The 69,738-nt window shown below is 50.2% G+C and overlaps 3 protein-coding genes and 1 pseudogene across 5 annotated transcripts; 2 read left to right on the top strand and 2 right to left on the bottom strand.

Annotated features, from left to right (window-relative positions):
- The first annotated feature begins 23,645 nt into the window (after positions 1-23,645).
- LOC109568057 (cystatin-C) lies at positions 23,646-27,579 on the top strand. The gene is made up of 3 exons (XM_019973271.2): positions 23,646-23,977; positions 26,368-26,481; positions 27,274-27,579. The coding sequence occupies exons 1-3, from the start codon at positions 23,726-23,728 to the stop codon at positions 27,352-27,354; spliced, it is 447 nt and encodes a 148-aa protein (XP_019828830.2). The 5' UTR covers positions 23,646-23,725; the 3' UTR covers positions 27,355-27,579.
- Positions 27,580-46,256: 18,677 nt separating this feature from the next.
- Positions 46,257-48,975, bottom strand: LOC109567753 (cystatin-9). 2 transcript variants are annotated; one of them, XM_070800650.1, is made up of 4 exons: positions 48,626-48,975; positions 47,228-47,353; positions 46,959-47,013; positions 46,423-46,530 (listed from the first exon to the last, which is right to left on the bottom strand). In XM_070800650.1, exons 1-3 carry the CDS (start codon positions 48,869-48,871, stop codon positions 46,987-46,989), a joined length of 399 nt encoding a protein of 132 aa, XP_070656751.1. In that variant the 5' UTR covers positions 48,872-48,975; the 3' UTR covers positions 46,423-46,530; positions 46,959-46,986. The 2 variants fall into 2 exon arrangements, with proteins under 2 accessions (XP_019828335.1, XP_070656751.1); XM_019972776.2 differs by lacking the exon at positions 46,959-47,013 and having other exon boundaries at positions 46,257-46,530; positions 48,626-48,968.
- Positions 48,976-53,169: 4,194 nt separating this feature from the next.
- LOC109567841 (cystatin-9-like) lies at positions 53,170-55,908 on the top strand (annotated as a pseudogene).
- Positions 55,909-60,532: 4,624 nt separating this feature from the next.
- On the bottom strand, positions 60,533-69,426 carry LOC109567734 (cystatin-13-like). Of its 2 annotated transcripts, none has more exons than XM_070800648.1 (4): positions 69,225-69,426; positions 67,981-68,300; positions 62,617-62,730; positions 60,533-60,705 (listed from the first exon to the last, which is right to left on the bottom strand). In XM_070800648.1, the coding sequence occupies exons 2-4, from the start codon at positions 68,206-68,208 to the stop codon at positions 60,622-60,624; spliced, it is 426 nt and encodes a 141-aa protein (XP_070656749.1). In that variant the 5' UTR covers positions 68,209-68,300; positions 69,225-69,426; the 3' UTR covers positions 60,533-60,621. The 2 variants fall into 2 exon arrangements, with proteins under 2 accessions (XP_070656749.1, XP_070656750.1); XM_070800649.1 differs by having other exon boundaries at positions 67,981-68,297.
- Positions 69,427-69,738: the final 312 nt, after the last annotated feature.

Below are 69,738 nucleotides of genomic sequence, written 5' to 3'. Positions count from 1 at the left end.
CAGGGGGCTAGGTCTCAGGTCCCAGGTCCCAGGTCACAGGTCCCAGGTCACAGGCTTCACCTACACTCCTTCCTCTAGACCCCCTGTTGTCATGGTTTCTGGAGTGGTCCCCCTGTCAACAGCAGCTTGCTGGGATGAAGGAAGAGGCCGGTGGGCCAAGAGTCTGACTGCTGGGCTGACCTTCGCATGGGATCAATATCTGACACACTTCCATGTCTCAGCTAATCTGAAGGCCTGAGTTTTTTACTTTCTGTCTCTGCTTCTACTCCTGGAGCTGTTTTCCTTACTCACCTGAGTTAGGAGGGGCTGAGCCACCCCTGGGGTCCAACTAGGCAGCAGGAAGGGTCAAGTTCAAGGTTTGGGTTGGAAATTAGAGGCAGCCGGCTATAGCAAGTCCTGAAGTACAGACACTGTGTGAAATCCAGCTTTTGTCAGGGACAAATCTCAAGGCTTCTGTAATGTTTTTAAGCCTCTATCTTGTTGAGTTTCTGCTGGAGCTAACAGAAGGTGCCAGGATTGCCCAAGCCTCAAATTCACCATGTAGCCAGACGGGAAGTTGGCTACCAGATGGGAAGCCAAATGCCAGGGAAGTAAAGTGGACAGGCCACACGGAAAAGGCCATGTAAAGTGGCACACCTCCTGGATGGGGGCTCACCCTGTGCCGAGAAGTCCCAGCTTGCCATCTGTGTGTGTGTGTGTGTGTGTGTGTGTGTGTTCATGTAACTTTCACTTGGTGCCTAACTTGCATTTCCTTCAGTACCCTCATCCAGGAATGGAGGAATTCAGTGATGGATTCTGGCTTTCAACACGTTAGCCCCTTAATCTTTATTTTCACTCAAGTAAGTCCCATTAGTGGAGGTTAGCTATTCACCTTCCTGTTTGGAGGAATAATGTGTCATTTGTGATTCAACAGTTCCTATTCAAGGTGGTTTGTCTTGGATTCCATGCCTGAAAGCTCAAGAGAACAGGTGACGCTTCCCCTTGTCCTCGGAGGCACCAGAGAGAGCAAGGAGAAGGGGGGCCTTCCACCTGACCTTGGCGTTGCAGCCAGCTGCTTATGCTGTCACTTCCACCCCTGTACCAAGGTGAGTGGCTGGAAATAGAAGATATACGATGATTTCCCACACCCCCTTTCATTTGTTAGCGCTGATATCCCCGGACATTTTAATGGCAGTTCTCTGAGGATGTCATTGCTAATTAAGTTTCACTGGAGGGTGGCTGATCACACCTCAGGGAATATCATGGCAGTCCAAGGTCATGTGCTCACCACTGTTGACCGGTGGAATTCTGAACACCCAGTGGCTAGCCTGGGGAGCTTTATCTTCTCTTAGTCGGTGTTAGATAGCAGCCCAAAGAGGGAAAGGACACTGGGACCACACCTCAAGGATGCTGGTGCAGTCCCTCCATGTCACCGTCTTGGACTCAGTGCATCTGGATCTCAGCCAGACGGAGCAGTGGCCTGCCCATTGCACACCGCCAACGCTTCAACACTTGGTAGTTGGAGGAGATACTTAATTTTTAAAAGATTGTTTGTATGGGGGCTATTTATAAAGTCTTTATTGAATTTGTTACAAGCAAGTGTTAGTCTCTCAGTCGTGTCCGACTCTCTGCAACCCCATGGACTGTAGCCCGTCAGGCTCCTCCTCTGTCCATGGGATTCTCCAGGCAAGAATACTAGAGTGGGTTGCTATTTCTTTCTCCAAGGGATCTTCCTGACCCAGAAATTGAACCCAGATCTCCTGCCTTGTGGGCAGATTCTTTACCATCTGAGCCACCAGAGAAGCCCTGTATTGCTTTTGTTTTTACCTTTTTATTTGGCCTCGAGGCATGTGAGATCTTAGTTCCCCAACCAGGGATTGAACCCACACCTCCTACATTGGAAGATGAAGTCTTAACCACTGGACGTCCTGGGCAGTTCCAGAGAAGATACTTATTAAATTACTTAATACATGCTTACAAACCATGCTCCAGAAACCACAACCAATGACACATAGCTGTGTTCTAATTTAGCTTAACATGACTACACTGCCTTTTAACTGAAAAGTATGGGAAATCACAGAAGATCCAGAATCAGCAGCTAGTGGTGGAAAAAGTGAGGAAATAAGTGAGTCTTTTATATCAACACCGGGATTCTCTGAAGAAAAGGAGCACAGCGCAGTGCAAGGAACCGAAACCAAGTCTAATGACTTCAGAGAGAAAAGTCCATTTGCGAGGAAATGAGATGGTTCACAAAGGTGGGGGTAGGGGAGGTGGCTGGAGAGCCCGGCTCGGAAACCAGCCCAGACTGAGCGGTGTTGGGTGGCCTGGTCACTGTCATGGTCACACTGGTCACAGCTGCAGCTCCTGCCCTTGCTCAGCAATGGATGTGGCCTTGAGCATCGTGGCCTGAAGGGCAGTGTGCAGCCCACCAGCACTGCCACAGGGGACATGGACGCTTCCTCATCAAAGGTTCCTGTCTCTCTGTACGTGTGTGAGCTAAGTTGCTCAGTTGTGTCCCACTGTGTGACCCTATGGACTGTAGCCTGCCAGGCTCCTCTGTCCATGGGATTCTCTAGGTGAGAATATTGGAGTGAGTTGCCATTTCCTCCTCCAGTTTTCCCAACATAGGGATTGAACCTGTGTCTCCTGCACTGGATTCTTCACCACTGAGCCACCTGTCCCCATCCTCAAATTAAAATCCAGAATGGCAGCATCTGATGGGCACCATGTTCCCCGGTCCAGGGCGTGGGAGGAGGGTCATGTACTGAGGTTGGAACTCTGGCTTCCCCCAGGAGCCATAAAAGTGGGTGCCCCAGAGACAAAGCCAATTCAGACACTCAGCAGCACCCCCCAAAATAAAACATTAAAGCTGCAAGCGTCTAGCACAGAAACCTAAAATCTTAGATTTGACTAAGCAGCTAAATCATGACGGCTTCAGCAGCATCCGTCAGCCCGAGTTTCACAGGCTGCTCTGCAAAGGTTTTATCCTGAGAGCGCTTCTGAGAGAGAACCAGGGTCGCTGGAGTTAGAGTGACGGGAGCCTTCAGAGTCATAAGTAATTAAAGTCATGGCTTTTACCGTGTGATATGAAATGTATGTCCATGTGCTTCATGCTGGGCGACTGCTCATGAGGACACGGGCTCGATGCTGGACACGTGTGTTGACCCGCAGCCACGTGGTCCTGCTCACCTCTACCCCCAGCGGGAGGTTATCCAAACAAGCGAGCCAGCGAATCATGTGACAGGAAGCAAGGATGGAGGGCAAGAGCTGACCAGACACCCCCAGGATTGTGCTTGCAGCTCAGCCCCGGGTCTGCACCCCCTGCTCCAAGGTTCGCCGTGTCACCCAGGAGCCCAACAGAAATGCAGGGTCTCAGGTCCATCCCAGAACAGACGAGTCAGAACTGGCATTTCAGGTGCACGTTCAAGTCTGGGAAGCCCTGCTCTGAAGCCCCCAGACAGGGATGGTCTGCCTGGCCTCCACACCAGCTGTTCTGCCCAGCTTGTTTCCAGAATCGCTGTCCTGTTGTCGGCAGGTGGACCCAGTCCAGGAATGCCTTCCCACTGGTCTCCCCGTCTCAGACCCACGCCCTGCATGGCAGATAGCCTCTGACCTAGGTCGTCTATCACCTTGCGATATTCAAGCCCATGTCCACCTGGGATATGGTGAGTATTAGGGACTCACACCATCCCTCTTCTTCTGTCCCCAGAGGAGCAGGGGAAACAGCCATGAGGTCAGAGCAGTGCCAGCCCCACTTCTGGGCACCTTGTAGGAGGTCTTTCTGGTGAGTTGCAGGCCCCACGCAGCTGCCCACCCCCTCCACCCATCCACTTGGTAAACAACAATAGGAGGAGGGTAGGGGGGTGGGGCGGGGCCTCGGGTCAGTCCTTTGCAGGGAGCTCAGCTCATCGGGAAGTGAAAGGGGGATGGAGAAGGACGGAGTTCCTCCTGTGCTTAGGAGAGATTCCACTCTTTATTCCAGACCTTTGGGGAGGAAGTGAAAGAGGAAGTGGGAAGCAGGTCGCTGTGGCCCGAAGTGAGGGAGCTAAGGAAACTCCCTCGTGAGACGGAGCCCCTGCCTCACTCCTCTGGACCACGGGCAGAGAGAGGGCAGAGCCAGCAGGCAAACGAGTGCACTCTGTCAACTACAAATTGGCACTTGCCGTTGCCATCTACCTCTACAAGGATTAAATCATGTGTTGCTGTAGCTGCTGAATTTCAACAACAGCCTGAAAGGAGGTGGCACTAGTGGTAAATAATCTGCCAATTCAGAACACTTAAGAGACCTGGGTTCGATCTCTGGTTTGGGAAGATCCCCTGGAGAAGGGCATGGCAACCCACTCCAGTATTCTTGCCTGGAGAATCCCATGGACAGAGGAGCCTGACGGGCTACAGTCTGTGGGGTTGCAAAGAGTCAGACATGACTGAAGTGACTTAATACACATTCACTGCAAGGAAATCAGGGTGGAGAGCAGAAATGAGGCACTCTATGCTCTGGGGGGAAAAATGGCATAACAGGTCTCCAAATAGTTAGATATATTCAGGGGCTGATTTCATGAGCCCAATTCCTGTATCTCCTCATATCTAGAAAAGCATTAAAATCCTGCATGCTGATGACTGCTCCTCATGACTACAGAAACCTTTTGCAAAAAATATGTGCTTGATTGTAAGTTCTCCCCCTTCACCAAAATCACATATATACTGACCCCTGACTCTTCGGAGCAGTTTCTCGAAGCTGAGTTGCTGTCTCCTGGGCAATGTCTTCCTCATTTTGCCTCAAATAAAACCTGATTCCAACTCTCACATTGTGCATTTGTTAAAAGCTGACAACACAGGGAGTCCACTCAAAGCAGCAGAGACACAACGGCCCATGTCCTGACACAGCTGTGCCAAAGGCTGTGGGTTTAGCCAGGTCCCAGGCTCCCCAACACAGAAAGGCTCTTTCCCACGCTGTCCAGACGCTGCTCCCACCCCATCCAGGCGAGTCCAGCCAGCCTGAGATGGTGGCCTCTCAGTCTGAGTGCAGAGCATTGGCTGACAGTACAGTCCTTTATTCTATCCACTCTGTTCTCACCAGGGGAAATTCAAATTCCGGAAAGGACAAAGCTCGCATTTATCCAGACCAGCTAATGAAGGAATGCCGGACCAAATGCTGAGAATTCACACTGCTTAGGAAGTCAGACTTGAACCCAGAGGATCTACAATTGAGCCCGGAAAGAGCTTTTTTACCCTATCAATCACTTCTTGGTTTTTACAGACCCCTTCAGCTATGCATGCCCACCAGTGATTTTATCCTTAATAGACATATTCTTGGCACTCACTTCTCCCTTCTTAAACCATCACCACCGAGACCCCCTGCGTGTGGCTGGTCATGTATTTAGGTCTGCAGATCTTTGGGGCTTGGCTGAAATCTCACTAAAAAGCAAGAGTAAAAGCCTTGGTAACATAAGCACCAGGAGACCCTTTGGGTGCCAACCAATAACACAGCCCCATGATGTTCAGGGAATCTGCGCCCAGGTTGGCAGAGCAACCTGCCTGCCTCGCTCTCCCCAGGTCCAGCCCTGGGGCTATGCCCGTGGGCCGCCAGCCTCTCACTCCCTCTGGTCCCTGCTGGGCTGACCCATCCCTTTCCACACCCTGTCGTTGCACACTAGCCTGCTTCCACGTCCATGGGGAAGAAGCACACTTGGTTCCTGTCCCCTTTCTGACCGTGTGAGTGTGAGGACGTGCTAATCACCAATTCTTGGTGGATTTCAATATCGACAAAGCACGGGAAGGGCCTCTCGGACTGGCAGAAAGTGAGGAAGCACTTAGAAAAGGACCTGGTGGCACCTTCATTTTCCCGCCGCTTCCCCCTTCCCCTCGCTTGCCCCCTCCAGGTCGTCCCCATTTCCCATCACCATCCTCACAGCCTCAGGGAGAAAGGGAGTGACATTTCCTAAGCACTGTGGTGGGGATTTGAGGAAGAGACCCACACATGCACAGGATGGCCCTTTCTGCCACGGATCTTCAGCCTAGCATCACCATACACCACCTGGACCCCTACCCAGCCAAGGGGATTGGAGGCAGCATGCCCAAGTTCCAGAATGAGGACTCCAACTAGTAATATACCGAGTCCAGACTCTACTGCTTACCGAACAACAGGACGATCAATTGAGATCCGAGTGGTTGGGGACAGAATAGTGAATGGAAAGGAATAGGAAAGCCAGCAGACTGAGACGAGGGTGGATGAATGTTCCTAAGAACTACTTTGGGTCTGTATGCTGGTTTATTCTATAGAACAAAGAAAAGGGCAGGTGAGGAAGTAAATAAAAAAGACAGTGTGTGTGCACGCTCAGTTCCTGCGGACTGTAGCCTGCCAGGCTCCTCTGTCCATGGGAATCTCCAGGCAAGAACACTGGAGTGGGTTGCCATTTCCTCCTCCAGGGGAATCTTTCCCACCCAGGGATCAAATCTGCATCCCCTGCAGCTCCTGCGTTGTAGGCAGATTCTTTTACTGCTGAGTCATTGGGAAGCCCATAAAAAAGGCCATGTGTATTTGTTGCTCAGTCGTGTCCAACTCTTTGTGACCCCATGGACTGTAGTCTGCTAGGCTCCCCTGTCCATGGGATTTCTCAGGCAAGAATACTGGAGTGGGTTGCCATTTTCTTCTCCGAAAAAAGGCTATAAGTTGTTGCAAATGTTTCCTGGTCCAGTTGTCAGTCTGGTCAGGAGAGCTAAAAATAGTGGGTGTTTTAGCTTAATGTTCAGGCCAGTGATGCAGGGTTCCAGGAGATGGACTGTTGTGTATACTTTAACCTATAGGCAACCTCCCTTTAGTGATTAATTTGTAGTGACCTATATGGGAAAAGAATCTAAAAAAGAGTGGATATATGTATATGCATAACTGATTCACTTTGCTGAAAGTAACACAGCATTGTAAATCAACTATACTCCACTAAAAATTTTTTAAACTAATAATAATAATAGGCTTACAAAGAGCCATTACTCTTGCATTCTTAGGGGTCGGGTTTGCTGGAGTAGTACTTTCTGGATAAAGCATTGCAATTTTAAAATGATTTAGTAGTGACTATAAAATTAAATGTTTAAAAACGTTTCTTAGAAAATTTCAGAATTTTTTGAAATCAATTCAATTTTGGTCAGATCAGATCAGTCGCTCAGTCGTGTCCGACTCTTTGCGACCCCATGAATCACAGCACGCCAGGTCTCCCTGTCCATCACCAACTCCCGGAGTTCACTCAGACTCACGTCCATCGAGTCAATGATGCCATCCAGCCATCTCATCCTCTGTCGTGCCCTTCTCCTCCTGCCCCCAATCCCTCCCAGCATCAGAGTCTTTTCCAATGAGTCAACTCTTCACATGAGGTGGCCAAAGTATTGGAGTTTCAGCCTCAGCATCATTCCCTCCAAAGAAATCCCAGGGCTGATCTCCTTCAGAATGGACTGGTTGGATCTCCTTGCAGTCCAAGGGACCCTCAAGAGTCTTCTCCAACACCACAGTTCAAAAGCATCAATTCTTTGGTGCTCAACCTTCTTCACAGTCCAACTCTCACATCCATACATGACCACAGGAAAAACCATAACCTTGACTAGACGGACCTTGGTTGGCAAAGTAATGTCTCTGCTTGTGAATATGCTATCTAGGTTGGTCATAACTTTCCTTCCAAGGAGTAAGCGTCTTTTAATTTCATGGCTGCAGTCACCATCTGCAGTGATTTTGGAGCTCCCAAAAATAAAGTCTGACACTGTTTCCACTGTTTCCCCATCTATTTGCCATGAAGTGATGGGACCAGATGCCATAATCATAGTTTTCTGAATGTTGAGCTTTAAGACAACTTTTTCACTCTCCACTTTCACTTTCAGCAAGAGGCTTTTTAGTTCCTCTTCACTTTCTGCCATAAGGGTGGTGTCATCTGCATATCTGAGGTTATTGATATTTCTCCCGGCAATCTTGATTCTGGCTTGTGTTTCTTCCAGTCCAGCGTTTCTCATGATGTACTCTGCATATAATTAAATAAACAGGGTGACAATATACAGCCTTGACGTACTCCTTTTCCTATTTGGAACCAGTCTGTTGTTCCATGTCCAGTTCTAACTGTTGCTTCCTGACCTGCATACAAATTTCTCAAGAGGCAGGTCAGGTGGTCTGGTATTCCCATCTCTTTCAGATTTTTCCACAGTTGATTGTGATCCACACAGTCAAAGGCTTTGGCATAGTCAATAAAGCAGAAATAGATGTTTTTCTGGAACTCTCTTGCTTTTTCCATGATCCAGCAGATGTTGGCAATTTGATCTCTGGTTCCTCTGCCTTTTCTAAAACCAGCTTGAATGTCTGGAAGTTCACGGTTCACGTATTGCTGAAGCCTGGCTTGGAGAATTTTGAGCATTGCTTTACTAGCGTGTGAGATGAGTGCAGTTGTGCGGTAGTTTGAGCATTCTTTGGCGTTGACTTTCTGTGGGATCGGAATGAAAACTGACCTTTTCCAGTCCTGTGGCCACTGCTGAGTCTTCCAAATTTGCTGGCATATTGAGTGCAGCACTTTCGCAGCATCATCTTTCAGGATTTGGAATAGCTCAACTGGAATTCCATCACCTCCACTAGCTTTGTTCGTAGTGATGCTTTCTAAGGCCCACTTGACTTCACATTCCAGGATGTCTGGCTCTAGGTCAGTGACCACACCATCGTGATTATCTGGGTCGTGAAGATCTTTTTGTACAGTTCTTCTGTGTATTCTTGCCGTCTCTTCTTAATATCTTCTGCTTTTGTTAGGTCCATACCATTTCTGTCCTTTATCGAGCCCATCTTTGCATGAAATATTCCTTTGGTATCTCTGATTTTCTTGAAGAGATCTCTAGTCTTTCCCATTCTGTTGTTTTCCTCTATTTCTTTGTAGTTTTTTGCAATTCCATTTTTACAGTCTATTTGAAGGAAACTTGCAGTGATTCTTTGCCTAAAGAACAGAAGACTTGAAAACCTTACACCTGCTTTTCCACATGTTAACTTGCTTAGATAATCATGTTGGATTTTAGTTTCTAAGTGTGCAGTTCAGCCAAGTCTGGGAAGATCAGAGAAGGACTCCGTTTCCAGGAAGAAGGCAGGATGGGGGTGGGACCAACCTCCCACTAGAAATAACAAAAACTACTGACTCAAAATCTTAATTTCTTAAAGCATCAAAGATTTGGCAAGATAACAAGAAACAAAAGTCCAAAATCAAAGAGGAGATGAGATCTCTGAAAGTTAAGTGGTGCCCTTAGAGGTGTTTTGGGACTAAGAGCATTTGCCAACCTGGACAAACTTGAACTTTTAATTTTATAGGTGTGTGTTTATGTGTGGGTATGATCAGGCAAAAGCTCGCAAGTGATACAGGTGTGTGCATTGGCAGGGATCAGGTAGAGAAGCAGAGCCAGAAGGAGATGGCCACAAGGTTTGGGGTGAGACTCTGGTGGCTACAAGACCAGGGGAGAAAGGCCTATTGGGATGGCTGGGTTGGAGCTGTGGCCCCAGGACCCCCCACCCACCCCCAGGCAGTTCCTTCCAACTCAAGGAAACTCAGTTCTGCTCTCAGGTCTTTGGACCTGTTGCAGGAAGCTCACCCAGGTCACCCAGAATACCTGCCCCTCCTTCATGCAAACCTACCTGGACTGTTATCACATCCACAAAGAACCTTCACAACAGCTTCAAATTAGGACTTGATTAACTGGGGATGCACACAAGGTCACACAGAAAACCCACCATCTATCTTTACAAACTTTCTCCTAAATCTGAAATCTTTCTAAATAAAAAATCTCATGTGCTGAGCTGTGAGTTCCTCACTCAGACCTAAGGGTCCAAGCACCCAGCCTGCTGGCCTGGCTGTACAATTCCATTCCCGAGTGTTCCTGAGTCCGTTGCAGCCCCTAGAGGACCCGACCTGCCAACCCCTGAGCGAATCCGCGTGCACAGTCTCTCCGACGGGGCGCCAGGCATCAGCCACGGAGCTTCTCACAACTGAAAAATGAATCACTCTTTTTTTGGGAAGAAGGAAAACAGTGCAGGCAGAAACTCGGGTCCACATAAAGAAGAAGCGAAGGAGTAACCGAGGGAAAAATAAAACTCTTTTCCCGTTTTTCTTTTTATTTTATTTCTCTCTCATCTTCCACACACTAACCTGAACCAGAGGAGCACGTTGGACAAATTATGATACAGTCTCCTCCCAAAGTAAAACTCGGTGCTTTACTTTTAGACCGCTGTTTTGTCGTGTTTTGGGCCCGTATCCCAAACTTCCCAAATAGCCCTGTTTTCTCTGTATTTCTTCTGCATCTTGCAAGCTGACCTGAGTCTTTCACACACAGGCATGAGAACACAGTGGCCATTGTTCTGGTCTTTGTGGTCATGGTGAATGAGCTGGTGCCCCACTGTACTGGCCCATGCCGCTTGGAACCCCCGCCTCCCCGCCCCCGCCCCATGACCCTCATGGGCAGACAGAGTCTCGTCTGCCAGGGGGCTGGCTAACACTTGTCCGTCTTTGCAAAGACTCCCTCTCCTTGGACAAGTTGGATGTGCTCAGTCAGGACCCCTGGCCTTGGAAGCTGTGTGGGGAGGCAGGGAGGGCACCCCCTGTTCCGTCTTCATGTCATTCTCTGCCACTTTCCATCCGCTGGCAGCCTCCCAGCCTCCCTCTTGCACTGACCAAGAACAGCTCAGGGAGAAGCAGCTTTATTCTGTGAAGGTCCTCAGGTGCAGAAAGCATGCTTCTGGAGGGCCAATAAGAAGCAGAGGGGGATGGGATTATGCTTTAACCATCAGCTGTTTTCAGATGAGTGTGTCTAGACCTGACCTCCTTGGCAGCCTTCCTTGTGCCTCAACCACAGAACCTGACTTTGCTGTAGATTTCATTTCCCCAAATTCCTGAGACATGAAAAACAAGTGATAGCAGGGACTGTTTTCAGTTTTACTTCTCTTTTTTCCAATTCCCTGAAGGGCTTTCCTTTCACTGTCTTATTGAAAAGAATTAACTTCAATTCTATAAGACTTAAGCTATAGGGACTTCCCTGGTGATCCAGTGATTAAGACTCCATGCTGATGGAGTTCAACCCCTGGTCAGGGAACTAGATCCCACATGCCACAACTAAGAGTTGGCACGCCAAAACACAGACTGAAGATCCCGAATGGCACAACCAAGACCAGGCGCAGCCAAATAAAGAAATAAAAATAAACATCGGAAAAAAGACAAGCTATAGTGGGAGGAAACGGTGACATCATTTTCACAAAAACAACAAAAATCAGTTTGTTTTTTTTAAGACAACTAATGCAGTTCATTCATTATTCTAGGTAGCACTCATATTATTATGGTAATGGGCCAGGCAAGGGGAAAGGCAGTGAACAAAACAGGAAAACCAAGCTTGCATTCTGTGGGTAGAGACAGAAAAGAAGGAGACTATATACCCACACATTCAGAAGGTACAATGGGAAAAATAAAGTAGGGAAGGAAGCTAGGAGGGTGGAGAAGGGGGAGGGAGTCACAATTTTAAACTGTGTGGTGGTGGAAGGTGTCCCCGAGGGGCTGATCCTGAAGTTACAGCCCCGACCACAGTGGGGAACTCTGTGAGGGCAGGAAGGAGAGGGGCAAAGCTGCTCGCAGTTTGGGGATGGGCTGTGTTGAGGGGTCTCAGGCCACCAAGTGGAGAGGCAATCAGATGGATTTGGAGGTAGGCTTCTCGTACCAGTGACTGATGCTGGTCACCAGCTCAGAGGTGTGAACTTTCCCCACAGTTATCAGTGTTCTGATACCAGCTGGGTGTCCTTTAATTCAACTCAGCTGTCTATGTGAAGTGTAAACTCCTACCAACTGACTCCCCCACCCACTTCAGAAGCCAGTTTCAAGATTGATTCAGCCCCTAGCCCTTCTTCCTGTCCACTCCCAAGGTGAAGGGTGAGTGGTGGATCTGAAAGTTCCCACCCTCTAACCATATGGTTGGATCCCCTGGAAAACAACCCCCAGCCTTGGGTGGGGCTCCAAACGTCTCCTCAGTTGCATAATGAAAGATACCTTTATGTTTCCTTCCTCAGGAAACTGCAAGAGTTTTAGAAGCTCTGTGCCAAGAACAGGATGGAGACCAAATATATGTTTCTTATTAGAGGTTCTCCCCAGTATCCAAAAGTAGAGTGTCCTAGGAAAACTTTCATGGAAGAAATGGCCTAGGGTGAAGAAGCAGCTACCTTAAGACACATCTTGCTGACAGATGCACAAAACACATGGAGATCTGGCCCAGATGCTCACAGACACAGCTCACGGCTCTGACAGCTGAAGATGAGACAATGATCATGATTCCAGGGAAGGAGCTGGTGGGGCTATTCCCGCTCCTGGGGTGTACTGACCCCGTAAAGGCTTGATGGGAACAGAGGCTGAATGCAATTTTCATTTCCTGCCCCTTTATTTTGTAAAAATGAAAATCCTTTGCAGATCCCCTTCCATTAGTGAAAGCAGGTCTTTCATAAAAGTGAGATGGCATTAAGGAAACTTTGGAAGGTGGGGCTCGCCATGCAAATAACACCATCAGGGGTGAGGTGGCAGATCTGTGCAGGAGACACGGCGTGGGAGTCGTGGGCATGGAGGATATTACAACTGCGAACGACCGGGCCTCGAGGGAAGGTGCACTCGGGGCTGCAAGTGTAGGGCCCTGGCTGAGGCTGGCAAGGAGGCTGGACCAGGGAATTCTCCAGACTTAGACCAGGAAAAATAGGCCACCCTCCAGCTTTCTTGGGGTTCACAAGCGAATCAAGACCACACTGCTCCTTCTGCAGCCGTGGCCACGTGCCTGGTGAGAGGCCCAGGCAGAACCCAGAGCACAGCCTCCGGGCCTTCCCGAAACCATGATGGTTTGCATCATTCAGTGTTGAAATACCTGTTTACAAGCCTTTCTCCTTAGGCCAGGACTTCTGGAGGGCAGGAGCCGAGCTTTTCCATCTTTAAGTTAGTCTCTGACATCTTGTGTTCTACAAATGCTCTCTAAGTCGATGAAACAGCATAGATACGGAACTGGTCACATTTTTCTTGGAAGATAACTAGTCCAAGATGGGACCACCACAATGTGATCCAGGTAGAAAGGCTATAGTCTGGGGACAGAATTGCCAGAGAGGTGGCAGCACCGAGCGTCTCAGCCCAGGGAAGTGGCACCGAGGCCGCCTGGGCTTGTAAATAGCCCCAAACCAAGTAAAACACAGAACGCTGCTTCTCATCTGACTTGAGTACCGTTACTTTCTCTTTGCTCCTTGGACCCGACTGAGTCAGGCACAGCTTTCCGGAGAACTCCTTGGCAATCTGTAGCATTCCTCCCACCCCCCAAAAAAATTCTTTGTAGCCTCTGACCTAATAATTCAAATTCCAGGAAGAAAACAATCCGTACCAAGGGACTTCCTTGGCAGTCCAGTGGTTAAGACTTCGCCTTCCAACGCATTGGATGCAGGTTCAATCCCTGGTCAGGGAGCTAAGATTCCACATGTCTCGTGGCCCCAAAAGCAAAACATGAAACAGAAGAAGTATTGTAAGAAATTCAATAAAGACTTTAAACAAACAAGCAAAAAATCAAAATACACACTAAGACTTTTTCCTATCACAATCTCTATCACAGTATTATTCATTACAGGAAAAAAAGGGGGGAACCTAAACATCTCGCATTAGAGAAAAAAATTAAACTATGGAATGGCAAGTTGAATAGGGAGCATAGCAGAGCTTTTGAAGATGATTAACTTCATGAAAAATAATCATGATGAAATGACAGGGAGAAACGTGACAGGGATAAGTCATCACATGACCTCAGTGAGGTAAATAGCCACCACCTGTACACACGCCCACATAGGTGCAACCACGGGCAACTTATCCCCTGTACACTTTTCTTTGTTTTTATAACAAACATACTTAACTAATTTGATTAAAAAAAAAAAAGAAGAACAAGAAATTTTATTTTCAGATACAAGGAAGCATTGGGAACATCAACTCTTGGTCTTTTAAAATCAGGTTTTCCTCTAGTGATGGTGGCATCTTTTTTTTTTTTTCAAAAATTAAAGCCAGTTTTGAGGATAGGGCAAGGAAGGGAAGCGGGGAGCGGGCCGCGAGGAAAAGGGAAAGAGGTTGTCTCAGGTTGCAAAGAGAAGCTTCAGCAAACATTCTGGATAATCAAAAGCTGGTGTCCTGGTCATTGTAGCTGTGCCTGCAATCGAGGGCCCAAGACCCTCCTGAGACTCTTCTGGAGGGTTCTGGTGGCAGTCAAGGGGTGACTTATAAATATACAACTTAAACAGCAAGTCATGATCTCAGAAACTGAGTGAAAAAAAGCCACATCGATAAGTCCACATATTGTAGAAGTCCAGTCAATAAACTGCCAGAATAGACAAAATTAATCTATAGTTAAGTGTTAGTTGCTCAGTCATGTCTGACTCTTTGTGATCTTATGGACTGTAGCCCACCAGGCTTCTCTGTCCATGGGATTCTCCAGGCAAGAATACTGGAGTGGGTAGCCATTCACTTCTCCAAGGGATCTTCCCGACCCAAGGATTGAACCTGGACCTCTTGCATTGCAGGCGGATTCTTTACCATCTAAGCCACCAGGGAAACCCTTAATTTTTATATACTTAGTTTCTATATAAAATTAATCTATATACTTAAAAAAAATCAGTCAGTGAAGCATTGTCTCTGAGAGTGGGGGCCCAAAGTGACTGGTAAGTGGGGTGAGGTGACTTTCTGGAGTGATGGTCATCTTTCTTAGCTGCTAGGGGTGAGGGTTACACATACCTTTCAAAATCAAGTGAATGTTCACTTCAGATTTGTACATTTCACAATTGGTAAATTTTACAACTAATGAAGCTATAAGCAAACATCAAGGTCTAGTGTGTAAGTATTTGGCTATGAAATGCACTGATGTCGACACCTCCTTTTGAAATACATTTAAAAGGATGGGTCGATGGCCGAAGAGAAAGAGGGACAGGCAGACACACACGTGATAAAATAACTAAAGTACAGTATGAGTGGCACAATCTGGGTGGTGAAAGTATAGGTGTTTTGATAAGATCCTTCTAACTTGGTTGCCTGTTTGAAAATTTCCACAATGAAATGTCAGGGGAAATGTATCTCCCTCCTCCTTCCTGCACCCACCCTTCTCTGCCTCTCTCTTTCCTCATCTCCCTTTTCTGGTTCTCCCTCATCTCACAAGCCCCAAATTGGCAAGAGTATTTTCACCATGTTCCAGGCAAGACCTGGGGTTGGACAGAGCACCGGCCTGCCTGGCTTCTAGTGTGAAAGAAATTATCCTAACACTTGTCCTCTGGGGCAGGGAGTGCCAGGCCCAGCATCCAGGGATCCAGCTTTAACAGGGCTGCCCCACTGCAGATTGCTGAAGGAATGAGATTTCAAGGCAGCACAAACACCCAGAGGAAGTCAAGCAGTGATTACATTGTGGATCTGGAAAGGAAATGCTTACCACCCGGAGGTGCCAAGGGGATTGCTCAATCCGGCTCAGAGCCATGCTGTTTTCCTCCTGGTTGGACTGAGGCCCAGAGAGATGGAGGAGTCTGGGGAGCAGGGCAGATGATGCACAAGCTGCCCCTCCCCCATCCCTGGACCTCCTCTCCTTGTCCCTAACACCCTGGCTGTGCTGCTTCACATACACACACACACACACACACGCACACACACACACACACGCTCAGGAGCAGCCCTGGTAAATGGTAACTGACAACACAAGGCAAGGAGGGCCATTTACACGTGGACCTGAGCACAAGTTTTGAGAGGACTCTCTTCTTCCACATTAAGGACAGGTCAGCCTCGGGCTGCTGGGCTTGCTCTGGCCTCTTCTATGGGGGCTGTTGGCAGCCTTCATCCTGAGCATCCTGGTGCCCTACTGCTGTGGCATCAACCCCTAGCAGAGCCCTAGATACTTTGCCCATATTGGCACATGTTTAGAAGCATCCTTGAGTCTCCCGGAGCGTGAGGGTGGGAAGGGGGCACTGTGGGGAGGTGTGTGTAAGGGACGCCAGAGCTCCACCCCAGAGAACCCTGTGCCTCCATAAGAGAGGTTCTCAACCTTTCCATGATAAGATGCCACAAAACCCAGGACTTGCTCAGTTCAAGCTACCTCTGTGGTGGTGGTGGTTTTAGTTGCTAAGTCATGTCTGACTCTTTGTGACCCCATGAACTGTAGCCCGCCAGGCTTCTCTGTCCATGGAATTTTTCAGGCAAGAATACTGGAGTGAGTTGACATTTCCTCCTCCGGGGGATCTTACCAACCCAGGAATCCAACCTGGATTTACTACTTGGCAGGCAGATTCTTTACCACTGAGCCACCTGGCAAGCCCAGGCAAGCCCACTCTTCAAACACCAGGTTTTAATTATTCAAAAGCCCCAGTGCTGAGAATCTCAACTCTTAGCTACTTGATGTGGTCACTTACACTTTGGGGGAATGTTTTATGCACTTGGCCATGTATTTATTAAAGTATTACTTCATATCCACTTATGATTGCTTACTGATTTTAGAGAACTGCCACTCTCTCGCCTTAATTCCTCACTCTGCTAACTCAGATCATGAGATCAGCAGTCACACACAGTTTTGTGGAAATACGACTGGTTTGTTCTTCACCCAGCAGAAGGACACATACTCATCTCCTGTGCAGACATGCGCCCCTCCACGCTGCACCTGATGGTTGGGTGCCAGAACCCCCTATCTCAACTTCAGTTTGCTCTTTCTCTCTGGGTTCCTGCTTTATCCCAGGAGCCACAGGTCACAGACCCCAAGCCATGGGCTGCTCATTTTTAAAAAATTTTTTGGAGGACTATTGCTTTACAATGTTGTGTTAGTTTCTGCTGTACAACAAAATGAATCTTCTATGTGCATACATATGTCCCCTCTCTCGGACTTCCCTCCACTCCTCCTATCCCCCCGTCTAGGTCATCAGGAGCACCGAGCTGAGCTCCCTGTCCTATACAGCAGCTTCTCACTAGCTATCTAATTTACACTTGGTAGCGTATATATCTCAGTGCTACTCTCTCAATTCATCCCACCCTCCCCTTTGGCCTCTGTGTCCACAAGTCCATTTTCTACATCTGGGTCTCTATTCCTGCCCTGGAACTAGGTTCATCTGTACCATTTTTCTAGATTCCATAAGTATGTTGGTTGCTCAGTCATGTCTGACTCTTTGTGACCCCATGGACTGTGGCCTGCCAGGCTCTTCTGTCCATGGAATTCTCCAGGCAAGAATACTGGAGTGGGTAACCAGTCCCTTCTTCAGAGGATCTTCCTGACCCAGGGATCAAACTCAGGTCTCCTGCATTGCAGGCAGATTCTTTACCACCAGAGGCACCAGGGAAGACCTAGATCCTATATGCATGAGTTAGTATATTTGTTTTTCTCTTTCTGACTTACTTCGTTCTATGTGACAGACCCTAGGTCCATCTACGACTCTACAAATGACCCAATTTCTTTCCTTTTATGGCTGAGTAGTATTCCACTGTATATATGTACCACATCTTCTTTATCCACTCAGCTGTTGGACACTTAGGTTGTTTCCGTGTCCCGGCTATCGTAAATAGTGCTGCAAGGAACACTGGGATTGGGATCCACGTGTCCTTTTAATTATAGTTTTCTCAGGATATACGTCCAGTAGTGGGATTGTTAGGTCATAGCACAGTTCTAATTTTAGTTTTTCAAGGAAACTTCATACTGTTCTCCACAGTCATCATTCAATTTACATTCCCACCAACAGTGTAAGAGTGATGGGTGCTCTGCCATCTTTACCCATGCTTACACATCCCACCAAAGCCTGCCCATGTCTGTGTTCCTGACCCCAGTCCCTAGGGTTAACAAAGCGGCTGGCCTCGCCACACTTCTGATATTTTCCAAGGTCACCCTTACAGCTAGAAGAGAAGCCCAGCCTTCTCTGCCTCATCAGACTGTCCTGCAGGCCACTCTGGCAGTTCTGTGGGCACCCCTTCCTGGGATAAGAGATGTCTCTATATCAAAATGCCTATCACCAGTGTAACTGACCTCCAGCCACACAGGTCAGCGTTCAGGCTGCCCCAACACATTCACACCCACCACCATGCTCCCATATTCTCTGCTGCCCTGCACCTCCTCCCTGATGACAACACAGATGGGAGGACCCTGTCTGTCTCTACCCAGCACACCTCCTGAGGCAGCAGTCCCAGCTGCCTGCGAGGTGGGAAACCCTGGTGAGGACAGTTCCTGCCCTTAAAAGACAGTCATGCCACTCAGAAGCGTGGGCCATGGCGGCCCACTCTCCCCTTTGTGGAGTTCCCCCTCTCTTCTAGTTAACTGAGAAAGCACTTCCTCTCTCTTCAGTTCAGTTCAGTCGCTCAGTCGTGTCCGACTCTTTGCGACCCCATGAATCACAGCACGCCAGGCCTCCCTGTCCATCACCAACTCCCAGAGTTCACTCAGACTCACGTCCATCGAGTCAGTGATGCCATCCAGCCATCTCATCCTCTGTCGTCCCCTTCTCCTCTTGCCCCCAATCCCTCCCAGCATCAGAGTCTTTTCCAATGAGTCAACTCTTCACATGAGGTGGCCAAAGTATTGGAGTTTCAGCCTCAGCATCATTCCTTCCAAAGAAATCCCAGGGCTGATCTCCTTCAGAATGGACTGGTTGGATCTCCTTGCAGTCCAAGGGACCCTCAAGAGTCTTCTCCAACACCACAGTTCAAAGCATCAATTCTTCGGCGCTCAGCCTTCTTCACAGTCAAACTCTCACATCCATACATGACCACAGGAAAAGCCATAGCCTTGACTAGACGGACCTTGGTTGGCAAAGTAATGTCTCTGCTTGTGAATATGCTATCTAGGTTGGTCATAACTTTCCTTCCAAGGAGTAAGTGTCTTTTAATTTCATGGCTGCACTCACCATCTGCAGTGATTTTGGAGACCCCAAAATAAAGTCTGACACTGTTTCCACTGTTTCCCCATCTATTTCCCATGAACTGATGGGACCGGATGCCATGATCATCGTTTTCTGAATGCTGAGCTTTAAGCCAACTTTTTCACTCTCCACTTTCACCTTCATCAAGAGGCTTTTTAGTTCCTCTTCACTTTCTGCCATAAGGGTGGTGTCATCTGCATATCTGAGGTTATTGGTATTTCTCCCGGCAATCTGGATTCCAGCTTGTGTTTCTTCCAGTCCAGCGTTTCTCATGATGTACTCTGCATATAAGTTAAATAAGCAGGGAGACAATATACAGCCTTGACATACTCCTTTCCTATTTGGAACCAGTCTGTTGTTCCATGTCCAGTTCTAACTGTTGCTTCCTGACCTACATACAGATTTCTCAAGAGGCAGGCCGGTGGTCTGGTATTTCTATCTCTTTCAGAATTTTCCACAGTTTATTGTGATCCACACAGTCAAAGGCTTTGGCATAGTCAATAAAGCAGAAATAGATGTTTTTCTGGAACTCTCTTGCTTTTTCCATGATCCAGTGGATGTTGGCAATTTGATCTCTGGTTCCTCTGCCTTTTCTAAAACCAGCTTGAACATCAGGAAGTTCACGGTTCACATATTGCTGAAGCCTGGCTTGGCGAATTTTGAGCATTACTTTACTAGTGTGTGAGATGAGTGCAATTATGCAGTAGTTTGAGCATTCTTTGGCATTGCCTTTCTTTGGGATTGGAATGAAAACTGACCTTTTCCAGTCCTGTGGCCACTGCTGAGTTTTCCAAATTTGCTGGCATATTGAGTGCAGCACTTTCACAGCATCATCTTTCAGGATTTGAAATAGCTCAACTGGAATTCCATCACCTCCACTAGCTTTGTTCATAGTGATGATTTCTAAGGCCCACTTGACTTCACATTCCAGGATGTTTGGCTCTAGATTAGTGATCACACCATCGTGATTACCTGGGTCGTGAAGATCTTTTTTGTACAGTTCTTCTGTGTATTCTTGCCACCACTTCTTAATATCTTCTGCTTCTGTTAGGTCCATACCATTTCTGTCCTTTATTGAGCCCATCTTTGCATGAAATGTTCCCTTGGTATCTCTAATTTTCTTGAAGAGATCTCTAGTCTTTCCCATTCTGTTGTTTTCCTCCATTTCTTTGCATTGATCGCTGAGGAAGGCTTTCTTATCTCTTCTCGCTATTCTTTGGAACTCTGCATTCATATACGTATATCTTTCCTTTTCTCCTTTGCTTTTCACTCCTCTCTCTTACTGTACTGCAAAGGCAACCCTTCTTCACCTATTGGGTGCCATAACTTTTCCAGAGGCTCCTGGGCTTCCCAGGCGGTGCAAGGATAAAGAATTTGCCTGCAGTGCGGGAGGCCTGGGTTTGATCCCTGGGTGAGGAAGATCCCCTGGAGAAGGGAACGGCAACTAGCTCTGGTATTCTTGCCTGGAAAATTCCATGGACAGAGGAGCCTGGCGGACTATAGTCCATGGAGTTGCAAAGAGTCAGACACGACTGAGCACACACACACACACACACCCCTGAGTCAGAGCAGGGGGAGATGGAGAGGGGGCAGAAGACACCACCCCTAACGTGCCACCATGGCAGGTGGGGTATTTTGAACGGAAGGAATCAAGATCCAGCAGCCTCAGGAAAAGCTTTTACCTCCTCTGAATTGCCAAAAGGAATTTAGATACCAGAGAGACATATTTATCTGAAAGAGCAATCTGTGCCGTAGGGCTGACATCTGATCCCCAAGCACCTGCTCATCTCATCTTCCCATGAGTCACCCCTGCTCTACTTGAAGTCCCAGCCCCTATTCCTTTCCTTAGGTCAGGGTGGCTTATAAGCTTCAACTGCCTGACTGCCTTTGTGTCTTTCCTTTATGGGGTTTCTAAATGTACACAGTTAAATGTATTTTTCTCTTGTTAATCTGTCTTATGGCAATTTAATTATTAGGCCAGCCAAAGAACCTAGAAAGGTATAAGGAAAAATTTCCCACCCCCTACAGTTATAACTGGGCCTCAAGACAACAGGGTCTCAGAAATACTGAACATAAATATTCACTGTTAATATCATTCTGGATTTCATGCCAGATTCCTGCTGGTCCAGCCCTAAGGCCACAGTGGCTGTGGACTGATGCTCACTGACCATTGCCTTGACCACTCCTGGGAGAGTCCTCCTCTGGATGTGCACCACAGGCCCAGAGGCCATCTGGTATTTCTGCCACCATCTCTTTAGGTCATCGGTTACTAGGTCATCTTCGGGCACACAGGGTACAGGTTAGAGAACAGCCTTTCCCCCAACTCCCAGGGCCATTCTCCGGCCTGGATCTGCATGGTCCTAGACTAAAGGATCTGGCAGCCCAATCAATACCCAACTGACCACATCCTCTCAATCTGGGAAGAAAGAGAACCAACAACTAGGTTAACACAGTAGAGGAGGCTCAAAAATTGCTTGTATATGTTGAGATAATATTTTAGATATATTGGGTTAAATAAAAAGTATTTTATTATTAAATAAAAAGTCTGTATGCTCAAAACCCAGAGGAACACACTGCATGAGGCCATTTGTGGAAAGTTCAAGAACAGGCAAGGCCTCAGTCCACAGAAACAGGGGTGTGCATCGTCCAAGCCCAGGGGCGAGCAAGAGATTGACCACAGAGAGGTAGGAGGAAACAGGCTAATGGAAGTGTTCTAGAGCTTGGAGGGGAAGTAATACCAATGTATGCATTTGCTAAAATTCCTGTCTGGACACATAAAATAAGGCATTTATTGTGTGTGCGTCATACCTCATTCAAGTTGATTTTTAAGAATCAAGCAAGTTTTCCAGGCAGTGGACAGAGGACCAGAGCCAGTGCTGTGCTTCTCTGAGGAGAGGAGCGAGAGCAGCCCCCAGGCTTCCATCCATTCCCTCAGGGGCTGTCCTTCCCACACCCACGAGGAAGGGGTCCCCCCACCCACGGTTTAGGGTGCACCCAACTGCCAGGGTGAGCTTCCGGGTCATTCCCCTTCCCTGCTTAAACACCAGCAGTCTCTTGTCCCTAGAGCAGGGTGGCCCAGCCTCACCCCAGGGCCTTTGCACTGGCTCTTCCTTTGCCTGAAGTGCTCTTCCTCTGTGTCGGCAGGACTTCTTGCCCTTTAGGTAGGTTTTAGCCCAAACGTCTGTCCTCTCAGAGGCCTCCCTGACCAGCATCCAGAGGCACCAATGTCTATTTCACCCTTCACTTCCAACACAACCCCACATCACCCCTTATCTTAATCACTGATCACTGACCCAGTCCCCACCCCACCCCTCTAAAGCCGGGCCAGGCAAGACCACAGTTCCTCTGGGAGATGAGGCCTACTGGCCTTGACATCTGCTCTAAGGGTAAAATGTACACACACAGAAGAGTGTAAAAGTTGTCATTCACAATTGCTTGTATATGTTGAAATAACATTTTGGATATATTGAGTTAAATAAAAATCATTGTTATACATTTTTTCTTTTTACATTTAAAAAATTTGTTCATTTATTATAATTGGAGGCTAATTACAATTTGTAGTGATTTTTGCCATACATTGACATGAATCAGCCATGGGTGTTCATGTGTCCCCCATCCTGAACACCCTTCCCACCTCCCCATCCCATCCCTCTGGGTTGTCCCAGTGCACTGGCAATCTATTTCACATATGGTAATATACATGTTTCAATGCTATTCTCTCAAATCATCCCACCCTCTCCTGCTACAGAGTCCAAAAGTCTGTTCTTTATATCTGTGTCTCTTTTGCTGTCTCGCATATAGGTTCGTCCGTTACCATCTTACACTTTTTAATGTGTCTCCTAGAAAATGTAGTTATGCACGGGTTAAGCGGGGGCTTAACCCTCGGTCAAGCGGGGGCTCTACTGCCTCAAGAGTCCCCCGCCCCCAGCTACAGGCCCCAGACACTCTGGCCAGGGAGAAGCCCCAGAAAGGTGTATGGTTGAATAATTAAACGAGTTGTGAGAAAGAGAACCCGATGAGCTTCTGTGGGGAAGAACTTTCCGAGACAGGGCGCAACCAAGGTCTTCCTCCCGCTGCCTCGGAAACCTCAGCCGTGCTCTCTGTGGACTCCTAGACGCGGAGCAGGCGCCCGGACGGCCAGGAGGCCGAGAGGCCCTCTCAGACCAGGAGACAGAGCTCGGGTGTATAGGTTTCGACGGCCCGGTGCGGGGACATCCTCTGAAAGACCGCGGTGAGCCGGCTCGAGGAGCACCGGAGCACAAGATCAGGACTCGGGGACAGGCTGGGGGCGGATGGGGAACCACGGGAGGAGGGCGGGGCTGGGGAGGAGCGGGCAGGGTTGGAGCAGACAGAGTCGGGGGCGTGGGGCTAGGGTGGAGGCCGTGGCCGGGGCAACTGGGCGGAAGAGGCGGGCCAAGTGGGAGGGGGCAGGGCGGGTGGGGACCACGGGAGGAGGGCGGGACTGGGGGAGTGGGCGGGGTCTGGCGGACCGAGCATCCCGGGAGGGGCAACGGGGCGGAAGAGGCAGGGCCAAGCAGCAGCGGGCGAGGCGGTCCCCCACAGCCCAGGCGTAAAGGCGCTGCGGCCGGCGGGGAGGATGGGGACCATGGGAGGAGGGCGGGACTGGGAAAGAGTGGGCGGGGTTGGGAGGACGGTAATTCTGGGAGGGGCGGGGCTAGGGCGGAGAACGTGGGCGGGGCAACGGGGCGGAAGAGGCGAGGCCAAGTGGAAGGGGGCGGGGCGGTCCACCACGGCCCGGTTATAAAGGCGCCGCGGCGAACCGGGTGATGCTAGCACCCGCGGATCGCCCCTCGACTGCAGTCTTTTTGCATCCGAGAGACCATGGTGGGCTCCCCGCGCGCCCCACTGCTCCTGCTGGCATCCCTGATCGTCGCCCTGGCCCTGGCCCTGGCCGTGAGCCCCGCGGCAGCGCAGGGCCCTAGGAAGGGTCGCCTGCTGGGCGGCCTGATGGAGGCGGACGTCAATGAGGAGGGCGTGCAGGAGGCGCTGTCCTTTGCGGTCAGCGAGTTCAACAAGCGGAGCAACGACGCTTACCAGAGCCGCGTGGTGCGCGTGGTGCGCGCCCGCAAGCAGGTGCGTCCGCCGGGGCAGGGTGCGGAGATCAGGGGCCGCAGGTCAGGCCTCAGGGTAGGGGTGCGGGCACTCTGCCGAAGCCCGGCCCCCGGAGGGCGAGGCCTGCGCGCAGTCACCAGCCCCGCCCGGGGGCCCCGAGCTCGCGCGGGAGGGCAGCCCCCAGCACCTAGAGGCCCTGGGAATCGCCAGGGATGCAATTGCGCTTCTCACCCGGGCGCGGCCCCCGGCCTTTCCCGGCGCCTGCAGCCCTTCGCGGGACTGGCCAGCTTGCTAGGCAGGCGCTGGGGTCACTGGGTCCCGAGGTTCATCGCGAGCTGTCAACTAAATGACCACAGACGAAGGAAAACTCACACCTGACTGCACACTGAGTGATTCTTTAAGCACCTTTTCCTTTTAGCTTTTTATTTTGACGCAATTTCAGACTTACAGAGCAGTTTCAGAAACAGTACCTAGCATAGATTCACTGTGGATTCTTCACCCAGATGCCCTAACTGTTGAAAAGTTGCCGTATTTGCTTGATCCACCTCTTCCCCACGTACCTGTGTGTAGGGATGTACATATATGCATTTATTTTCTGAAGTTTTTGAAGGTGAACACTTCTGTGTATATTTCGTAAAAACAGGCATTTTCTTCCATAACCACAATACAGTTTTGAAAATCAGGTATCAACCCTGACACTTTGATACACAGGTCTTATTCAGATGTCACTGACATTCCACTGTGTCTGTTACAGCCAAGGATATTCCCTGGCCCCCCACCTCAGCCTCTGTCCTGTGATCTCCTTTACTCTGGGGCAGCTGCCGGTCTGTCTCATGACCTTGACTTTGCTTCTGAAGTGTCTGCCAGTCATGGCTCAGACGGTCACTGGGTCTGGGTTTGGCTTGTTGTTTCCTCAAACTGAGCCTTGAGTCACACAGAAGAGCAAGTTCCTCTGAGCCTCCTCTCCGCAGGTGCCACTGAACACACCTGGCCTCCCGTGGTCCTCTCATCATCGTGCAGTGACATGGGGGTCAGACACGCCAAACACCCTCCTTGCAGGGGGCCTGGCTGCTCTCCAGAGAACCCGGAGGTTATCAGCAAACAGATGAGTTCATGAGTGGGCCCTGTGGTCTCAGGTGTGTCCCACAGCAGGGGACCTGGCCTAAGAAAACAGGCTCGTGGACTGTGGTTCATTCACATGTCCTGTCCATAGGAGCAGCCTCTGGGCTGTGACGTCACACCCCCACCCTGAGATGGACACACCGTTGCTGACAGCCTGACCTCTGCCTGGGGTTCTGGCCAGAGAGGAGCCTGTTGTCAGAGTTGGGAAGAGGGCAGGAGGGAGAATTAGGAAGGACTACAGGGCTTTGCACTGGTCCTTGAAAGAAGGCTAGAGTTGAGACCATCTGGCCTATGTCCCCTTGGAGAGTGGGTTGCAGCCACACAAGCAGCGGAAGTGTGGTCCTGCCTGCCAGCCTCAGGGCTTCCTGCTACCTTCTCCTGAAACCACAGGAGGTGGGTCAGGGCCACAGCCATCTCTCCTCCCGTGGCAGTGGGCTGGTGCTGTTCCCTTTGAATGTGACTGCTCTCCCCACTTGCCAGGTCCTCTCCAGCCTGCTCCTCTCCAGGGTGACACTAGCTCCTTGGCCATATGGGAAAGTGACAGCAGAAAGGGATCATGGTTCCACGAGGTGGGACTTGGAGCCCGGTCCCTGCCCCTCATGCTTCTGCAAGTTCTAACCAGGCATGTCTCGAGTGCCCGTGTGAGGCTAGAGTTCACATGTCTCCTGTAACCTCAAGTGTAAAAGACCCAGAGGATGTGACACGCTCTCAGAAGTCACACTTAAGAGGAAGGCATGCCAGGCAGTCTTCTATTGGCCTGAACATCCGTGAATGTGAAGCTCTTGGTTCCCCCTCTCCGAGAGGGAGTGGATAAACCTGAACTACGAACAGGGAATGGGATGCCATGGGCTCCACACTGGGGACTGAAGCTCCGCTAAAGGAACCACCAGGCAGCAGCCTTCCTGTGGGTGCAGCGTGGGCTATGGCCGCACCTTGTGCTCAGTCCCCGCCCTGGCCTGGGGCGCTGGTCGGTTTCTTGTCTGCACCCTGGCTGGCTCCTCAAAGCTGTGCCTTCTGTTCCTGGACCTGGTTAGCATGTTGGCCTGTGGATTCCCCTTTCTGGGTCCCTGTGGGAGACTCCTGGTTGGAGCAGCTGGTAAAGAAGTTCCAGGGAGGGCCTGGGATACAGGGGCTGTCAAGAGGCCACTGTGCTTCCAGGGTGCGGCCCTGGCAACTTGTGACCATGAACTTGGGGTGTGGTGGGAGGAATGTAACCACGTGTGTGTGTGTGTGTGTGCATGTTCACAGTCACAGGGTGTGCTAACTGTGTCTGCTCTCTGCATATCCAGGTCGTGTCAGGGATGAACTATTTCTTGGACGTGGAGCTTGGCCGGACTACATGTACCAAGTCCCAGGCCAACTTAGACAGCTGTCCCTTCCATAACCAGCCTCACCTGAAGAGGGTATGTGCCTGCTGGGAGCAAAAATGGGGGTGCCCTTGGGGACACATCACAGCTGTGGCTGGGGGTGTGATGGGGAAGGATGCACGTGTGCACATGACTGCTGTGTGTCTGTAGGGGGTTTCCACTGGGGAATTGGGGTACTGTGTGCTTTGGGGGTTGTTGTCTGCTGGATGGAGGACACAGCTGGGGGTGTTTTCTAGCGAGCAAGAAAGGGCCCTTTAATCCCATCCTTGTCCCCCACCCCCACCCCAGATAGATTAGAAGGCTTTAGACGCTTGTAAAGGCCTCCCAGGTGGCACCAGTGGAAAAGAACCCACTTGCCAATGCAGGAGACATAAGAGATGGGGGTTCAGTCCATGGGTCAGGAAGATGCCCTGGAGGAGAACATGGCAGCCCACTCCAGTATTCTTGCCTGGAGAATCCCAGGACAGGAAAGCCTGGTGGGCTACAATCCATAGGGTCGCAAGGTTGGATACAGCTGAAGCGGCTTAACGAGTATGCACACAGAGGCCTGAACCGTGCTGAAACCCTGAGATGCTGCCCACTCACCAAAGCCCAGGCTCTCCCGGGGGCTTGGCTGGTTCTTGGGGGTCTTGGCCTCAGGGAGGGCTGCACTCCTTGGTCACCTTTCCCAGGCCCCACCTCTGCAGGGGTTTCCTGGACTTGTATCCCAGCCTCTGGGTCCTCTCTCTGGACCTGTCTCAGTGCCAGCGCTCTGGGGAGGGGGGCTGGGGGTGCACCTCAGTCTTTAACTGTAACCCTGACCCACTGTTCCCCTCTTTCCTTTCACAGGAAAAGCTGTGCTCCTTCCAGGTTTACGTCGTCCCATGGATGAACACCATCAACCTGGTGAAGTTTAGCTGCCAGGATTAACAGGCAGGCCACTGACCGCCTCTCACTCACGCTCCTGCAGAGTGCCCACACTTGTGGTGGGTGACTGCCTACTGGCCGTGCCTTCCCCATGCCACCCCTGCAGACACAGGCTCCTTGGGCATTGTCTGATCTGCCAGGGGGACTCTAACTCGTTTCTTTCTTCTAATTGCTTTCCAAGTGCACGGTGCTCTGCTATTTTACTCAATAAAAAAGTAACAGCAGCTACTCGTTGAGTTGCTCACTGTCTCAGAAGGTTGAGAAGGAAGGGTCGACGCTGTTACTTTACCCCTCTCACTGGCTCTGAGGGCAGGCAGGGGGCGGGGAGCGGACACGGCTGGGAGCTGGACCTTCAGCTTCGGTGACTTCTGATGGTCAGACAGGGGAGAGCAGGGGACCTGAGCTGCTGACCCCAGAGACTTGGCTGCTGTGTTTGCAAAATGTCAGACCATGCACTGGGGCTGGACAGGAGGGCCGGGGAGTGTGATGGAGCCCAAGGCGTAGGTCACCCTCTGAGGAGCTGCGCATGTGCTGAGCTGATCAGACGGCTTGGATGACTCACTGGTCATGTTCCCTAGAAGCAAAATAAGGAGTGGCTTATGTCATCCTCGTTCCACAACAACTCTGGGCTCCTACCAAAAGACAAAGATTAAAAATATGTGTAACTGATGGAAATGGGGTGGGGGGAGTACCCATCAGAATCAAGGTCAGTGAAGGTCAGAATTGAGAGTGAAGTAGGAGAACTTCCTGGATACGTTTCAGGAGCTGTGGAATCTATAGGGAGTTTACTCATTCACACCCCTCCCACCCTTCTCTGGGCTCCGAGGTGAGACGAGTCTTAGCACAGCTTGCCACGGAAGGCGTGTAGAACTTAAGACACACAGTGGACTTTCTTCTTTTCCTAAGGAGTGTTTAATCAATAGGAGATGTCACCTGTCAGTGTCACCATCACTGGGCAGCAGAGTGGATATTTAGTGCCCCCAGCTGGGAATGGTCCAGTCCTGCTCCCCACCCCCAGCACTGCTCTCATGTTGACCATTCACCCCAAGGGTGACACTTCTTCACAGGCTGCCCTCCCAGAGGCAGACACTCAGGGCAACGTTGACCAGCCCTCCTTTTGTGCCACGGTGTCCACAGAAGGCAAAGTGACAAACAGGACTCACACAGGTGGCTCTGAGGCCACCCTAGATGCCATGGTGCACCTGCAGAACTAGAACTAGGATGCCAGGAAGAGGTGGGGACCGTTCCCTCCCTCCTGCTGCTCCCTGACTCACAGGGCCCCAGGGGCCTCCCTTGTCTCTATCTTCATGTAGTGCACAGCAGAGCTTTCTCACCCCAGATGGGACTTAACAAAAGGGCTTTGGAATTCGAGGAGTGAAAGGTTGCCCACAAGCCTTGCACTGGCCAGATCTGGACCTGGGCCTGGTCCCTATAGGGAGTTGCGGGACTTGTGGACATGGAAGTGAAGGCTGGGGCAGCCTCCCTGCAGAGGCTCTCCTGGGTGGAAAATCTTGACTTTCCACAAGTCAGCCAGCATCCAGGCTGACTACCCATAAAGTCATCCCTTTGTGATGCTTCCAATGCCCTGTTCCTGTGGAAGTCAGGGCGGTCGGGTCGGGGTGTGCTTCACCTGGCTCGCCTGTCTTCACCCAGCCCCCTGTTGTGCAGCCCACACCTCAGGGTTCAGGTTAGCACCACCCCAAGTCCCCAGGGAGTAGGCGGGACTGTGGGTGGGGTGGGGTGACCCAGAAGGTTCGCTGATCAGGAGGCAACCCAGACCAGTGTGTCTAGGGAGGAAACGCAGCTCCTGCCACATTCATCTGCATGGTTGTACTTTTAGGCTTATTTATTTTAAACATAAATAAAAGTGTGGCTAAAAAGCAGGATTCGACTGAGTGAATTTGAAAGTCTTGATTTCACCCAAGGGCTCATGAATCTGGTAGCATTTCATGGAGGGACACGAGGGCATGCAGAGGAGTCCTAGAACACAGAAGCTTCTATAGAGAGGAGGATGGATGAGGAAGACAGCAAAAAATTGTGTGTGTGTGTGTGTGTGAGGTGGGTATTTTGGCCCCAGATGCCAGGAAAGGGAGCAGGGAGGACATAGGTTTTACCATGTGGGTTGCCTCTTCTTCCTCTGGACCTCCCACACGACAGGTGACCTCATGGTGCTGAGCAGAAAATCCCATGTTGCTGATTAAGGTGACATTTCTAAGGAAGGTGAGACTACAATTATGTGAGGTGTTAAATCTAAATTTTGTATCCTGGGGTTTAGCACACGTGACACCATTTGGGGACTGTGGGTTTTCTCTTTGTGTATAATTTAAGTGAAAGTCGTCATAGAAATAGATTTAGCCCAGTGCCTGGCTCCCGACGAACGCTCATTGATCTGTCTATATTTTGCAGTTGTTTGGCAGACTGACACTTCATTGAGCGGTGCGTGTAGAAGCCATCTCTTGACTCTGGGTGGGCTTGTGGGCTTCCTTCCACCAAAAACTGCAGAGGAAGTGGCCCCGTGACCTCTAGGCTGCAGAGAAAGCTTCCTTCTCTGAGTTCTCTTGGACACTTGCCCTAGGGGAAGCCATGAGGAGATCCTCAGAGGAGCTCGCAGCCAAAGCTGACATCACCTGCTGCCAGGTGCCTGGGCCACCATGGATGTCCAGCCCGTCTGGACTCACCAGGAGCTGCAGCTCTGATTGTCACCTGACTGCAGTCCCATGAGAGCCCCAAGCAAGAGAAAATGGCTGGACTTCACCTCCCAGTGTTCGAGGGATTTGTCACATGCGGTGGGTCTGGGGCTGGTGCCTGTGGGCACTGGCACAGAAGGGGTGATGCCCAGGGAAGCTGGATGAATGTTGCACTGGCCATGTGACCTCCCAGCTCCCTGCTGTGCTGAGCTGCAGGTGTTCGGGGTGGTGGGGAGGGACCAGGGAGCTCCTTCCTTGTGGGGTCACGGGAATCCTGTGTGTTCGTGCCTGTAAACACTTAGAATGGCACACAACACATGAAGCCACCGAAGTTTGTCACATAAATGCATCTCACGTCTCCAGTCAGAATGTCAACAGGTTTTAGTTTTAGATGGTGTCTTCAAAGAGTCTAACATAATGTTTTCAAATGAGGTGATTAGGCTTTTTTTTTTTCTGTGGATTTTCTAAGAACTGCTTCAAAAGACAAAGCATCGTTCCCACAGCATCAGGGGTTGCTTTCTGCATGTCAGTGGTGAATCTAGCTGGGTTCATTTTTCTGTGCCAACTACTCCATTTGAAATATAATGGTTTCATATCTGTTAGGTAAGAGCCATCCTCTCTATTCTTTCCTAAATTTTATTTTTAATATGTTATATTTATTCTTCTGGGTGAAATTCCTTTTCATGTCCAAACAGATATTCTAATCCTCTCTCGTGGCTCCAGGCAGCAGCTGACACTCCCCATCAGCACTCAACCCAGGGTGAACACCGACATACCCCAACTGTTCTGGACCCACACAACCCCTCTGTTTCACTTTCAGTACAGTATTCAATAAATTCCATGAGAAAGTCAATACTGTATTAGAAAACGGACTTTGCGTTAGATGGTTTTGCCCAACTACAGGAAATGTACGTGTTCTGAACACAGTTGAGGTGATTTCCTGGTGGCTCAGATGGTAAAGAATCCGCCTGCAGTGCGGGAGACCCAGGTTCTATCCCTGGATGGGGAAGATTCCCTGGAGAAGAGAATGGTAACCTGCTCCAGTATTCTTGCTTGGAGAATTCCATGGACAGAGTAGCCTGGTGGGCTGTAGACCACGGGGTGACAAAGAGTCAGACATGACTGAGCGACTTTCACTTTCTTTTCAGGCTGAGTTTCAACGTTTGGTAGGTTAGGTATATTAGATGCGTGTTTGACTTATGATATTTTCAGCTTATAATGGGTTTACCAGGCTGTAAGCACATTGTAAGTTGAGAAGATCAGTATCTCCTTCTTGTGGATCATTTCTTGATTTATTTGACTTTAACTGGTTCATGGGGACACCCATTCAGGAGTGTTCAAACCATGGACATTGTCTTGTTGTTAAAAATTGTTGTCTTCATAATACATTCATTCTCTCAAAAGCTTTAAATGCATGTGGGCAGCCATTGACTAGGCAATGGTTAGTCTCTCATGGCCTAGGATGATGAAAGAGACCAGAGGACATAGCCAACTCCTAGAATTTGAACTTGATGTTTTCTCCTGTGAACACCACACTGGGACCCAAAGATGTAATGATAACTGACTCATACTAAGGCCAATGGTTTTCATCAAACCACTAGAGCGGCCAAGAGGCTGACCAAAAGGGTGGACTGTGGAAATAAATGTCTAGGCCCAAGATGGGACTGCTCTGCTGAAGGTGCCATGTCAGCAAACTGACCTTTCACATTCTCATAAATGCTTCCTTGGACCAGGAATGCAATATCCAATCAGTCCAACCCTACTCACCAAACCACCTCTGGCTCCATGCTTATTTCCTTGTTCCTTGATCTTTTTAAATAAAGTTAGATATGCAAGCCCAATCAGTTATGCCCTGTCTCTACATTGCTGCTTCTAATGCTCCAGAAACTCGCTCTTGACCAAAATCCCTTGACAGGGTGTACCACTGTAACCCCTAACCCAAGGATATCTTCCCCTTGAATAAAGGATATAAACTTGCTCCTAAATTGTTTTGATTTTGTCATTTGGCAATCCTGTGGAAGATTGTCAAATCTTCAAGATTGTCTGAGGGAAGACAACCCACAGAATGGAAGAAAACATCTGGAAATCATATATCTGATATGGAACATGTAGCCAGAATTTATAAAGAACTCTTACAACCAGTAAGAAGACAACTAATCCATTTATATAAATAAATAAGCTCCAATTTTAAAAATTAAAAAATAACCCCATTAAATTTTTAAAAAGAAAAATAACTCAATTTAAAGATACCGAAGAATATGGACAGACATGTCTCCAAAAATGACATGCAAATGACCAATAGGCACATGAAGAATGCTCATCATTAGCCACTAGGGAAATGCAAATCAAATCAAACTGAGGTACCGCTTCACACCCACTACATGATTATAATAAGAAAGACAGAAAATAAATTAGAATCTTCTTAGATTGCTTGTGGGGATATAAAAAGGTACAGCTGCAAAAGGTTAAAGGTAGAGTTACCACATCATCCAGCAACTCTACTCCTATATAAATGCTGATATAAATGAAAATGTGACCATAAAAAAAAAAAATACATGAATTCTTATAGCAATATTATTCATAGTATCAAAAAAATAGGAAAAAACCCCCCAAATGTCTGTCAATTGATGAACAAGTAAACAAAATGTAGTATATCTGTACAATGACATATAATCAGACAATAAAAGGAATGAAGTATTTATCCATGCTACCACGTGGGTGAACCCTGAAAACATTATGCTTTGAAAAAAGTCAGCAACAAAACCACCACATATTGTATAATTCTGTTTATGTTAAATGGCCAAAAGAGGCAAATTTATGGAGACAGAATGGAGACTAGTGGTTGCCCAGGGCTGGGGGTGGCAGAGAGGCGGGAAGTGACTGTAATGGGTAGGGGGTTGTCTTGGAGAATAATGAAAATGTTCTAAAATTAGATAGTGGGAATAGTTGCACAATTCTATGAATATACTAAGAACCATTGAATTGTACACATGAAATGGTTGAATTGTGCTGTTTGTGAAGTATATCTGAATAAAGTGGTTATTGTAAAAATTCACTCTAAAGTTACAATTTACCCAAACCAAATGTTTACTGTGTATTCTCTTTCCAATCCCAAATAACTTCTGGCCACATTTCCAAGCCTCAACAAAATTAAACAAGCACAGTCAAACAATTGTCCTCTAATGACAAGTCAACCTAGAAATTTCCACCCTGACTGGACCTCTATTATCTCATTCCCAGGAAAAAAAGCAAATTTAAGATTTCAAGGTTAACTCCTCTTGCGAAATGAAGTCCTAAGAAATTGAAGTCCAAAGGAATTAAACCCCAAATAGAGTGCTCTTGTTCTCCTGTGAGTTAAAAATCCAAAGTTTTTTTTTTTTTTTTTAAAGTTCATAATCCTCCCTAAATTCTTATTCAGCTCAGGCTCAGCCAGAATCTCAGCACTGGAGGCCTGGGGCTGAGTGCTGCCTGGGTGAAGTCCAATCTCCTGCAGCAGCTCGAGGTTGTTTCCCACTCTGATTGTACGAAGGGGTTTTATTTCCCCCTGTGATTGGACGAAAGGGTTTTATTTATTTATTTATTGGATGAAGGGATTTTAAAGCAGCAATTCCCAAAATGTGGTCTTTGGACCAGCAGCAGCAACGCCTGCCAGGAATTATTTAGGAGTGAACATTCTCTGGCTCCGGCCCTTGCCTGCTGAATGATAAAGTCTGGGTGGAGCTCCATAATCCTGCTAATTAACTGGCAGGCAGCACCCTGGCTGGTCTCTCTGACCTCCATCTCCTGAGATTCTTGCCTTCATGTAATGCCTTTCCCCTGAGTATGGGCTGGACTTGGTGACTAATTTTTGTTTTTTCAGTTTAAAAAATAATTTATTTCATCAAGTTAGTTTTAAAAAGACATAAAATCAGCACATTACACAAGATAATGCATTCAGTGGAACCAGAGCCCACCTTTATAAACAAATGAAGAAATAGACAAATAAGGTCTAAGCTTCAGAAAACAGGAAGAGCAGTCTGCAAAGTTAGGGCAAATCACTGATTTCCATCAGAATATTTACAACAATGTACCTTGGTGGCTCAGTGGTAAAGAATCCGCCTGCCAATGCAGGAGACTCAGGTTCTATCCCTGGGTTGGGAACATCTGCTGGAGGAGGAAATGGCAACCCACTGCAGTATTCTGGCCTGGGAAATCCTGCAGCCCTACAGGCTCCTCTGTCCATGGACTCGCAAAAGAGTCGGGCACAACTTAGTGACTAATCAACAATAATAGCAATATACAGGATGGCAGTGTCAAATTTTAGAGAAAACAGATCATCACTACAACTGCATCTGATTTCTTGGAGAATAAAGATGTATTTTTTATTTTTTAATTTTTTAAAAATATAATTTTATTTATTTTAATTGGAGGCTAATTACTTTACAATATTGTATTGGTTTCGCCATACATCAACATGAATCCGCCATGGGTGTACACGTGTTTCCCATCCTGAACCTCCCTCCCACCTCCCTCCCCATACCATCCCTCTGGGTCATCCCAGTGCACCAGCCCCAAGCATCCTGTATCCTGCATCGAACCTGGACTGGTGATTCATTTCATATATGATATTATACATGTTTCAATGCCATTCTCCCAAATCATCCCATCCTCTCCCTCTCCCACAGAGTCCAAAAGACTGTTCTATACATCTGTGTCTCTTTTGCTGATGTCTTTTTAAAATGCCATTTGGTTTTTAGAACAGAAAGTATTTTTCTCTTATGTTTAGGTCATCTGCTACTCCAGTGAAAACACCCCACATAACAACCTTTTAAATTTTAAAACTTAAATCTTGATCCCAATATTCCTGACCTGTCTCTTGTTATTGTGTGAAAGAAATATTTTTTTTTCGTAAGTTTCAATTCAGAATTTGTACAGTTGGTAACTAGTTTTGAATGAAAGGACGATAGCAGAAGTGATGACCATCACTGCCCAATCTACCCAAAATGTTTGTGGACTGCGGCTTCCAACCTCAGACACTGGCTGGCTCAGTGTGACCACAAGGACGCTTAGGTAGCCCCTGGAGAGATGTACAGATGAGGAACCGAGGTGGGCCAGCAGCCACATGGGGCACTTGGAAGAAGTCCCCCACCAGCCAGCGCCATCAAGTTTGGCCAGTGCACTCAGTTTGGCTGTACCTGAATTCCTGGGGCACAGAAACTGTGAGATAATCAGTGCTCACTGTTTGAAGTTGTTAGTTTATTTCACGTGCCTGCAAGCTCAGTCAGGTCCAACTCTTTGCAACCCTATGGACTGCAGCCTACCAGGCTCCTCTGCCCATGGGATTCTCCAGGCAAGAATACTGGAGTGGGTTGTGATGCCCTCCTCCAGGGGATCTTCCCAACCCAGGGATAGAATTTGTGTCTCCTGGATTGCAAGTGGATTCTTTACCACTGAGCCTCCTGGGAAGCCTAATTTGTTTCACAGCAATGGGTAACTGGGCTTCCCTGGTGGCTCAGCGGAAGAGAATCTGCCTTCAATACAGCAGATGAGGGTTCGATCCCTAGGTCGGGAAGGTCCTCTGGGGTAGAAAATGGCAACACACTCCAGTATTCCTGCATGGAGAATTCCATGGACAGAGGAGGGGCAGACCTACAGTCCATGAAGGGGCAAAAGTGTTGGATATGACTGAGTGACTTAAGTCCGGCACAATGGAAAAGGAGTTCCCCACCCCTTAGGGGCTTGTGCTGCAGGTTAATGTTGAGAACCGTGGCTTCACTGCTGGAATGGTCAGTCTCCAACCGAATCAGGTTTCTCACTCCTCCCATTGCCCTTCAGCAGGATCAGGTAAGGTTTTGATGGTCTCCTGCCCTTTCATTAAGGAGTCCTTTGGTGTCTTCTGGTTTTTTGTTTGGTTGGTTGGGTTTGCTAGTGCCAGAATAAGTCAACATTGCTGTGAATTCATTTTTTTCCTGAAGCAAACCTTGATATCTCTTGAAATGCAAGCGCAGAAGAGGGAGGAGCCCAGAGACCTGGGGAGGTGGGGACCCTGAGGGCAGAGCAGCCTCCTTAGGATTTGAGCTCTGGGGCAGGCAGTAGTTAGTAGAGCCCTGCCCCCTTGGGTATCTTAAACTTTTAGATAGAAAGTCTATAGGACAAGTGCCACAGACCACTCCTCGAGTGAGCCCTGGCTATCACCAGCACCATCCTTTCTTTCTGTCCCGCTTCTCACCTGGACATCCTGTGGAGGACACCCACAAAGAGGAAGGCCTCCCCCATCCAGTCCTCCTGCCCATGCCCCACCCCACATCACTCTGAGGGGGGCTCACAGCTTCTCTTCGCATTCACAGGGAAGCAAAAAGCTGGGAACCATTATTTCCTTTGTTCTCAAATTCAAATCAACTCATGACAAATGTACGGAAGAGCAGCCCCTTTGTGGCTCCAAGCTGCCGACCAGGCGCGGGAGCAAGTCACTATGTCCCAGTTCCCCCAGGGCCTCCCTGTGGCTGGTCTGGTTGCAGGCTTTTGTTGCTGCCCTGAACTGGCCGGTATCAGACTGCCTGTGTGATCTCTGATATGGAAGGGGTGGTGGACCCACACAGGATGGCCCTCCCCTCCAGTGTCTGGTGCTCATGTATTGGTACTACTAAGTACCAATACTACAATGCACTACATGTGCTTTGACTGGAGCCTCTGTGTGTGGGCACTGTGGAGGTAGATTCAAGTCTGACTAGCCCAAGTTCATGTGGGTGGTGGGAGGCTTCAGAAAGTTTTGCTTGGTGGAGAACAGCTGAGGTGCCTGAAAAAATAAAGAAGGTAGAGCATGGATGGATCAGTCTTTGGATCCCTGAAAGGGAGTGTCATCTCCACACCAAGTTTGATGTGTGATGTTTCTAAAATAAGCACCAGTGTAGGGCCTGACTCCCAGACAATGTGAATTGAAGAAGTAGAAATTTAGCTGAATTGACAGAGACTGTGGCAGAGACCCCAAACCAACTCTGAATGAAGTCGTTTCAAGGGAAAGCAGCCAGCATCTGCGTAGGAGTAGCCGCGAAGGCGACAGGGACAAGCTTGTCAAATTGGCAGGATCTAAAAAACCGTTTTGAAAAGAGCATTGGTAAACGCTGCCCAGAGTTGTCAGAATGAAACGTCTGGAGGGCTCCACATGGCGTGAGAAAGTGGCTCTGCCAGGACAGCCCCAAAGGCACCATGGGAAGAGCTCTGGCCAGGAGGGGTGGAGGGAGGCACTTGACTGGAGGGAGGTTGTGCGATCCCTTGCCTGATTTCGTCCCAGGAGAGAACAAGAGTCCTGCACTGCTGACTTGGGGGTGGTGTTGCAGTGAAAAAGCGGAAAAAGAGAGGAATGAGTTTTTCTTTTGCCCTTTCCAGAGAATAAAAATGATAAAAAGAATAGTGAGCAGGCCTGAGCATTCCTAGTTTTTTTACTTTAACTCCGCATGTCTGTAACTAAGTTTGGTTTTTCTGCCCCCTAACTCTGCAGGAGCTACAGTTCACATTTTTCCCTTTGACTCCATGCTAAATACATCCCCTATCTGGTGTTCACCCTTACAACACCCTTCCCCTTGTAGTTACATATCAGAAAGAAGGCCGCAGAGCCACCCAACTGCCAGACTCAATTACGGATTACTAACGCAAGTCGATGACTGTCTTCGAAACAATCCAAGAGGGAGAAATCCAGATCCTATCACCTCTGTTCCTCATCACTGATAACTGCGAGCCCCTCGTCTTATATAAACCCCCAGACTCCTCAAGGAGAGGGCACAGTTCTTGAGGTTTGAGCCTACTCTGTCCCCCTCTCCGCCACCTTTCTATTTCCTCCAAACTCCATCTCCGAAAATTCAGCTTTGGTGGGCAGAGAAGGCCAAGATTTTGGCCAGCAGCAGTGGGGGCAGGGACGGCAGGGTTCAGCCAGACTGAGGGATCCCAGCATAGCTGCCCACGCCCTTCGTGAACTTTGTCATGGCAATCTGAGCTCGGGTTGGAAAAGAATTTCCAGACAGAGCATTTCAGAAGGGACTGAGTTTATTAAAAGCAAAGAGTAGAGATAATAAAGGCGCTGCAAATGCAGCAGGCCAACCTCCTGACAGGCCGGGGAGAGCCGGCGATTTTCCGGCCAATTTTTATAGTCTCAAGACAAAGAAGCTCAGTTGGTAAAGAATCCGCCTGCAATGCAGGAGACCCCAGTTCGATTCCTGGGTTGGGAAGATCCCCTGGAGAAGGGATAGGCTCCCCGCTCCAGTTTTCTTGGGGTTCCCTGGTGGCTCAGCTGGTAAAGAATCAGCCTGCCATGCAGGAGACCTGGGTTAGATCCCTGGGTTAGGAAGATCCCCTGGAGAAGGGAAAGGCTACCCACTCCAGTATTCTGGCCTGGAGAATTCTGTGGACTGTATAGTCCATGGGATAACAAAGAGTTGGACACGACTGAGCAACTTGCACTTTCACTTTCAACACAAAGAAAATTCCTGCCGGAAGCCTGGCATTAGGTGACTGGGTATGGCACTATAGCATGAGCAGAGGGTGGGCATTTTCGCCTAATTTGGGGTCAGGCTGATGATGATTGGGGAGGGGAGGGGCTTTTGGCAATGGTCACCAAGGGTCTCAGTCAGTTCCCGACATGACCTTGTTTCTGGACTCCATGTCTGTGCCCTGGTGCAAGGCCTTGCACCTGTGGCCTTGGGGTAGGGCTCCACAAACTTCCAGGGCTCCCCAGGCCAAGTCCAGGAAGAGGGAAGAGGCTGGGAAGGCTGAGTACCTGCTGGGGTCACAGCTGCTGTGTCACAGCCCTGTGTTCAGAACACAGGGACGGAACCCCGGGCTCCCCAGCACATGGAATTGGAAGCTGGGCAGGCAAGTTTGGCTGTCAGAGCCTTTCACCCCAATTGATTCTCCAGGAAGAGCTTTCTGGAGCTCTGGTCCCGGCATGAATCAGTCCAAGGCCAGGTAGCAAGGCCCACCCTGTGCCTGCATCTGCCCCACCTCTGGGATCTGCCAGGCACTGACGGAGCCCACGAGGCCCTCCTTTGCTGTCCCCACTCCTTGTGCTGCAGCTCAGAACCTGAGTCTCACTGCTGGTGACCAGGATGTCCGGACCAGGCCTTGCTCCTCAGGGACTCTGCCCCGTGATGAGGGAGAGGCATGGATGGCAGAGAACCGCTTGTCAGAGCCCAGCTGGGCTGAGGTCTCCACGATGCTGCCCACACACTGCCTCGTTCATCTTATCACCACCCTCCAGGCAAATGCCTGTGATTCTCATCCTGTGGTTGTAGAGACAGAAGCTGACAGAAAGTAGAAATGTGTCCCTGGAACTGCAAGTAAGAACTGGAAACCAGACCCCAGCTCAGAGCCGTCTGCCCTGAGGGCCTCCCCGGTGGTCCTGGGCATGGCCCATCAGTGAATCCATGGAGGATGAAAAGGGGCACCTGTGTCTTTAGATGGATTGAGGCCTCACCTATTTGGTGGTAACATTTGTATTTTTGCCACTTGCAGATTCTGTTGTAGGGCTTCTTTTTAACTTAAATTTGATGGAAACCTAAAGAGGATTCCTGAAGTGAGCAAAACTCAAAGTCACTGAAGAAAGAAATGAGGGGCCTCCAGGTAGGAGGAGAGGTGGGGCGGGGTGCGGTGGAGGGTTGCAGGGGCGCAGACCCAGCTCTGCCCCAGCTGATTCCCCTGGCCAACAAAGGTCACGCAGCTCCATTCTGAGGTATCTCTGCCTGTTCTTTTTTCTGCCATCGGGGACTTCAAACACGTCCTTGTTTCCCAGCTCCTGGGAAGTCTGGGAGATCTCTGGCTATTTGGATGGGGCCCCAAGGGGAGTGTCAAGCAGGAGGTGTTCTGGAGACCCAGTGTGTGATCCCAGCAAGGAGACTCGAGATGGGAAAGGGAGCGGCCAGTTAGGCTAGGCCACGAGGACAGGGCACCAGGCCTTCTTGGAAGGAAGGTGTGGAGTTATGAGGTGGGTGGCAGGGAATGGCGGGGGCGGGGGGTGTGCTTGGGAGGAATGTCCTTTGTCCTGTGTAGAGATGACCGACTGCTCACCCCAGATCTCCAGAGAAGGGCTAGGGGTTGGTCCTGGCCCTGCTCTCACTCTCTGACCCTTAAAATCAATGCCTCTGAGATAGGAGGGTAGGCTTCATGGGTTCAGTCTCACTGCAGGGAGCACTTCCAGGGGGCTCCCTGTGAGACCCCTGGGGGAGCTGGGTGCCAGCAGCATGAACATGGGCACGACAGAAGCCCTGAGTCTCCTGGGAAACGGGGCCACCTGGTGCCCATGATCCTGCCTGGGGAGACAGAGTTCTTCCACAGGGCATCAGGGCAGCTTTGTAAAAGCGGGGACATCCCATCCAGACAAGAAGGATGTGTAGGCATCTTGAGAGAAAAGGCAGTCAGTCCAGTCCAGGTGCAGGCGGGGCCGGGTGCAGAGCTGTGACTGGAGACCGATGGACCCCACCAGGACAGCACACCGTCTAGGTTTCCCAGGCCCCAGCCCTGTCTGTGCCTACATCTCGGGTCCTCGCAGTCTAAGGTCCACATTCACCCTCTTTTTCTGGGTTCTGGTCTTCATGGTGCCTGTAGCTCTCGGTCTATGAAGGGGGCCTCCCCCAGACCACTATGGATCCAGGGGCTCTGCACCGCTTGTCAGGTCCAGTCGTGTCCACATGCCGTGACCCGGGCCAGCTGTGGCCAACCCAACCTGTTCTCCCCTGGACTGCATGGTGAGGACGCATGCTGGGCATGGGGATCCAAGCCGTGTGAAAGTGAGACTGTCTGTGGACACCTGCTCCGAATGCACATGGCTGCTTGCCTTCAGGACGTGACAAGACAGACTCCTGTTTTTCAGGCTTCTCCAATGACAAACTCTGAGTGGCAGCTGTGGGCATTCCTGGACTCTTTACCTGTCCAGGTATATCAGGACTCTATTCATACATGTCTCCACAGGCTCTTCCCCCTCAAATCCACTGAGATGTTGCTAAAATTGCAGCCAAATCCATCCCAACTGCATTCCTGAACACTCATTCTTGGGCGAAAAAGCACACTGACATTCCCTTCGCGGTTTCAGTGAACTTACAGCCATCCGAGAAAAGGGACAGCCTGTTGTGGAGTTTTTGATTTCACGACTTTGTGAAAGTATGATTGAGAGACAGAAGCCACACACATCCAATGTCTACACTTAAGAGTTTGGAGTTTGGGATCCGTGTGAGAAAGCTTGCACGTTCCAGGCCACAAACAGGTGACCGGCTCCCAAAGCGCCCTCCTGTACCTTCATTTTTTAAATGTTGTTCGTTTCTGGTATGGAAAGCACTCCACCTCTACCCTCTCAGCCCAGATGCACGTCCATGGCAGTGTCTGCAGGCCCTAAGTTGGACAGCACAGGTCCAGAAATTATCCATCTTGTAACTGAGAGGCGTGTCCTCTGACAGCCTCCCCAACTCCCCTCCTTCTGGCCCTGGGAACCCCCGCTTCACTTTCCACCTCTGTGAGTCTGCCTACTTTGGCTTCCTCACGAAAGTATAAGGATGCCTCGTGTTGCCCTCTGTCTGCCTTCTGTCACCATAATTTCCTCTTGGTCCATCCATCTTGGTGCAACTTCCCTCGGTTTTGAGGTTGAAAGACGGTCCAGTGACATGACCTCTTGGGAGTTTTCCCCGCAGATCTGGTTGCTTCTCATACTTGATCACATGGCCCCACTTCACTGTTGCAAATACTAAATGGCAAAAAGACATCTTCCGGCTAGGACTGAGTGCTGTGCTTGGAGATCAGGGCACAGTGACCACAGAATCTGCTTGAAAAGTAAAATCACAGGGAATTTCCTGCTGGCTCACTGGTTAGGACTCTGTGCTTTCATTGCCAAGGGCTCAGATTCTATCATTGGTCAGGGAACTAATATCCTGAAAGCCATGCAGCTGGCAAAAAGTAAAAAGAATAATCACAAGGACTCTCTTTCTTTGAAGAGGCTGGGGTGCTCACCTGTACAGAAACTAGGCAACAACATCTCGGGGTGGGGGGCATGAGCTGTAAGCAGTCTTGTGAATGTGGACACCCTGAGGAGAGAGAGGCGTTGGGTGGAGTTCAGAGCCCCCACCCCCTGCAAAGACCCCAACTCTTCCTCTCTTCACTCAGGCACCATCTGCTCATGGAAGCTGGGCTTCTGGAAACCCACTTTTTTCTCTGTCCCCAGGCATGGTATTCTGACTCTTCCCTTATCAGTGTAGCCCCCAGAAACCAGTCTCACGTCTGAAGCTCCAGCCCCCACAAGTGCCTGACTGCTCAATGTGACTTTGCCCCGTCTACTCCCAGTAGACTCTGAACTGGGCCACCCAGAGTGAGGTCCAGAGACAAAGTCGGCACTGTCCCTGGGAGCCGGCTAAGATGCACCTTCTCTGGGCCTGCCCAGACCTGCAGGGTCATGATCCCAGGGATAGGCAAGGCCCAGGGTCCAGGGAGTCCACAGGCCTCCATGGGTGCTGGGCCCCTCTGAAGTTCTCAAGTAGCTGTGGACAGAGCCTAAATGTCTGTTGTGGGAGCACAGGGCCAAAGTCTTGTCTGGAAAGAGTGCTGTGTCATGGTCTCAGGGCTGCTTTGTGCCCCAGCTGGAGTCAGTGAGGGTCTCTTCTGTGAAACGCCCCCTCCCTGCTCACAGGGAGTTGTGTGCCACTGAGCTGAGGTCTGGCTTCCCTGGTGTCTCAGCTAGTAAGGAATCCACCTGTAGAGATTCAAGGGATTAGATCTGACGACAGAGGTTCATAGCATTGTACAGGAGGCAGTGATCAAAACTATCCCTAAGAAGAAGAAATGCAAAAAGGCAAAATAGTTGTCTGAGAAGGCCTTACAAATAGCTGAGAAAAGAAGAGAAGTGAAAGGCAAAGGAGAAAAGGAAAGATATGCCCATTTGAATGCAGAGTTCCAAAGAATAGCAAGGAGAGATAAGAAAGCCTTCTAAGAGATCAGTGCAAAGAAACAGAGAAAAACAATAGAATGGGAAAGACTAGAGAGCTCTTCAAGAAAATTAGAGATACCAAGGGAAAATTTCATGCAAAGATGGGTACAATAAAGGACAGAAATGGTATGGACCTAACAGAAGCAGAAGATATTAAGAAGAGGTGGCAACAATACACAGAAGAACTATACAAAAAGATCTTCATGGCCCAGAAAACCATGATGGTGTGGTCACTCACCTAAAGCCAAACATCCTGGAATGAGAAGTCAAGTGGGCTTTAGGAAGCATCACTATCAACAAAGCTAGTGGAGATGATGAAATTCCAGTTGAGCTATTTCAAATCCTAAAAGATGATGCTGTTAAAGTGGTGCATTCAATATGCCAGCAAATATGGAGAACTCAGCAGCGGCCACAGGACTGGAAAAGGTCAGTTTTTACTCTAATCTCAAAGAAATGCAATGCCAAAGAATGCTTAAACTACCACACAATTGCACTCATTTCACACACTAGCAAAGTAATGCTCAAAATTCTCCAAGCTAGGCTTCAACAGTACGTGAAATGAGAACTTCCAGATGTTCAAGCTGGTATTAGAAAAGGCAGAGGAACCAGAGATCAAATTGCTAGCATCCATTGGATCATAGAAAAAGCAAGAAAGTTCCAGGAAAACATCTACTTCTGGTTCACTGACTACACCAAAGTCTTGGACTGTGTGGGTCACAACAAACTGTGGAAAATTCTTCAAGAGATGGGAATACCAGACCACCTTACCTGTCTCCTGAGAAATCTATATGCAGGTCAAGAAACAACAGTTAGACTGGACATGGAACAATGGACTAGTTCCAAACTGGGAAAGAAGTATGTCAAGGCTGTATATTGTCTCCCTGCTTATTTAACTTCTATTCAGAGTACATCATTCGCTGGATGAAGCACCAACTGGAATCAAGATTGCCATGAGAAATATCATTAACCTCAGATATGCAGATGACACCACCCTTATGGCAGAAAGTGAAGAACTACAGAGCCTCTTGATGAAAGAGGAGAGTGAAAAAGATGGCTTAAAACTCAACATTCAAAAAATGAAGATCATGGCATCTGGTCCCATCACTCCATGGCAAATAGATGGGGAAACAATGGAGACGGTGACAAACTTTATATTTGGGGGCTCCAAAATCACTGCAGCCATGAAATTAAAAGAGGTTTGCTCCTTGGAAGAAAAGCTATGACCAACCTAGACAGCATATTAAAAAGCAGAGACATTACTTTTTCAACAAAAGTCCATCTAGTCAAAGCTATGGTTTTTCCAGTAGTCATGTATGGATGTAAGAGTTGGACTAAAAAGAAAGCTGAGCACAGAAGAATTGATGCTTTTGAACTGTGGTGTTGGAGAAGACTCTTGAGAGTCCCTTGGACTGCAAGGAGATCCAACCAGTCCATCCTAAAGGAAATCAGTCCTGAATATTTACTGGAAGGAGTGATGCTGAAGCTGAAACTCCAATACTTTGGCAACCTGATGCGAAGAACTGCCTCGTTGGAAAAAAAAATCCTGATGCTGGGAAAGATTGAAGGCAGGAGGAGAAGGGGACAACAGAGGATGAGATGGTTGGATGGCATCACGGACTCGATGGACAAGAATTTGAGTTCGCTCCTGGACTTGGTAATGGACAGGGGAGCCTCTCCTGCTGCAGCCCGTGGGGTGGCAAAGAGTCAGTCGATAGGATTTAACTTAACTGAGCTGTGACCACGAGGCCCCCAGAGGGCGCCATCCCCCATGACACAGCTCAGCTCCTGAGCACATGGGCTTCACGCTCTCTGCTTCCCCTTCACCCCTCCCCTTCCTCTGGTGACAGCCCCTGGACAAAGGGGACAGTGACAGAGGGGACAGCGAGGGCCCGCTGAGTGTCGTGGCCACCCCACCTGGGACACCTCTGAGGGAGGGTGTGTCTGTCAGCTGGCCAGGCCTCAGGCTGAGAACCCAGGAGCTGAGGGGTCATGTCAAAGGAGACTCAGGGATTCTGAGGGAAGCTCCTGGGTCCAGGACCTGCAAACCCTGCTCCCACCCGACCCCAGCACCCGCCCAGGGGCCTGGGAGCCCATGTTCCAGAACTCGAGGGCACTGGGGGCCACGGGGATGGGGGCACATCTACACCTGAAAGACCCCAGCCCTCTGCTGCTTTCTCGGTGGGGACACCCTTCACCCCTAGGTGGGCCGCCTCTGTCACCCACAGAGCTGACTCCGGGCCACTCATCCTCTTAGGTTCTGTCCCTCCTTGTCTCTCCAACCCTCACCAACTGCTGTGCCCCTTGACCTCCTTCCACTCACACTCCTTGCAACTGTGCCCTTGATTCAGCATCCAAGTCTGGGGCACTCCATAAGTCTCTGATCCCCCTGAGATGCTGAGGGGGGCAGGTGGCTGGGCTTCCTCCACGGTTGGTCCTTCCCAACCCACCCTGCCTGGGTCTTGCTCTCTCTCCTGGACAGGAGGCAGTGTTATCAGCTCGGGATGGAGGAGGCAGTGTCACGAGAGGGAAGGAACAGGGTGTCAGACCAGAGGGGCGGACCATGGGAGGAGTATGTCCTGGAGCAGATAGACTGGGCCCACGCCCAGGGAGGCCGGGTGGGAGCCGGAGACGGGAAGGGTGAAGCCTTGGTGCCTGGGGGCAGCAGCCATGATGGGCCGACAGTGGAGGTGCAGGTGGGCTCAGCCCTGGACCCTGCTCCTGCTTTTCCCCTGACAGACGTGCCTGCTCAGTCCTATTCTGGGAGACCAGTTGCTGGCTCCACAGCACCAGCAGCTTTTCTCAGCTCTGAGCGTCCCAGGGGCCCTGGGTTTAGAGGAAATGCACCTGCTGCTCCAAAGGTCCAGAGACCCTGGGCAGCTGCATGTTTTTAAGAGGCTCCAGGAGACACTGCAGCTTGTGGTGGGTGGGCCCATCTGAGTGGAGGCTAGAGCCCCTCCTACATTCCCCCATCCCATAGCTTCCCAGATCAGTGGATGTGTGTGAGCAAGCCCCTGGGCATGTGCTGAGGGGCCCAAGACCCTGTATGGTCCACCCTGCACTGAGGGTTGCCTGTCCAGCCATGCCAATGTCCCTCTAAGGATCACGCTCATCTCATGAGGCCGGGAGACAGCTCAGATGCACCTGTGCTCCTAGGTTGTGCCACCGGCAGCTGGCTCACATGTCTGAGCGGGAGACACACATCCCCCGGGCTCAGCCAGTTGCCCTGCTGGGAGGACGACCCCAACTGCCCAGCCCCCACCCTCTGGAACCAGGCTGCACAAGGCTGCTTGCAATGCTGACATTTAATGACCAGTTCTACGGGGTGACATGGACAGGGAGGCGTGTCCGTATGGCCCGGGTGTGACACCCAGAAAGGTGCTCATCCAGAGAACTGAACCAGAGCCTCTTGGACACTGAAGGGACACGACAGGGTGGCAGGGGTGCCCCCCGGGCTGAGGTGTGGTCTCACTCAGCGGAGCCCTCCAAGCAGGTGTCGTTCAGGAGTTGGAACTCTGTCTTCCAGGGTTCAGTGTCTACAGTGAAGAAGCAGGTGATGGTCTGTGGGAACAAGCACAGGGACAGAGTAGAGGGGAAGGGACTTGGGACGCTGGTGTCTCCAGCTCTAAAGCTGGCATCCAGCAAACCCTACCTTCTTGGGTGGGCAGGTCACTCTGCCCTGTCAGGCCTGTGATCTCCAGAGACTCCTCCCCTGACACCAGGATGTCCCGTATGACCCATGCCCCCAGTGTCCCAGCAGGGCCTCTGACCTGTCTGTCTTATCCAGGGGCGGAGTTCACCCCCTTGTCACCTGGATCAGGAGCAGCAGGGTAGGGCCTGGGGGGGAGGGCATGGGGGCTCAGCCTCCATCCGTCCAGCTCTAGGCAGGAGGACCACTCGGCCACGGACATGCTGCCACTCTCTCACACACTCTTTCTCCCTAAGGCGGGGCGGGGCGGTGGGTGACAACCAGGAAGGGGACATCTCACCTTCTACCCAGGGGCCTGGACCACGTGGTCAGGAACAGTCTAACTCTAGGGGGACCTGGGATGCAGCAGCAGAAATGGAACCAGTGAGTAGACAGGCCAGGGGCATACAAGTCACCAGTGACCCCTGGGCTGGCCTGCCTGGCTGGCCTCCATGCTGCAGACGACCCCTCGGTGGACTTTGCAAAGGCGTCGTCATCACTCCCCACACCGCCTGCCCTGATGCAGTGTCCACGGCCCTGTAACCTGAGGGTGGCTGGTGTGTGTCTTACATTGTTCACGTCTGGAGTTGCTTGAAAAGGACAGTTGTCGATGTCTTCGTCAAATTTCCCGCACCTGGTTCGGGCGAACTGCAGCTCCATGGAGAACACCAGGCCTTTTTCTTCTTTCTGTTCAGACTGTGAAGTGAATGCTTTCTCTTCCCATATGCACATATCCACACACACAGGCACACACACTCCTGCACACACAGGCACACACACATCCATGTTCACACATCCACACATAGACACATACATATCCATACACACAGACACACACACCCACACATACATACACACATACACACACACACAGACACACATACACACACTCACACATACAAACACACAGATACACACATGCACATACACACACACATACACGCACATATCAACACACACAGACGCAAGGACATAAGCACACAGGCACATTCACAGGGCTGGGACAATGATTTTAAGAAGCACCCTCCCTCTCACACAGTGCACTGTCTTCTTCTCCACTGCCTGGACTTCAGGCCTCGTAGCGCCCCCCTACTCTAGCCCTGCCTTTATTCCCAATACCCAGAGTCAGTCTTGCACTCCAGGCCAGAGACTGCAGGCAGAGACCCAGGGAGGGCAGGAGAGCCAGGTGGGACCCACTCCTGTCCCTGGAGGGAAGCTGGAGCCGCGTGGAGAGCACTCTGCCTTCCTTCTGTCACTCAATCCAGAGGTGCAGAGGGGGTGTCGCCCCAGCATGTCTCCTCTCCCCCAGGCACTCATGCAAAGCACAGGTACACATCCACACATGGCCACACACAGGACCGCAGAATGCTCTCGGCCTTTCTGTCTGCAGTGCATGTGAAAATCGCACCCCTGGTCATGTTCTGCAGATTCCATTGCCATGAGAACATTTTAGGATTCAGAACATGGTCTGGGGAGAGTGTAAATCTTGCTCGATCCACGGAGGAGAAGGAGCCCAGAGCACATGGGGTCAGAGGAGAGGCCCTGAACACCCAGAGGCTCCTCAGGACACGAGGCCTCCAGCGGCTTTCCCTGCTCTCTCTCTCTCTCTGTTTTCCCTAAAGAAGCCTAGTTTAATGTGATTTCCATTATGTCGATTCTAAATCTCTAATCCAGGGTTTTCTGTCTGGCTCTTTTTTTTTTTTAAATAAATAGTTTCATCCCCTCATAGTTTATATTTTGCTTATTCTTCATAAAACAAGGTGAAAAATGACAAAACTGAAAACACACCTCCCAGAGTTTAAAAAATTCCCATTATTATTTTTTTAATAAAAACTGAAACTAACCCAATAGGCTATATTTCCCTCTGTTTTATGGTTGTCAAATGATGATTGAGATCCCTTGCTGACACCACCTCCCGACCCTAGTAACAGCTGGTGAGGCCAGCAGTGGGGAAAATATGGTACCTACCAACTCCAGCCACGACCGCAGTACACGCACCACTTTGTAGGCATTCATGTCCTGGCTCCTCAGGTTGTACACGTGTAAGGCATACTCCACGACGGCAGGAAGGTAAAGCTCCAAGATATTTGTGTTTTCACTATTCTTGTCCCCTTTGCGACGCCAGCCATGAGTCACCAGGAGCCGGGGACCCAAGAGAAGCAGGAGCAGAGTCCAGGGCTGAGCCCACCTGCACCTCCACTGTCGGCCCATCATGGCTGCTGCCCCCAGGCACCAAGGCTTCACCCTTCCCGTCTCCGGCTCCCACCTGGCCTCCCTGGGCGTGGGTCCAGTCTATCTGTTCCAGGACATACTCCTCCCCTGGTCCGCCCCTCTGGTCTGACACCCTGTTCCTTCCCTCTCATGACCCTGCCTCCTCCATCCCGAGCTGATAACATTGCCTCCTGTCCAGGAGAGAGAGTGAGACCCAGGCAGGGTGGGTTGGGAAGGACCAACCGTGGAGGAAGCCCAGCCACACGCCCCCCCTCGGCATCTCAGGGGGATCAGAGGCTTATGGGGTACCCCAGACTTGGATGCTGAATCAAGGGCACAGTTGCAAGGAGTGTGAGTGGAAGGAGGTCCCGGGACGCAGCAGTTGGTGAGGGTTGGAGAGACAAGGAGGGACGGAACCTAAGAGGATGAGTGGCCCAGAGTCAGCTCTGTGGGTGACAGAGGCGGCCCACCTAGGGGTGAAGGGTGTCCCCACCGAGAAAGCAGCAGAGGGCTGGGGTCTTTCAGGTGCAGATGTGCCCCCATCCCCGTGGCCCCCAGTGCCCTCGAGTTCTGGAACATGGGCTCCCAGGCCCCTGGGCGGGTGCCGGGGTCGGGTGGGAGCAGGGTTTGCAGGTCCTGGACCCAGGAGCTTCCCTCAGAATCCCTGAGTCTCCCTTGACATGACCCCTCAGCTCCTGGGTTCTAAGCCTGAGGCCTGGCCGGCTGACAGACACACCCTCCCTCAGAGGTGTCCCAGGTGGGGTGGCCATGACACTCAGCGGGCCCTTGCTGTCCCCTTTGTCCAGGGGCTGTCACCAGAGGAGGGGGAGGGGTGAAGGGGAAGCAGAGAGCGTGAAGCCCATGTGCTCAGGAGCTGAGCTGTGTCCTGGGGGATGGTGCCCTCTGGGGGCCTCGTGGCCACAGCTCAGGGACACACAACTCCCTGTGAGCAGCGAGGGGCCATTTCACAGAAGAGAACCTCACTGCCTCCAGCAGGGGCACAGAGCAGCCCTGGGACCACGACACAGCACACTCTTTCCAGACAAGACTTCAGGCCTGTGCCTCTGCAACAGACATATAGGCTCCGTCCACAGCTACTTGAGAACTTCAGAGGGGCCCAGCACTCATGGAGGCCTGTGGACGCCCTGGACCCTGGGCCTTGTCCATCCCCGGGATCCTTACCCTGCAGGTCCGGGCAGGCCCAGAGAAGGTGCATCTTAGCCGGCTCCCAGGGGATGGTGTCAATCTGACTGGGTAGCCCAGTTCAGAGTCCCCCGGGAGTGGTCGGGGCAGAGTCACATTGAGCAGTCAGGCACTTATGTGGGCTGGGGGCTGCGGGCTTGAGACTGGTTTCTGGGGGCATCACTGATCAGGGAGGGGTCAAACTACCATGCCTGGGGACAGAGAAAAAAGTGGGTTTCCAGAAGCTCGGCCTCCGCAGGTAGGTGGTGCCTGTGTGGGGAGAGGTGGGGCTTTGATCCTGCCAGCCTGTCCCCTTCCTGCCCCTGGCACAGACAGTCTCAGAGCTGGTGTCTTCCTAAAACTCAAAACTCATTCTCATATTTAGTCAATGCCTAAGAATTGAAAATTTTCTAATTACAGCTATTACAAGGAATCTTAGGGTGAAAATTTTCTATACATTTTTTATTGAATTATAGTTGATTTATTATTAGTGGTGGGACAGGACTGAGCAACTAACACACGCACACAGAGGTGTATATACATTGTTGCTATTGTTGTTGTTCAGTCACTAAGTCATGTCCAACTCTTTGCAACCCCATGGAGTGCAACCAGCCAGGCTTACCTGTCCTTCACATTTGTTCAAACTCATGTCCAGTGAGGTGGTGATGCCATCCAATCATTTTATCCTCTGTTGCCCCCTTCTCGTCCTGCCTTCAATCTTCCCCAGCATCAGGGTCTTTTCCAATGAGTTGGCTCTTCGCATCAGGTGGCCAAAGTATTGGAGCTTCAGCTTCAGCATCAGTCCTTCCAATGAATATTCAGGGTTGATTTCCTTTAGGATTGGCTGGTTTGATCTCCTTACTGTCCAAGGGACTCTCAAGATTCTTCTCCAAAACCACAGTTCGAAAGCATCAGTTCTTTGGTGCTCAGCCTTCTTTATGATCCAACTCTCACATCTGTACACGACTACTGAAAAAAACCATAGCTTTATCCATATGGAACATTTGTCAGCAAAGCAATATCTCTGCTTTTTAGTATGCTGTCTGGATTTGTCAAAGCTCTCCTTCCAAGAAGCAAGCATCTTTTAATTTCACGGATGAAGTCATTGTCTGCAATGATTTTGGAGCCCACGAAAATAAAATCGGACACTGTTTCCACTTTTTACCCATCTATTTGCCAGAAAGTGATGGGACTAGATGCCATGATCTCAATTTTTTGAATGTTGAATTTTAAGCCAGCTTTTTCACTCTCCTCTTTCACCCTCATCAAGAGTACTCCACTCAAAGTTATTACAAGAAAACAAATGTATTTCCCTGTGTTATGCAATACATCTTTGTTGCTTATCTATTGTATACTGTGTACTTCGTCTGTCTTAATCCCTTACCTCCAATTTGCCCCTCCTCCTTCTTCTCTGTACTGGTAACCACTAGTTTCTTCCTGTATCAATGAATCTGCTTCTGTTTTTCATACAGATTTGTTTGAATTAATATTGGGGGTTCCGCATGTAGGCTGACACAGAGCATGTTTCTTTCTCTCTCACTTATGTCTCTCAGCGTAATATTCTCTATATCCATTGACATTGCTGCGTTAGAAGAACGGGGTCCTTTTTTATGGCTGAGAAGTATTGCATGTGTATTCATACCACATTATCTTCATCCTCTGGAGCGTTAGAGCTGGTGATAGATGAGGTCTCTTTTGCCCATCCCAAGGCTCAGTTGCTACGGCGGCCACAGCACTCCATCCTGTCATGAGCTGGACCAGTGCCGTGGACTTTCTTCAAGGTGCCGTTTGACTAGTGATGGAAGTGGGAAATTGGTCCACAGGAAGATGCTTCTATGGATTTCTACACTTAGGGGGACAAGTCTGCGTGCGTGTCCTAACATGAGCAGGAACCTGGCTTGGCTACCCCCATGGTTCTGAGGTCCAGAAGGGACAGTGGCAGCAGCTCCCGCATGTGGGGAGCCCACTCTGTGTGGGGCTGCTGGGGGTGCCAGTCTTGTCCCCAGGGAGTGAGGGGAGGGCATTGGGGTGACCCAGGTGGACAGGCTGGAGGAGGAGGGATCCGTCCTTCACTTTCATCCAGGGCTCCTGGCAACCCCCTGCCCGAGTCTTGTGCCCCACCCTCTCTTGTTAGCCTTCCCCCCAGATGACACTCAGGGGTCCTTGATAATTATGAGGCTGAAATCACTCCTGGGGTCTTCACATGGCTGTCCTGATGAGCCCATGGGAGTGTCACGGACCTGGATGTGGCTTCTTCACATCCCTCGTCACCCCTTTGTCAGAGCTCTGTAACTGGAAGCACTTGTACCTGGCTGTGTTCATGATAAAATGACCAGGCACTGATAATGTGGTGTCTTTGGATCCCCTAGCTCCCTCCTCTGTCACTGACTCCCCTGGAATTTGATTCCCAGTCCAATGCCCAGTTTTGCCAACCCCTCTCCCCCTTCGAGGCTGCTACCACTGGCGCCCTTCCCTGGCCTGTGGCCGACGACCGCTGTCATCACCTCCTTCCTTCCTCCTGTCTCTGTCATGAGGCCAGTCTGCCTGCAGCAGGGGAGGAGCACCAAGGAAATAGAAGCCCAGGGAAGCCTGTTCCCTACAGAGACAAAGCCCCCACATTCCAGGCCAGTGATTCTCAAGCAGGCCTTTTAGAATCCTTCCCAGCCACTGCAGACCACCTTCTGTAACCCACAAGCTGACTCTGGGCCACTCATCCTCTTTGGCTCTGTCTGTCCTGGTCTCTGTGACCCTCACCTGCTGCTGTGTCCCAGGACCCTTCAGCATCCAAGTCTGGGGTACCCCAAAAGCCTCTGACCCCTGTGAAATGCCAAGGTGGGCGTGTGGCTGGAGTTTAGCAGCAGTGGACCCTCCTCCATGGTTGGTCCTTCCCAACCCACCCTGCCTGGGTCTCCCTCTCTCTCCTGGACAGGAGGCAATGTTATCAGCTTGAGATGGAGGAGGCAGGGTCACGAGAGGGAAGGGACAGGGTATCAGACCAGAGGGGTGGGCCAGGGGAGAGTATGTCCTGGAGCAGATAGACTGGACCCACACCCAGGAAGGCCAGGTGGAAGCCAGAGATGGGAAGGGTGAAGCCTTGGTGCCTGGGGGCAGCAGCCATGATGGGCCGATAGGGAAGGTGCAGGTGGGCTCAGCCCTGGACCCTGCTCCTGCTTCTCTTAGGTCCCTGGCTCCTGGGGAGTCACATCTGCGGTCCCACAGAGAAAGAGTGAAATGATGACCAGAGATTCTTGAAGAACTACCTCCCTGCCACCGTGGAGTATGCCTTGCACATGTACAACCTGATGACCCAGGGCAGAAACGCCTACAAAGTGGTGCATGTACTGCGGTGGTGGAAGGATCCTGTAGGTACCCTCCCCTGCTGCTGGTGCATACCTGCTGTTAATGAGGGTCTGGTAGGGGTTGGGGGTGCTTAACAAGGGGTCTTGATCATCATCTGAAGCCCATAAAATAGAGGGAAATACAACCTGTTGGGTTAGTTTCAGTTTTTAGAAAAGAAATAACTTGGGAGGGTTTTAAATCTCCATCAGTCTGCTGCTGCTGCTGCTAAGTCGCTTCAGTCGTGTCTGACTCTGTGTGACCCCATATACGGCAGCCCACCAGGCTCCCCCATCCCTGGGATTCTCCAGGCAAGAACACTGGAGTGGGTTGCCATTTCCTCCTCCAAGGCATGAAAGTGAAAAGTGAAAGTGAAGTCCCTCAGTCGTGTCCGACTCTTAGCGACCCCATGGACTGCAGCCTACAAGGCTCCTCCGTCCATGGGATTTTCCAGGCAAGAGTACTGGAGTGGGTTGCCATTGCCTTCTCTGCTCCATCAGTCTACTCACATGTAAAATGTATTTTCAGTTTTCATTATATTTGAGCTTGTTTAAAGAAGAATGACCAAAATATAGACTGTAAGGGGATAAAGCTACTTACCTTTTTTTTTTTAACAGGCAGACAGAAAATATTAAAGAGATTCAGAAAAGATTTCAAGGAAATAACATTAAGAGGTTAATTTACAAAACAGAGAGAGAGAAAAAGAAAGAGACAGAGACGTACAAATAGCAGGGTGGGGAGGAAAGCGCCTGGAGTGTCAGGAGCCACGGCCCCTGGTTCTGAGGGGCCTCTGGGAGCTCACAGCCTCTCCTTGGAGTCCACATGCTGTGGGCTCCTTCTGGGCCTCCGTCTACATGGATCCAGTGTGATTTTTTAAATTAATGTATTTAATTGGAGGATAATTGCTTTATAATATTGTGATGGTCTTTATCATACATCAACATGAATCGGCCACAGGTATACATGTATCCCCCTCATCGTGAACCCCACCTCCACCTCCCTCCCCACCCCCTCCCTCTGGGTTGTCCCAGAGTCCCAGCTTTGGGTGCCCTGCTGCATGCAGCGAACATGCCCTGGTCATCTAATTTACATATGGTGATGTCCACGTTTCAGTGATCCAGTGTGATTTATAATCATCCCAGATGGCGTTCTTCATCCTAAAACATTCTCCTAGCAATGGAATCTGTACAGAATGTAACCAGGGGTATGTGGTTTTCATGTGGGCTGCAGACAGAAACGCCAAGAACATTCTGCAGAAGGAGCACTCCCGGTCCTGTGTGTGCTTGTGTGTGCCTGAGTGTGCATGCGTGTGTGAGAGCATACTGCAGCTCCATGGGGCTCCTTCCTCGCTGTAGGACAGGTGAAAGTAGTGACAACAGGGCGCAAAAGGGAATATCCATTTCTCAGCCCAGATATATCCAGTAAGCTGGCAGTCAAGCCCCTCCTGCAAAGACCCCTGTCCTGCCCCACTGTGTGGGTCTACCTGCCAGGTACGTAAGGGGGCAGGAGGGATATGTCCACTTCAGTGTCTGTCCAAACCCAGGTGGACATTGGCCTGGTATTCTCCATGGAGCTGGAGTTTGCCCGAACCAGGTGCAGGAAATTTGACGAAGGCATCGGCAACTGTCCTTTTCAAGCAACTCCAGACGTGAACAATGTAAGATACACACTGGCTGCCATCAGGTTACAGGGCCATGGACACTGCATCAGGGCAGGCGGTGTGGGGAGTGATGACGATGGCATTCCAAAGGACACCGAGGGGTCGTCTGCAGGATGGAGGCCAGCCAGGCACGCCAGCCCAGGGGTCACTGGTCACTCGTATGCCCCTGGCCTGTCTGCTCACTGGTCCCATTTCTGCTGCTACATCCCAGGTCTCCCTGGGGTTAGATTGTTCCTGACCACGTGGTCTGGGTCCCTGGGTGGAAGATGAGATGTCCCCTCCCTGGTCGTCACCCACCGCCCTGCCCCGCCTTCAGGAGAAGGAGTGTGTGAGGGAGGGGCAGCATGTCCATGGCTGAGTGGTCCTCCTGCCCAGAGCTGGACAGATGGAGGCTGAGTCCCCATGCCCTCCCTCCCAGGCCCTGCCCTGCTGCTACTGCTCCAAGTGACAAGGGGAGTGAGCCCCGCCCCTGAACAAGCCCGGGTCAGGTCAGAGGACCCAGTGGGACACTGGGGGCGTGGATCGTGTGGGGCATCCTGGTGTCGGGGGGAGGAGTCCCTGGAGATCACAGGGCTGGAAGGCCAGAGTGACCCAGGTGCCTCTGGGGTCAGCAGAGGGTCCCAGGTCAGGAAGATCTAGGATGAGCTTGGGGCTGCTCCTGGGGGCCACCCGGGGTAGGTAGGTAGGGTGGGTACGGCTTTAGAGCTGGAGACACCAGCTTCCTGAGGCCGCCTCCCCACACTCTGTCCCTGTGCTTGTTCCCACAGACTGACATCTGCTTTACTTTACGATTGCCACTGACCCATGGAGAACAAAGTTTAAACTTCTGAATGACACCTGCTTGGAGGGCTCTGCTGAGTGAGACCACACCCCAGCCTGGGGGGCACCCCTGCCACCCTGTCGTGTCCCTTCAGTGTCTAAGCAGCTCTGGTTCTGTTCTCTGGATGAGTACCTGTCTGGGTGTCGCACCCAGGCCATGTGGACACGCCTCCTTGTCTATGTCACCCCGTAGAACTGGTCATTAAACGTCAGCATTGCAAGCAGCCTTGTGCAGCCTGGTTCCAGAGGGTGGGAGCTGGGCAGCTGGGGCCGTCCTTCCATCAGGGCAGCTGGCTGGGCCTGGGGGTGGGTCTCTCCCCTTCACACACCTGAGCCACCACAGGTGGAACAACCTGCACAGGTGCATCTGGGCTCTGTCTCTGGCTTCAGCATCCCTGCCCCAGGGCAGCCCTTCAGAGGGCGGTTTGCTGGAGAAGCCGGTGGTTGCCTTGGGACTCTAGGTAGCAGTCGTGTGGTCCTTCTCCCCCCTTCCCTTCCTCCCTGTGTGGCCTGAGTGAGCATGCATGCTCAGTCACTTCAATTGTGTCTAATTCTTTGTGACCCCATGAACTGTAGCCCACCAGGCTCCTCTGTCCTTGGGGTTCTCCAGGCAAGAATCCTGGAGTGGGTTGCCATGCCCTCCTCCAGGGGATCTTCCTGACCCAGGGATCGAACCTGTGTCACCCCTGGCTCCTGGCATGGCAGACAGATTCTTTCCCGCTGAGCCCCAGGGAAAGCCCTTTGCCTGCGATCACCTCTCAGGTCAGTACCTGCTCCCGTGTGTGCGGCAGGCTTTCCTGGGGAAGGGGCCAGTCTTGTGGTGTGAGAACTCTTCAGCATGTGAGTGTCCTCCACCCAGGGTTGACTGGCTTCCCAGCCCGGGGCTTGGGCAGGGCTGAGGGGAGCCTGGCTGCAGGCATCCTCACTGTTGGCAGGCATCCTCACTGTTGGCGGGCACCGCTCAGTGTGGGCACAGCTGTGTGCTTGTCCCCTGCCACCTGGTCACAGACCCCACTGGTTCTTCTCCACAACCCTCCCTGACCCCTTCTTCTGCTCCTTCCAAGGCTTTTCCTGGCTCCTGGCTCTTCCATCAAAGGAAGCTTTCAGGGTCCTTTAGGCACTGTGATCCCCATCATGTTTCCAAGGAATCAACCCCACTTTCCCCTCAAGCAGCTCCTGGGAAGGGTCTCCCTGGGGTCACTCCAGAGTGGGGAAGTTGCTGGCCCTTCATGAGCTCACCCTTTTCCTGGGGCAGTGGCAGGGCTACCAAGAGGGGTACTTGTTGCCCTAAAGGTCCAGGAGCGAGCGATGAGATTGAAAACAGAACATGAAATCTGGTGCAGTGTCAGGGGACCTGCTGCCTCTATTGGACTGAGGTGCAAAGTCCACTCGGAGTCCAGCTTTTATTTCCGATTGCAGACTACAAGGCTTTCTTTGACCTATCTTTCCTAAGACACTACATTGACATAGTCCAGATCTCCTTGTTTTTACCCTGAGCTGTTCCCTTCTGGGAAATTTTTGGGAACAGTTAGCAAGTGCATAGGCAGTGTTCATGCCTGACGCTGACCCAGGGTTCCAAGGTCCATGCTTTCATGATCCCAATCATACTCCCTTCTGGGTTTGGCCTTGGGGTCTGTAACAAGACTATTATTCTAAGAAAAACGTGGAAAATAATCATCAACACAGTTTCTTGATATATGCTGTTTTTCCAGGTGCTATTTCTATGAAATTTCCCAAGGCTGTGAAAGTACATTATCAGAAATTCCCACTATAAGTACTGAGGGCTTCGGTGTTTCCACTTGGACGACGCTGCTGCTGTCAGCCCACGGGAGTGGGGCTGTGTCAGTGGTCCTGCCTCCGCAGGGGGCTGCAGGGCCTGGCTTTGTCTGGCCCCACTGGCCCCACTTGTCCAGAAGGGAGGGCCCCTGGGAGTGCTTGGCTTCGTGAGCCCAGGTGTGGATGGAGGGACTCATCGTGGCGGGAGGAGCTCCCTCCCTGGCCCTGTGCACCTTGCCTGGGATGGCACGACCTGGCCCCTTCCTCCGTCCGGAATCTGTGTGCTGAGGAATCATGGGAGTGGGTTTCTGGCCCAGCTGTCCCTCCCTGGGCAACAACCCCATCCCCCGAGTAGAGGCGAAGTGGCTGGGCCCCAAGCCTCACCCACAGCTCAGGCAGGCGCACCCTCTCCAGAAACAAGACTATAGAGTGGTCTCTGCCTTCCCAGCTGCTAACCTGCTGGCCCTAGGCGCCATCACCAAGGCTGACAGCTGGGTCCTGAGAGAGCCATGGAAGGAAATACAGCATCAATGGCCAATGCGTTACCTCTAGATCCTGTGATTTGCTCTGTGGCCACTTTCTCATCTGCCAGGAAACATTTCGACACTTTCCTCAGCTTTCCCAGGTGTCAGGGTCCAGGAAGAGCCCTTGCTGTTGTTCAGTCGCTCAGTGTCATGTCCGAATCTTTGTCACCCCATGGACTGCAGCATGCCACTCTTCCCTGTCCTATCTCCTGGAGTTTGCTGAAACTCATGTCCACTGAGTCGGTGATGCCATCCAACCATTGCATCCTCTATTGCCCCCTTCACTTCCTGCCCTCAATCTTTCCCAGCATCAGGGTCTTTTCCAATGAGTCAGCTCTCCACATCAGGTGGCCAAAATATTGGTACGTCAGCCTCAGCACCAGTCCTTCCAATGAATATTTGGGGTTGAATAAATAAGGATTGAACACGAACAAGCAAGTGGAGACCTTACCTCTGCAGATTCCCTGGACCTCACCCGTGGAAACAGGGGTGGGGGCAGGGCTGTCAAGTGATGGGCAGGACCAGCTGTGGGACCTCCTTGGCCTCAGTCAGCTCCCCAGGCTGCATCTCCCCTCCTGGTCCACAGACCCCCAGGGGCCTAGAGTCACCCTGGGATTTGGACTCTGGATTCCTCTTGCTGTAGTCAGCCCTGGAAAGCAACATGTTCTGCTGGGAAATGTGCTTGTGAGTTTTTCTTTTTTTCCCCCCAAATCCTTAATGACGTATGCTGACAAGCAGTGAAATGGCTATGACAGATGAAGAGGGACAACCCTCTAGGTATGAATGAGTCACAAAGCTGAACCATCCAGCATGGAAACACAGTCAATAATGTTGTTAATACCTTTGGAGGATAACAGATGGTAACTAGAGTTATGATGGCCATCACTTTGTAACATAGAGAAATATTGCATCACTGTAAGTTCTACACTTGGAACTAACAGTGTTGTATGTCAATTACACTGTACGTTACTAAAAAAAAGAACTGAGGTGTTTCTCTTCCAAGTCCTGCAATGGCTGCAGGCTCCTCTCAGGAGCTTCAGATCCCACACTGGCCAGTCTGCCCCACACAGGTGCCCACTGTGGGTTCTGCAGGAGGAGAAGTCCCAGGAGATTCACCCGGCAGTCAGGTAGGTACCCACCTGCTCCTGTGTGCTTGCTCACACTTACCTGACTGGCCCTGACCTGCCCTCCAGGGCTGTTGTGTCCACCACTATGTTCTGGAAAGTGCTTCTTTTTCATTTGTTAATTCACTTCACCATCTCAGCCCATCCCCTATGCACAGATACACAGAGAGACAGACAGACAGACAGATACACACACACACACACACACACGGCGGGAGCCTCCCCTGGTTGGCATCTCCTGGTTGCCACACCTCGCAGCCCTCTCTCCCACACTGAACTGAAGTTAATCAAGGTGGCCAACAACCCAAAGAGGTGACGTTGTGTTACCTCCCACGCTGGGCCACCAAGAGCGCCATGGCTTCCAACCCGGACTTTCAGACACTCTGTCTGGGGGAAGCCGTCCGCCTCACCCAGTACACAGCGGCTGTGCAGACAGACCCTCACAGAGGACAGCAGAGACCACTTGCCAACACCAGCCAGTAGCCACAAGGCAAGGCACCTCGGGAGTGGGCTCCCCAGAGCCAGGCTCACCTTCAGACCATGGCATGCCATGAGAGCCTGAGAGTGACCTCAGGAGAGGTGACACCAGCCAAACCACCCCAGACCCCTGACCCACAGACGCCACAGCGAAATAGATAAATTGCTTGAGGCACCAAGGGTAGGGTGATCAGTTATAAGGCATTAGATCATACCTCCCACTCTGTGCGAGCACACATATGAGTTGAGTACACACATACATGCACAGGCACATGCCCAAATGCAGCTTTCTCTTCCTTCACCATCACTCTCATTTCCCTGCCTCAATTCAAAAATGAAAGTAAAACACAAGTCTCCCAATCACCCAACTACCTCCCAGGTTGGATCGGGAGGGGTTAAAACTATGGCTGAAGCCATGACGCTGTGCCTTCTGCAGCCCTGGGAGGGAGCTTTCCGTGGAAATCCGTGGAAATCTGCGGACAGACATTCTCAATGCATCCTCAGGGCCTTGCAGAAACTCCCCACCTAAAGCAATGGAGAAGTGGGGCTTCCTGTTAGTTCCAAAGAGCTGTCAGTGGAAAGTAATTTGTGCCCAGACCTCGGTGAAATACGGTAACAGGTTCACATTCTCTTCCATTCATTGGGAGCAGACTGTCCCCGCTGGTAAATGCACTGACCAAGCGAAAGATGCTACCCTACCAGCACCACATCCATAGCCTTCGCGCCTGGAGAATGCACAAAAAGCAAGCAGGCCACAAAAGGGAAGTCGAGAGGTCAGATGTGTTATTTAAGTGTTTTACAAATATCTTCACTTCTTGAAATGCACATGAGAGCTGTAGAGTGGCTAGCTGACCATTAGATAGGACTGCATTCTTTCTTTAGCATCTGGAGTTCAAATTTCCAGGGTTTGGATGCCACAATAAAGGTGCAATAAAATGCCTGGAAGAGATAAAAAGAATAATAACTCATAAGCAAGAAAAATTCCAAAAAAAAGAAAACCAGAAAGTCCTATTTCCAGGTGTCAAGATTTGGCTTAAGGAGGGGCCAGTCATGCTCCTACAGGCCCCTGAACAGTTGACCTGGTGGCTGAGGAGACAGCTTCACAACTGAGATGAGTGCCACTTGGGTTCATGTCCCTGTGATATGAGGCCATCACAGTCAGGGCTCCTTTTGCTCCAGGAGAGCAAGCATTGGAGCCCAGGATGAATTAGCCTGGAGAAATCCTCCTGTCCAGCTCTGGACTTCCCCCGCCACCACCCCACACAGACTTCCTGCAGCCCCTGGAGACCCCGTGCTGCATGGAGGGCCCAGCGGGTCCTTCCCAGGGGAGGCAGAACCACAAGAATAATTGGGGTCCTACAGGCTTTGAAAAGGGGATCAGAATCTGGCCAGGTCCCACCAGGAAAAGCTTGCAGCTGTGGAGCTGGGAGGAGACACAGGGCCTGAAGAAGGAGCAGTGCTCCCAGCTTCTGACCTGGGTGAGATCACTCTGTCCCTCTCCTTGCCTAAAATCTTTATTCAATCAGAATGAAAATATAAAGTGAGAAAACCTCCATTACATCAACGTGGCGCTCAGTAGAACTGAAGTTGTGTAAGATACAAAGAACTAAGGGGTCAGGTAGAGGGGGAGAAAGGACCAAGCAACCAGGAACCCAAACTGGCCATGGAGGAACTGAATCCAGACTGGGGGTCGTCCAGGTTGCAGGGGATCAGGATGAGTTGAGCTGGTTCCTGGCAGTGTTGGGGAACATATTAGTTGTTCTAGTTGTTCAGTCTCTAATTTGCGTCTGACCCCTTGTGACCCCATGGACTGCAGCATCCCAGGCTTCCCTGTCCTTCACTATCTCCCAAAGCTTGCTCAGACTCATGTCCATTGAGTCGGTGATGCCATCCAACCATCTCATCCTCTGTTGTCCCCTTCTCTTCCCATCTTCAATCTTTCCCAGTGTCAGGGTCTTTTCCAATAAGTTGGTTCTTCACTTCAGCCAGTCAAAGTATTGGAGTTTCAGCTTCAGCATCAGTCCTTCCAATGAATAGTCAGAATTGATTTCCTTTAGGATGGGCTGGTTGGATCTCCTTGAAGTCCAAGGGACTCTCAAGAGTCTTCTGCAGCACCACAGTTTGAAAACATCAATTTTTTCGGCCTTCTTTATGGTCCAACTCTCAAATCTGTACATGACTACTGGAAAAACAATAGCTTTGACTATATGGACCTTTGTTAGCAGAGTGATGTCTCTGCTTTTTAAAACACTAAGTTTGTCATCACTTTTCTCCCAAGAAGAAAGCATCTTTTAATTTCATGGCTGTAGTCTCTGTCTGCAGTGGCACTGCCCTCAAATAACTGTACAGTTTCAGAAATTCTTATATTTTATTATTAAGTAAAAATCTAAATTATGGAATAGTATGCAGTGCAATTCCCTACTACACAAAACACAAATATAAAATATTAAAAAAAACTAGGATATATAACAATAAGTTGACAGCAGTAAATTTTCCATAAGGGTAGTTATAGCTGATTTTGTTTTTTTCTTCTGTAGTTGATTTTCAGCTACTTAATACTTTGGAAAATTTTTAAATTTCCTACCTTCCATGAACCAGGCCTATAACTATTTAAAATAATACCAGGTTTTAAAACCTTTCCCCAAGGAGATCAGATAGTTACCCTTTCTTCTTTTATAAGACTCAATAAAGAAAACAGAAAAGCTCAAAACCTATAGGAGATCTGAAATGGGGAATCTCTAAGAGTTGCATGAGCCCTGTAAGGGCAGAGATGGGAAAGACTATCCGGAGGCTAATGAGTGATTTCAAGCAAGATAATTCAAGGTTGCTGAAGGCTGTCTCAGGACCTACCTTCTGCATTTGGGGATCCTCTTGTGCTGAACAGTTTTCAGTTTTCCCTGAAATTTTCTTGCACTGTGTCCGCTCAATTTCGACTTCAAGAAGGTAATCCAAACTATCCGTGACCTGTCCGTGAATCATTTCAAGTTAGAGATCATCAAAGAATATGTGGCATCAGTTGTCATTTCTGACAAACAAACATGTCATTGACTGCTTGGGGCAAAGGACGTCTCCCCACCTCCCTCCCTCCTATGGTTTCTTTGGACAGAGTTTTGGGGTAACGCAGAAGTGGTCCTTACCTTGTTCTCTCTGTCTCTCTGTTCCTCGATCTTTTTCATTATGATATTTAATTTTAAAGCAATGACAGCTCTCACCGAGATAAATCAAGAAAGCTATTTCCTAAAGACCATTTTCCTGGGAAAACTAATGGTTTGTTCACTGGAGCTTGGGAAAGAATCAACATTTTCAGTGAAATCCACTTAGAATATATTGCTTCCCTTTGGCAGTTTTAGTTATATACACCTTATTCCATGTCATACACCCTCCCAAATTCCTGACTTTCCAGGCATCTCCCCTCACCACTGCCTACCCTGTCCAGAGCCCACCATAGCCCTGTACTCAAGGAGGCCTCACAAAGAAACCCAGATGAGCAATGGTAAATGTCCACTCCCATGATTGAAGAATGAAAAGATGCTTGACCTTACTATACATTAGAGAAATGCAAATCAAAACTACAATGAAGTATCACCTCGCACAGGTCAGAATAGCCATCATCAAAAAACCTACAAACAAAAATGCTAGAAAGGGTGTGGAGAAAAGGGAACCCCTCTACACTATTGGTGAGAATGTAAGTTGATACAACCACTATAGAGATTAGTATGAAGATGACTTTAAAAAACTAAGCATAGAGTTTGCATATGGCCCAGCAATCCTACTCCTGGGCATATATCCTGAGAAAACCATCATTCAAAAAGACACATGTACCCCAATGTTCCACTGCAGCACTATGTACAATAGCCAGGACATAAAAACAATCTGAAAAGGAAAACAAAGTTTATAAGACTTTAAGGAAAGAATATTTAAAGAGAATGACCAGGTTAGTTAGATTCTGTACCTGAGTGCAGAAGAATAAGAGATAATTCAGAAAATAGAGTAAATATTTTGGAAGTTCTGGAAAAGTCGCCTGGGCATTGAACAAAATGGGTGTAGGCAGAAATCTAAGTATGGTTTCATGAGTATAAAACATACTTTAAAATTTTCAGCTATGCACTAAGTGTATGAAATGACACCTGCAGGTGTGCCCACCAGGATCGATGTCTGTGGGGGATGTAAAGAAATCAGTGGTCACTTTCAAAACCACTTCCAAATGTACCCCAAGCACATTTTTCAGGACTGCTGCTGTTGCTAAGTCGCTTCAGTTGTGTCCAACTCTGTGCGACCCCATAGACGGCAGCCAACAGGCTTCTCTGTCCCTGGGATTCTCCAGGCAAGAACACTGGAGTGGGTTGCCATTTCCTTCTCCAATGCATGAAGGTGAAAAGTGAAAGTGAAGTCGCTCAGTCGTGTCCGACTCTTAGCGACCCCATGGACTGCAGCCTACCAGGCTCCTCCGTCCATGGGATTTTCCAGGCAAGAGTACTGGAGTGGGGTGCCATTGCCTTCTCCATTTCCAGGACTGGATATCAAGTTTCCCAGTGCTGTTGGCATTTGGGGCTGTTGGCATTTGAATTTCTTGGCTGTGGGGGCCGTGCTATGCCTGAGGCGTGATGACCCACATTCCTGGACTCCATTCCTCAAATCTCAGTAGCAGCCTCTTCAGTTGTGATGACCAGAAACATCTCAGGCTATGGCCAAAAATGCCCTGAAGAGCAAAAATCTATGCCCAACTGAGAATGAGTGCTTTGTATTTGAGTAAATTTCCAAGTGAAAATTACCAAAAAAACAGACTTCCTTAAATCATTCTCAACAACCACTGACCAACCCCCAGCCCCACCTTCGCCCCCGATTGTCCAGGAAAGGGAGGCAAATGAGGGTCCAGCTGTGGATTCAGCCACTCACTCCTGCCATGGCCAGGGCTCTCTGACTCCCCTGGCCTCTTGTGACACCGTGCCCTCCTGGCTGGCTGCACCGTTGTATCTTTGGCCCAGCTGGCATCATTCAGAAGCAGTAGCATTGGTGGATTAAGAGTAGACAGCCTGGGTTTAAATCTTGGCTCTTCTCTTAGTATCTGTGTGACCCTGGCAGGTTTCTAAACGTCTCTGTGCCTGTTTTCCTCCTCTGTGAACTGGAGCTGGTAGCTACCCGTTTTTTCTTTAAGGGCCAGAGAGAAAATATTCCAGGCTTTGCAGCATGGACACAGCCCAGACAGCATTCAAAACGTGTGCCTGGCAGTGTCCTAATAAAATTGTATTTATGGACATACGTTTCAGTGTAATATAATTTTCATATGTCACAAAATAGTCTCCTTTTGTTTCTTATATTCATTCATGTCTCATGGGATGTACTAAGAAGGGCCATGGGCCAGATTTGGCTACAGGCTGTGAGTGACAACTGCTGATAAATATCTTTGTAGTTTTAACTTAAGTCATTCAGTGGAATAGAGCAATTTTCCATTTATAGGGCCTGTGGGTATTTTGTTACGTTTTATCTGAATTGTCACCCAGTATTTTTCTTTTAGCTTTTGCTTGGGGATGGTGTATTCTTCCTTACTCCTTTCTTCAATATGTTTTCAAGTGAACTTAAAACACCTCTCTCCTAGCCTCTTTTTAAACCTGTTTCCACTTGATTCTTTTGTATCCTTATCTGAATTCTAGAGCTGACAGTGAACTAAGAAATAAAATGGACATTCATGAAAAGAACCAGCGAACAGTATGAAATGATATATAAGTCTTGAGATATGTGGGTCTTTGGTTTATTTTATTATTAAATGGTGGTTTAGTCACTAAGTTGTGTCTGACTCTTTGTGACCCTATGGACTGTAGCCCGCCAGGCTCCTCTGTCCATGAGATTCTCCAGACAAGAATACTGGAGTGGGTTGCCATGCCTTTCCTGCAGGGCATCTTCCCGACCTAGGGATCCAAACTTGGCCTCTTGCATTGCAGGAGGATTCTTTACTGACTGAGCTACCAGAGAAGCCCAAGAGATTAAATATCAGCCTATAGAGCAGAGCCATCTATTTCTATTTATATAAACAGAGAGCACAGATTAAGAAAAATGGACTAGTCCCAGGAAAGGCAGGAACTTCATTAAGAACAGCTATTAAATCTGAGCCCCCAGGGATGTAGGGTTTTAATTCAGCCACCCACTGGGGAACGCACTTCCTGGCCCAGGTGTTGCTTCCTAAAAACACAAAGCACACAACTGGGACCACAGAGAGGACGAGAGGGAGCCCAGGGCCGCAGCCTGTGCAGATGGACAGGGTGCCAGGTGTCCCCACCTCTTAGGGGGTCAGGACACAGTGAAACTTTTGCCCACGTAAGGAAGCTGGAAAGGGAGGCAGGTTGGCGGTGGCTGGAAGGTGGGTAGTACAGTTTGGAGGGAAGATGGGCTGAGTGGAGGAGAGGTGTGGGTCAGGCCAGCATCATCCACAGCACATCACCTTCTGCCCGCCGTGACTACTGCTTCCTGCACCCCAACAACCCCACCTTGGGCTCCTGCATAGACAGCAGGACAACACTCTTTCTCAGGAAACACAGTGCTGGTTCCTCTAAGACACAGTCCATATTCCAACCTCCAGCTGCTCTAAGAGCATCCTTTTTGGCATTATTTTATTGTTTGTTTATTTATTTAGCTGTACCATGTCTTGGTTGTGATATGTGAAATCTAGCACCCTGACCAGGATATGAACCCAGGTTCCCTGCAGTGGGAGTACGGAGTCTTAGCCACTGGACCACGAGGGAAGTCCCTGGTATTATTTTAAATCCAAGAGACAACACAGAAACACATCTTGCCTTTATCATCATGCTTCCTAAATTTCCTTTCATGAGATCCATTTCCTGCTCTACTCTGTCTTTCACAGCACTGATATTTAAATTTTTATCGATTTTTTAATTGGAGTATAATTGCTTTGCAATGTTGTGTTAGGTTCTGCTGTACAACAAGGTGCACAACATCGTGAACTGGCTATATGTACACATATATCCCCTCCCTCTTGAACCCCCCTCTGACGCCCCCATCCCACCCCCTACGTCATCACAGAGCACCGAGCTGAGCTCCCTGTGCTATACAGCACCTTCCTACTAGCTATCTATGTTACACATGGCAGTGTGTATATATCAGTGCTACTCTCTCAATTTGTCCCACCCTCTCCTTCCCTCTCTCTGTCCACAAGTGCATTCTCGACGTCTGTGTCTCTATTCCTGCCCTGCAAATAGGTTCATCGGTATTATTTTCCTTGAAATCTACAGCACTGATATTTTGAAGTGGTCTTAGAGAATGCCCCATAATATACTTGTGTGTGTGCTCAGCCAGTTCAGTTGTGTCTGACTCTTTGCAACACCATGGACTGTAGCCCGCCAGGCTCCTCTGTCCATGGGGATTCTCCAGGCAAGAATACTGGAACGGGTTGCCATGCCCTCCTCCAGGGGATCTTCCTGACCCAGGGATTGAACCCACATCTCTTACGTCTCCTGCATTGGCAGAGGGGTTCTTTACCATGAACACCACCTGGGAAGCAGCACCTGTAACATGGACTTGTCTAATTGTCCCTCACGAGCACCCTCACACATCTGGGGCAGAACACGGTATACAAGTGATGCCACGTCCTTGCACTGATGTCCCATCAGAGGCACGTAGTATCAGTTTGTCCAGCGTGTTCTGGTTGTAATTAATTAACAAGCCATCCCTGTAGCTATGGCCCCTTCCCTTTACTTCTCTCCATCCTGGGTGGCAGATCCATTGCTGATCTTTGCCTGAGTTTGTTATTACCATGGTCGTTGCAAAAGGTGATTTTCTAGTTTCCTATTCTTTCACATTTCTAAGTAGGCAGAAAAGGAATCTTCCCTTCTGCCCTGATTCCTACTTACAATGAAAGCTGGCTGTGGAGTTTGTTTGCTTGTTCACTGTGTTATAACGCATCCCCTTCAACACTCAGGTGGATGATATCTGCTCACACCATCCCAAACGTGGCCCCTTTAAGAGCCCCTCTGTGCTCTTACCTGTTTTCTGATGTGACTATAACTACTTTTAAGTTATTTGAATGGATATATTATGTTTTACCCCAGAATTATAAAAGAGAAAACTTAATTAACTTTCTTCCCCAAACCCCTAAAGTTTATAAATTTTGGCTCCAGGTATCTCTCAGCTGCTCTCAGCTGACAATGGCCCTCCCACAAAGGTGGGCACAGGGACAAAGGGTGGGAAGCGAGAGCCACTAACCTGCTCCTGGGACCTCAGAACGTTCATCACCTTGTAGACATACGTGTCCTTGCTGGCCTTGTTGTACTCCTTCATGGCAAACCACAGCGCCTGCTGCACGTACACATAGGAGGCTGGGATGTCTTGGAATTCCCTCGTCACCTTCTTCGAATCCCAGGCTTGGACACCTCTGGACACGAGGGCCGCCACGGTCATCCAGAGCAGCAGGCCAGGGCAGATCCTGGCCATGGCTCCTCAAGTGGGTGTTCAGGCTGAGTCCCTCCTGTCCTGCCAAGGCTTAGTGGGCCCTGCTGCCTCCACACCGGCCCCTCCCAGTGCTGCTGCAGGTGGAAAGTGGAGAACAACTGTTAAAATCATCTGCCCCCAAAAAAGCCACCTGCGAGACATGTAATTCAGTCCATTTGCCCAGCACGGATGCTTCCTTTTTGGAAGGACACACACCTCTGTGTACACATACACACACACACCCCTGATCTTCCTAATGGCTGCCTATTTGTGCTGGGACCTGTCTGCTGAGTGGGGGTGAGTCTCTCCAGCCCGTGGAAGGCCCTGCACATTGTGTCTCCATCTCTCCGAGCCCCGTGGAGATATCCTTTACACTCAGGAGGCAAGAGTCCCAGGACTGAGCGTCTGCTTTAGCCCAGGGCTGTCTGGCTCAGTCTCGCCCACATGTACGAGGGATGGCATGCCACTTGTGAAATGCCTTTGCTTTAGAGGAATCCCTCCAGCCAACAAGGACCCATAGGACGTAGCTCTCGAGGCCGAAGCAGAGGTTCGGGTGTCGGGGGCAGACCAGGAGCCTGCAGCCTGAGCCAAAGCTGAATCCATGGGGGGCGGGGGGTGCGTTTGCCCAGAGAAGTAAGGACCAAGTGTCCGGGCTGAACAGAGGATGTGGTGTCTAAACCAAGAGACTCCTGGGGCCTAGGTATAGACACCCAGCACCAAATACTCCCAGGGTCTTAGTTCAGCTGCCCATCTGGGGTTGCCATGTGCCCTCTGCCAGGAATCACCAACCAAACCTGTGCCTCCCAGAGACTGACCTGTGGGGAGGCTGACGCACACAGATACAGGGTGCCTACCCTCCCGGCCGGCGGTAACCTATCCCTTCCTGTCCTGTCTCTGCTCCACGGCAGCTTCAGTGTGACGCACGAGGGGCAGGGGTGACTCTCCTGCTCCATGTGCCTGGGCACATGGGCGGCCGCCAGGGGCCGTCTCCTGCCCACCAGGGCTACCCCCAGACCCACCTGAGCACCAAGGCCCTTTCCACAATGCTGTGGCTGAGCCCTGAGCTGGCCACCGGCCTCAGGCAGCTTCTCCCCCTCCCCAGGACCTGAGCACGGTGGCTCCCGCCTGTGGCCAGCTCGTTTCCGGCCCACTCAGTTCACAGCCATGTGCCTGCTCGGGGTGTCTGTCAGGGCCAAGGTCGAATGCTTCTGTCCCCAGCTGCCCTCCCTGCCAGTGGTCACCTCTGTGGCCCCTTTGTGACCTAAGCCCTGCCCCACTGATGCGGCCCAAATGACCAGCCCCTCTGACGAGGGACCCTCTGCCTTCAAGCCCATAGACTCACTGGGGAGCCCACAGCATCTGCCGCCAGTACTGAGTTCCCATCCTGTCCCAAGCCTCTGGACTTTCTAAATCTCTGTGCTTTGGATGGGCAGCTGGAAGTGAAGCCACCTTCAGCGAGTCTCTGTCGGGGTCTCATTGTGGGACCCCTTGGTCTTAGAGGCAGGAGGAGGTGCCAAACAGCCAGGCTCAGGG

This window comes from Bos indicus, chromosome 13 (genome assembly GCF_029378745.1).
Source record: "Bos indicus isolate NIAB-ARS_2022 breed Sahiwal x Tharparkar chromosome 13, NIAB-ARS_B.indTharparkar_mat_pri_1.0, whole genome shotgun sequence".
In the NCBI taxonomy this organism is placed as follows: domain Eukaryota; kingdom Metazoa; phylum Chordata; class Mammalia; order Artiodactyla; family Bovidae; genus Bos; species Bos indicus.
This window is presented reverse-complemented; position numbering and strand designations above follow the sequence as displayed.

Excerpts from the sequence above, each read along its gene's own strand:
- LOC109567753 (XM_019972776.2), bottom strand. The coding sequence starts at position 48,871 with ATGATGGGCCGACAGTGGAGGTGCAGGTGGGCTCAGCCCTGGACTCTG. Across the intron at positions 47,354-48,625 it reads TGCGGTCGTGGCTGGAGTTG|TCTGAACAGAAAGAAGAAAA; the intron begins GTAGGTACCATA and ends TTCACTTCACAG. Across the intron at positions 46,531-47,227 it reads CAACTCCAGACGTGAACAAT|ACCATCACCTGCTTCTTCAC; the intron begins GTAAGACACACA and ends TTGTTCCCACAG.
- LOC109567734 (XM_070800648.1), bottom strand. The coding sequence starts at position 68,208 with ATGGCCAGGATCTGCCCTGGCCTGCTGCTCTGGATGACCGTGGCGGCC. Across the intron at positions 62,731-67,980 it reads TTCTGAGGTCCCAGGAGCAG|GTCACGGATAGTTTGGATTA; the intron begins GTTAGTGGCTCT and ends ATTCACGGACAG. Across the intron at positions 60,706-62,616 it reads AGGATCCCCAAATGCAGAAG|GCATTTTATTGCACCTTTAT; the intron begins GTAGGTCCTGAG and ends TATCTCTTCCAG.
- LOC109568057 (XM_019973271.2), top strand. The coding sequence starts at position 23,726 with ATGGTGGGCTCCCCGCGCGCCCCACTGCTCCTGCTGGCATCCCTGATC. Across the intron at positions 23,978-26,367 it reads TGGTGCGCGCCCGCAAGCAG|GTCGTGTCAGGGATGAACTA; the intron begins GTGCGTCCGCCG and ends CTGCATATCCAG. Across the intron at positions 26,482-27,273 it reads ACCAGCCTCACCTGAAGAGG|GAAAAGCTGTGCTCCTTCCA; the intron begins GTATGTGCCTGC and ends TTCCTTTCACAG.